Source organism: Watersipora subatra, chromosome 7 (genome assembly GCF_963576615.1).
Source record: "Watersipora subatra chromosome 7, tzWatSuba1.1, whole genome shotgun sequence".
In the NCBI taxonomy this organism is placed as follows: domain Eukaryota; kingdom Metazoa; phylum Bryozoa; class Gymnolaemata; order Cheilostomatida; family Watersiporidae; genus Watersipora; species Watersipora subatra.
In genome coordinates this window covers 66,193,504-66,254,451 of record NC_088714.1, presented here as the reverse complement: position 1 = coordinate 66,254,451, position 60,948 = coordinate 66,193,504, and the positions used below count along the sequence as shown (strand labels likewise).

The 60,948-nt window shown below is 38.3% G+C and overlaps 4 protein-coding genes across 7 annotated transcripts; 2 read left to right on the top strand and 2 right to left on the bottom strand.

Annotated features, from left to right (window-relative positions):
- The first annotated feature begins 2,255 nt into the window (after window positions 1–2,255).
- Window positions 2,256–16,318, top strand: LOC137401197 (atypical kinase COQ8B, mitochondrial-like). Of its 2 annotated transcripts, none has more exons than XM_068087590.1 (16): window positions 2,256–2,494; window positions 4,173–4,317; window positions 4,452–4,573; window positions 4,662–4,797; window positions 4,898–5,008; window positions 10,230–10,315; window positions 10,480–10,569; window positions 10,727–10,859; window positions 12,759–12,852; window positions 12,989–13,134; window positions 13,395–13,498; window positions 13,894–14,046; window positions 14,129–14,257; window positions 14,348–14,475; window positions 15,379–15,442; window positions 15,704–16,318. In XM_068087590.1, exons 1-15 carry the CDS (start codon window positions 2,258–2,260, stop codon window positions 15,428–15,430), a joined length of 1,866 nt encoding a protein of 621 aa, XP_067943691.1. In that variant the 5' UTR covers window positions 2,256–2,257; the 3' UTR covers window positions 15,431–15,442; window positions 15,704–16,318. The 2 variants fall into 2 exon arrangements, with proteins under 2 accessions (XP_067943691.1, XP_067943690.1); XM_068087589.1 differs by having other exon boundaries at window positions 4,892–5,008.
- On the bottom strand, window positions 16,005–32,501 carry LOC137401196 (uncharacterized). 2 transcript variants are annotated; one of them, XM_068087587.1, is made up of 15 exons: window positions 32,387–32,501; window positions 31,665–31,864; window positions 31,306–31,356; window positions 27,855–27,959; window positions 27,552–27,662; window positions 27,174–27,435; window positions 26,420–26,492; window positions 25,817–25,964; window positions 21,989–22,134; window positions 19,006–19,136; window positions 17,991–18,133; window positions 17,186–17,392; window positions 16,873–17,055; window positions 16,549–16,660; window positions 16,005–16,203 (listed from the first exon to the last, which is right to left on the bottom strand). In XM_068087587.1, the coding sequence occupies exons 2-15, from the start codon at window positions 31,848–31,850 to the stop codon at window positions 16,118–16,120; spliced, it is 1,944 nt and encodes a 647-aa protein (XP_067943688.1). In that variant the 5' UTR covers window positions 31,851–31,864; window positions 32,387–32,501; the 3' UTR covers window positions 16,005–16,117. The 2 variants fall into 2 exon arrangements, with proteins under 2 accessions (XP_067943688.1, XP_067943689.1); XM_068087588.1 differs by having other exon boundaries at window positions 31,665–31,853; window positions 32,387–32,478.
- A 4,703-nt stretch (window positions 32,502–37,204) lies between these two features.
- On the top strand, window positions 37,205–42,201 carry LOC137399356 (RNA-binding protein lark-like). 2 transcript variants are annotated; one of them, XM_068085436.1, is made up of 7 exons: window positions 37,205–37,327; window positions 37,701–37,843; window positions 38,309–38,392; window positions 38,512–38,771; window positions 38,860–39,003; window positions 40,938–40,970; window positions 41,763–42,201. In XM_068085436.1, the coding sequence occupies exons 2-7, from the start codon at window positions 37,724–37,726 to the stop codon at window positions 41,791–41,793; spliced, it is 672 nt and encodes a 223-aa protein (XP_067941537.1). In that variant the 5' UTR covers window positions 37,205–37,327; window positions 37,701–37,723; the 3' UTR covers window positions 41,794–42,201. The 2 variants fall into 2 exon arrangements, with proteins under 2 accessions (XP_067941537.1, XP_067941536.1); XM_068085435.1 differs by having other exon boundaries at window positions 38,512–38,825.
- A 15,277-nt stretch (window positions 42,202–57,478) lies between these two features.
- Window positions 57,479–58,828, bottom strand: LOC137401011 (uncharacterized). Its single transcript, XM_068087352.1, has one exon. It carries the CDS (start codon window positions 58,826–58,828, stop codon window positions 57,479–57,481), a length of 1,350 nt encoding a protein of 449 aa, XP_067943453.1.
- Between the last annotated feature and the right edge of the window lie 2,120 nt (window positions 58,829–60,948).

The following is a 60,948-nucleotide window of genomic DNA, read 5'->3' as shown; positions in this document are numbered from 1 at the left end:
GAAAAATTAAAATTCAGCAGGTTAATGCCAACCTTCAGATGCAGATGTGAACACTAAAGAACGCCATCTTTTGAATATAATATCTTCTCTGGGTCACTCCTAATGGAGTTTGCTTTCCTGAAACAGATTAATAAAGGACAATTGGAATGGGGCCTGAGTTAACCCTTGAGAAACAGTATGCCTTGAGGAGCTCTTTATGATGAGGAACAAATTGTTCACCGAGTGCTTGTTCTACATCAAACAATACTTGGATAGTGTAGACAACTCTGGCACTATAGAAATCTTTCCTACGATTGATTTTGCAGGAAGCCTTCATGTTTTTGACATAACTTTAATAGAACATTAATCTATTTTGTTCACATGCAATTGTGACAGCAAGCAAGTATGAGGTTCAAATTTTCATCTGACGGCTATTCCAACATTGCCCGTAGTCGCAGCTATGTGTTGATGTCTGATGTTACAGAGATAAGTTGATAAAACTATTCACAGCTATGTGTTGGTGTCTGATGTTAGAGAGATAAGTTGATAGAATTAGTCACAGCTATGTGTTGATGTCTGATGTTAGAGAGATAAGTTGATAGAACTAGTCGCAGCTATGTGTTGATGTCTGATTTTACAGAGATGAGTTGATAGAACCAGTCGCAGCTATGTGTTGATGTCTGATGTTAGAGAGATAAGTTGATAGAACTTTCAGACTAACTAAGTGTACATACTCAGTCAACTACAGTGCACCCCCGAGTTATGATTACCATTTTATGCAGTTTTTTTCGCCTATGATGTGGAACGCGATGTTTTTTTCCTCACCATACGACATGTTTATTGCAATACAACATCAGCAAAGGTTTTTGTCAAAGTTCAAATTTGGCAGTTGGTGTGCTGAATACATCGGAATAACAAAGATGCCGATATAATATTTGCCAAAATACCTTCGACAATACCTGAAAGAAATACGATGCTCATTCTCTCTCAGCTCAACGTTATTCATTATAAGTTGTAGTGAAACCAAAAACAGATAGGTGATAAAATTTATACGATGATAGAATTAAAGCCTAGTTTAGCAAAATACATACTAAAACTTAGCTTTAAGTATGTGTTTAGTAATTTAAGTTCATTTTTAAGTTAAATTTAAAATTTATGTCATACGTCTGTTTAGAAGGTAAGAACCCCTCATGATATGTACTGCACATAGTACATTGTGATGTTACATTTTATTGCAGTTCATAACCACTAAATACACAAAATTTATTGTAGGTAACTATAGTTACTATGGTTAACATATTATTTTGTAACAAGTATTTAATATCTACAGTATGTATATAAAATTTTTGTTTTTTGCTGCGGGGTGTTAAAATAATTATGATGGGTTTCTATACCCCATTTATACGACATTTTCGCCTTACGATACCAACACCAGAATGAATTAATGTCGTATGGCGGGAGTCCACTGTATTTTTCTGATGATTAACAATGGTTGCGTTAACAATTTTTCAACTTTATTTTCTTAACTCAGTCACAACACGATTAGCAGCGCATGAACCAATTGACTCACAATACGTTTACATGAACCAATTGACTGACAATGCGTTTACCATTAGTTGTGTAGAATTATCTATTGACTAATTGATAGCAGCCGAAAATCAACTAGTTGGTAGTTATGAACTAAAAACACAGGCTTTCTCTGAGTTGCAACATTTTTACAGTGTATGGTTCTTACTGAAATACAGTAATTTCAGTAAGAACTGAATATATATAGACGTATGGTGACGGACATGTGTTTCACAAATACCACGCCTGCGATTAGTATTAGAAGCTTTCTTTTCAAACTTGTCTGAGATGTTAATAATCAATGCATATAGACCTTATACTTTGTAAAATAAACACATTCTTAAAGCTCTTAGTATAATGCAACTTTTTATAGACTCATTTTGACGCGTTTTTTCTCAGTTTCATCATAACTGACCACACTTTTATCATATTTGAGGTCGGCATCAAGATTGTATCACTCCGCAATATGACCATTGGAATAGAAGGTTTTGTGAGTTAGATCAAAAAAATTATTTTTCCGATGAAAGTTATTACCATATGTAAAAAAACAAGCTGAAGGAAAGCTGCATAAATCTCGATATGAGGTCAATTACAGGTCAGTTGGTGAGGTGACCAATTGACCTGTAATATATCTGATGTTCTAGCCTTGTTTAAATTGATGTTACGAGTAAAAAGTGAAGATACCACATACCGACATGTTTTAGGTTGGTTCATGAAAATGTCGAGGCGCGTGAGTGATGCGGTTGGTGTTTTTCGAGGTCTTCAAAAAGTAGCCTTCAGTCTACAGAAAACACAATGTCAAGCAGTAGATACATATTGGAAGAACTCCAGTCTCAATCAAATATCGGTAAAGCTAAGTGGGAAAGTAGAAGAATCATTGAGTTCTGCTATGGGCTCAGCAGTCGGCTCTGCAGTCTCCTCAACTGTATCAAGACCTTCTACATCTTCTGTGAGAGTTGACAGTTCTTATAGCTTATACGTACTTCTAGATTTTATGAAATTTCATGTGTATTATTATTTTATATATTGCTACAATATTTTGGATATAATTCTTATATTATATGCACCTGATAACGGCAGGTCTTTATCTAATATTATATGCACCTGAAAATAACAGGTCTATATCTACTTTTATATGCACCTGATAACAGTAGGTCTATATCTACTATTATATGCACCTGATAACAGCGGGTCTATATCTACTAGTATATGCACCTGATAACAGCAGGTCTATATATACTATTATATGCACCTGATAACAGCAGGTCTATATCTACTATTATATGCACCTGATAACAATAGATCTATATCTACTATTATATGCACCTGATAACAGTAGGTCTATATCTACTATTATATGCACCTGATAACAACAGATCTATATCTACTATTATATGCACCTGATAACAGCAGGTCTATATATACTATTATATGCACCTGATAACAGCAGGTCTATATCTACTATTATATGCACCTGATAACAATAGATCTATATCTACTATTATATGCACCTGATAACAGTAGGTCTATATCTACTATTATATGCACCTGATAACAACAGATCTATATCTACTATTATATGCACCTGATAACAGCGGGTCTATATCTACTATTATATGCACCTGATAACAACAGATCTATATCTACTATTATATGCACCTGATAACAGCAGGTCTATATATACTATTATATGCACCTGATAACAGCAGGTCTATATCTACTATTATATGCACCTGATAACAATAGATCTATATCTACTATTATATGCACCTGATAACAGTAGGTCTATATCTACTATTATATGCACCTGATAACAGCGGGTCTATATCTACTTTTATATGCACCTGATAACAGCGGGTCTATATCTACTAGTATATGCACCTGATAACAACAGATCTATATCTACTATTATATGCACCTGATAACAACAGATCTATATCTACTATTATATGCACCTGATAACAGCAGGTCTATATATACTATTTTATGCACATGATAGCGGCAGGTCAATACCTACTATTATACGCACCTGATAACGGCAGGTCAATATGTACTTGAAGCTAATTTGTAGTGCTCTACTAACATCTAAGTGCTCTTTATATTTATTTATATTATGGTGTAATTCACTCGTCACTTATTGTACTGAGTGCTCTTTCTGTATTATTCTTTTCGAAACTAGTGCTTCTAATGATAATGCGTACATTTCTTTATACCCCTTTTCTGTCACATCAGTAGCGCCTAGTGCTGGGACGATATCAAAAATTCGTTTCGGTACGATATGATGGCGTAGCCAACCGAAATATCGGGTATGTTATTCGGAGTTGTTTTACCTGCTGGGAAAGGCTGCCATGAGAGAACAACTCCCTAATGAATACATGTACTCGTATAATTCTTTGAAGAATCGGTATCAAATCGAGTAGAATATATATTATCGTCAAAAATCGACGATATCCGGTATTTTGATATGGGCAGAAAGCACTCGGTACGGTCGGTATCAGAAAGTGGTATCGACAGTATACCGAAATATCGTAATATCGTCCCAGCACTAGTAGCACCTCAAGTGCCATGGGATACTGTTAATTGCTTTATATGTCAGTTTATTGCCTGAGCAATCCAATTTGTTGAAGGAAAAAGTTGACAGACTTGACAAGTTAATACCAAAGGAGCTGAAGCTTCCACCAGTTACTGACGCTGACTTGGAGGAGCTGTCTAAAGATATTGAATCTTTCGGATTTGTTGCGCAAGAAGTTGGAATACAGCGTGATCTGACAGGTACTCAGTTCTTTTTATGAGGCTTTCTCCACATCTATCACACGCTACCATAGCACCATCCATCTGTGTTGTCATGCTGTCATGTTGTCCAGCTGATGCTGACATACTGTTTGTCTGTTTATTTTGTTTTCAAGAAACCTCTGCTCTAGCCAGTGCGTCTGTAAAAAATGAAACTGTGGCAGCTGATAAAACTTTTCAGGACACTAAATCTGGTAATGCCTCCAATGCAATGACACAGCAGACCATCCACCATCAGGTAATTGTAAAGCATCTTGTTGTATTTTCCTGAAAAATTTTGACCTTGAAATGAACATATGAGAGTTGTGTCGTGACTTCACCTGCAGCTAAGTTCTAAGTCGAGAGAGATGAAAGTGCCTGCCAACAGATTTTCAAGAATAATGAGCTTTGGAAGTTTGGCTGCCGGTCTTGGAGTAGGCGCTGTTGCTGAGGCCACAAGACGTGGGCTTGGAGTACAGAGCAGTAAGTGACATGTTCTTCATACAGTAAATTATTGCTTTGCAATGAGATTTTTTAAAATCTTGAGATTTATGAATTTATCTACATGTGTATCAAGTTGCAGGTCAAAATAGCAGCCCCTTGTTCAGTGATGCAAACATGGAAAGGATAGTTTCAACTTTGTGTCGTGTGCGAGGTGCAGCACTAAAGCTTGGGCAGATGCTGAGCATACAAGGTGAGCATATTGTTTTGGTTATGACTGCTATCTGATTATAACAGTAGGTGATGAGGTACTAGTAAGTTGATTTCTACACATATAAGTATTAGTAACTGATTATAACAGTAGTTGATGAGGTATTAGTAAGTTGATTTCTACACATATAAGTATTAGTAACTGATTATAACAGTAGTTGATGATGCACTAGTAAGTTGATTTCTACACATATAAGTATTAGTAACTGATTATAACAGTAGGTGATGGGGTACTAGTAAGTTGATTTTTACACATATAAGTATTAGTAACTGATTATAACAGTAGGTGATGAGGCAATAGTAAGTTGATTTTTACACATATAAGTATTAGTAACTGATTGTAACAGTAGGTGATGAGGTAATAGTAAGTTAATTTCTACACATATAAGTATTAGTAACTGATTATAACAGTAGTTGATGAGGTACTAGTAAGTTGATTTCTACACATATAAGTATTAGTAACTGATTATAACAGTAGGCGATGAGGTACTAGTAAGTTGATTTTTACCATAGATATATAAACCTAGATTGGCCAATATGGAAAAAGCCTGTCAGACTTAAATAGCATGACGTAATGTCATTGTATTGTACCTCATGCTTGACTGCACTATTGTTTACAATGGAGCTAATGAGAAGAAGGTGACAAAATTACATTTATTTTCACATAAAAACCTTCTTGTATACATAATCCAGTAAACTAAGGCAATTCTGTGATATTATCTGATAATCACCATAGATTAAAAGTATAAAAGCTGTGAAATGTTGCACACAAATCATGAGCCATCAGGGCTTTATTTGCCACCCTCTCCTATCCCCATTCTCTCTTTTTCCCTTCTCCAAAGAAGAAGTGAGAAGGGAAAAAGAGAGGGGGGCAAATAGCCAACCCACCCGAAGAGCCAAATCCTGGCTAGGTAAAAGACTAATATCATGTTGAACTAAACATGACTAAGTGTGACGAGCCTGTGAAGTTTTGATCTGATCAGGGAAATGGAATCAATGGCTTTCTTAGCTAGAGCCGGAACGAGACCAAGGAATGCAGGGTGGGACCAGACTCAGGGTCAGCAATGAGGGCCAAGATCGGGTCGGACCGGGTCAGCACGCGCGATTTTTTATTCATTTAAATGTTGACTTGCAACAAAATTCACATTACAGTTATTTGGTATCAAAAAATTCAGCATGTCCTACTATGTTGTGTTGTAGGTGCCAAATACGTGGAAATGTGATTACAAGCTCTTAAAAGCTCAAAAACGAAAAGCCGCCGTAGTTTGGAATCTCTTTATTTCTCTGACGTAGTCATTACAGTTTGGCTATCGTCTTGTCACGTGTTGTTCTCACGTGAATTGAAAAGCCATTAAAAAGCTCAATATAAAACTTTTCGTAGCACTAGTTTATGACAAACACTTCGGGTTTTACCGAATACCCCGTATCAAATATAGATGCTCGCTACTTTACAGTTTTGTTTCGGCATTATTCAATCGTCAAGTCGTAATCTGATCACGTGACCCAATACTTCGAAAATAGTTTTTGCAGCACTTTTCGATTATCACAAATGACCAACAGGCTCGTCATGATTATCAGACAAGGATATGTATTCCTTCTAGCTAAGGTTAAAAAGTTTAACGATTTTTTACGGTAAGTTATAAGATATCAGTGCTAAAAGTGACAGCATTACAATGATGATAAAACAGACGCATAAGAACGATAGACATGGTTTTATTGAATGCGCGAAGTTTATTTGTGAAAATATTTCAACGAATGAGGTTGCATGAAAGTGTAAACAGAAACCATCCTGTAACAACTACGTCCCATTTGAGCCGTTTTGGAAAGCGAATCCAAACTACGGCGGTCTCGTGTGGCTGCGATTAACTGTTCGTTTTTTAGCTTTCAAGAGCTTGTAATCACATTCCCATATATTTCACATCTACAACACAACAGAGTAAGACATGGTGAATCTTATGATACCAAATAACTGTATTGTGAATTTTGTTGCAAGTCAACCTTTAACTTGCTTTTGCATATTGTACAAATAACTTGGTATTTTTCTTTCTGGTATTTTCATGAACTCCCAGACCATCGACATGTTGATTATTTCTTGCCGAAAAACGTTGTGAAACCTATAGTCCAAAGACTATTGTCGCAGACGTAAAAATATAGTCTTGACTCACCTTGTTTTATTTCGCCTGGTCCTTCCGTGCTAGGACTATATGCGACTCCATTTCAATTGCACTTAAAAAGCGATATACAACCGCTGTTGTTTAGCCATAAACCTACCCGTGTCTTTGTATAGGAAGACCCGAGGGTCGGGTGGTCCGACCCGGGCACCTCTGACCCGGTGGGTCAAGACCAGACGAGCTACCCGTGCCAGCTCTATTCTTAGCTTCATAATGCGCCCTAATCGAAATATATGTCTTTGATATTTCACGAGCTAGGCTACTAGCTTGATGATTACACTTAAACAATAGCATGATGTTGAACCTCAGCAACTTCTTCATGGTGGCAATTAGTGCTAGCCTGGGAAAGTTTTTCACCAATCCAGCACTACTACGCAACACTCTCGTCGCTTTCTCACTATGGTTGCAAACCTCAATCACCACAGGCGAAAAGAAAGTCAAGCCACTACGATTGTTAACTGTGATTAGGGAATTCGTTGCTTGGTTTACATTAAAGTTGGTAACATCCACGATGCTAGTGATACAATCATTACACTTCAGCTTTGGTGACCTAGCCAGCTACATAGCCAGCTATAAAATAATCATTCTGTCTCATTTTTGACTTAAGACATACTTGCATACTCATCATATTTAGTCATGTTTAGTTCAGCATGATATTAGTCTATTTACCTAGCCAGGGTCTGGCTCTTTGAGTGGGTGGGCTATTTGCCCCTTCTCCTTTCCCCCTTCTCTCTTTTCCCCTTCTAACTTCTTTGGAGAAGGGGAAAAGAGAGAATGGGGATAGGAGAGGGTGGCAAATAAAGCCCTGATGGCTCATGATTTGTGTCCAACATTTCATAGCTTTTATAGTATTAATCTATGGTGGTTATTAGATATTATCACAGAATTGCTTTAGTTTACTGGATTATGTATCCAGGAAGGTTTTTATGTGAAAATAAATGTAATTTTGTCACCTTCTTCTCATTAGCTCCATTGTAAACAATAGTGCAGTCAAGCATGAGGTACAATACAATGACGTTACGTCGTGCTATTTAAGTCTGACAAGGCAACCGATGGGAATAGCTACTATTGGCCAATCTAGGTTTATATATCTATGATTTTTACACATATAAGTATTAGTAACTGATTATAACAGTAGTTGATGAGGTACTAGTAAGTTGATTTCTACACATATAAGTATTAGTAACTGATTATAACAGTAGGTGATGAGGCACTAGTAAGTTGATTTCTACACATCTAAGTATTAGTAACTGATTATAACAGTAGGTGATGAGGTACTAGTAAGTTGATTTCTACACATATAACTATTAGTAACTGATTATAACAGTAGTTGATGAGGTACTAGTAAGTTGATTTTTACACATATAAGTATTAGTAACTGATTATAACAGTAGGTGATGAGGCACTAGTAAGTTGATTTCTACACATATAAGTATTAGTAACTGATTATAACAGTAGTTGATGAGGTACTAGTAAGTTGATTTCTACACATATAAGTATTAGTAACTGATTATAACAGTAGTTGATGATGCACTAGTAAGTTGATTTCTACACATATAAGTATTAGTAACTGATTATAACAGTAGGTGATGAGGCAATAGTAAGTTGATTTTTACACATATAAGTATTAGTAACTGATTGTAACAGTAGGTGATGAGGTAATAGTAAGTTAATTTCTACACATATAACTATTAGTAACTGATTATAACAGTAGGTGATGAGGCACTAGTAAGTTGATTTCTACACATATAAGTATTAGTAACTGATTATAACAGTAGGTGATGAGGTACTAGTATGTTGATTTCTACACATATAAGTATTAGTAACTGATTATAACAGTAGGTGATGAGGTACTAGTAAGTTGATTTTTACACATATAAGTATTAGTAACTGATTATAACAGTATTTGATGAGGTACTAGTATGTTGATTTCTACACATATAAGTATTAGTAACTGATTATAACAGTAGGTGATGAGGTACTAGTAAGTTGATTTTTACACATATAAGTATTAGTAACTGATTATAACAGTAGGTGATGAGGTACTAGTAAGTTGATTTCTACACATATAAGTATTAGTAACTGATTATAACAGTAGGTGATGAGGTACTAGTAAGTTGATTTTTACACATATAAGTATTAGTAACTGATTATAACAGTAGGTGATGAGGTACTAGTAAGTTGATTTCTACACATATAAGTATTAGTAACTGATTATAACAGTAGGTGATGAGGTACTAGTAAGTTGATTTCTACACATACAAGTATTAGTAACTGATTATAACAGTAGGTGATGAGGCACTAGTAAGTTGATTTCTACACATATAACTATTAGTAACTGATTATAACAGTAGGTGATGAGGCACTAGTAAGTTGATTTCTACACATATAACTATTAGTAACTGATTATAACAGTAGGTGATGAGGCACTAGTAAGTTGATTTCTACACATATAAGTATTAGTAACTGATTATAACAGTAGTTGATGATGCACTAGTAAGTTGATTTCTACACATATAAGTATTAGTAACTGATTATAACAGTAGGTGATGAGGTACTAGTAAGTTGATTTCTACACATATAACTATTAGTAACTGATTATAACAGTAGGTGATGAGGTACTAGTAAGTTGATTTCTACACATATAACTATTAGTAACTGATTATAACAGTAGGTGATGAGGTACTAGTAAGTTGATTTCTACACATATAACTATTAGTAACTGATTATAACAGTGGGTGATGAGGTACTAGTAAGTTGATTTCTACACATATAACTATTAGTAACTGATTATAACAGTAGGTGATGATGCACTAGTAAGTTGATTTCTACACATATAAGTATTATTAACTGATTATAACAGTAGTTGATAAGGTACTAGTAAGTTGATTTCTACACATCTATGCACTAGTAAATTCGATACTCACTTATAGCAATATTCTTTCAAGACCTTCTTGCTATATTTTTGTTATCTTTTATTACTTTAGTCATAATAAGTTTGTTCCAAACTCAAACATGGATACACTTCTGTAGATAACTCGCTTCTTAACCCACAACTACAAGCAGCATTTGAACGAGTGAGACAGAGTGCTGACTTCATGCCCTTATACCAACTTGAGGTAAATTATTCTGTGATTACACCCATCAGAGTTTTCTAATTGGTATGATATACGAGACCTACATAACTTACTTCAAGCCAGTTTAACTTCGTCGAGACTTCCATTTTGATCGCAGCTGACGAGTGACATAGAGCCTTACTTTTGTTACTCTCAATTGTTTTTAGAAAACGATGAAGGAGCAGCTAGGTGATGAATGGAGGTCACAATTCTCTGAGTTTGATGATAAGCCATTTGCTGCTGCATCTATTGGTCAGGTATCACATTACATACTCTATTGTTTCAGGCTTTCTCATTCCTGACTGGCTGAACTGGCATAACTGTTGCTGCTAAAATAAAGCGCAAATGAAATTCAGGTCATGTTCTAACTTCAAGTCCTGCCTAATTCAAGATTTTATTCAACATTATTTACAGGTACATAGGGGTGTTTTGCCAGATGGCCAGGCAGTAGCAGTCAAGGTACAGTATCCTGGAGTTGCCAAGAGTATAAACAGCGACATTAACAACCTTCTTTCTGTACTCAAGGTCTGGCAGGTGCTACCTAAGGGTAAGAGTTAACAACAGTCAGTACTCATGGTCTGGTAGGTACTGCCTAAGGGTAAGAGTTAACAACAGTCAGCACTCAAGGTCTGGTAGGCGCTCCCTAAAGGTAAGAGTTAACAACAATCAGCACTCAAGGTCTGGTAGGTGCTCAATAAATGTAAGAGTTAACAACAGCCAGTGCTCAAGGTATGGTAGGTACTGCGTAAGGGTAAAAGTTAACAACAATCAATAGTAGTGCTGGGACTATATCAAAAATTCGTTTCGGTACGATATGATGGCGTAGTCAACCAATATATCGAAAGATCGGTTATGTTATTCGGAGTTGTCTTACCTGTCAGAAAAACTGCCATGGGAGAACAATTCCTTAATGCATCCATGTACCAGTATAATTCATTAAAAAATCGGGTGTCAAATCGAGTAGAATATCCTTCGTTTTTTCGTGATGTCATTCTATCATTGTCTGCCATCTTTATGGACAACTTTTATCGTTAAAAACACGAAGCTTCTGCAATTAATTATTGCAAACAATGCTTTTGTTTGCAATTTTTTTATTTTAGTATCAAAACAACACCGAAAAATACTATTAATCATGTAAACATTAACGATACTTACACAGACAGATGGTACAGACCATATTATAGACATCCAATTATTAATAACAATCAATCTTGCCACAATCAATACTCATAGAAGATCTATTCTTCAGACCTGAACTCTTGTATATAGTATCAATCCATTTATTTTTGTATAAGTTGTCCTGCATTACTTATTTGAAGTCATCATCTCATGTAAATTTTCTTTTAATTTTTACACAAATAATCTCAAACTAAACATGAATTGTTCACTACTATCTTGCATTCAGGATACTTTTCCAGTTTCCATTTTATTTGATAATATGCCTGCAAATAGAGGCTTTTTGTTATTTTGTTATCAGCAAAATTAAATATTACTAACTAACATACTATTAATCAGGAGAATGACGATCATTTTCTACAAAGATGGCGGCTTTTTCGTAGACGAGCGCATGTGCAATTAGGGCGATGACGTCAAAAAACCGAGGGATCTATATTATCGTTGATATCGTCAAATATCGACGATATCCGATATTTCGATCTGGGCAGAAAGCACTCGGTACGGTCGGTATCAGAAAGTGATATCGACGGTATACCGAAATATCGTAATATCGTCCCAGCACTAGTCAATAGTCAAGGTCTGGTGGGTGCTCCTTAAAGGTAGGAGTTAACAACAGTCAGTACTCATGGTCTGGTGAGTACTGCCTAAGGGTAAGAGTTAACAACAGTCAGTACTCAAGGTCTGCTAGGTGCTCCCTAAAGGTAAGAGTTAACAACAACCAGTACTCAAGGTCTGGTGGGTACTCCCTAAAGGTAAGAGTTAACAACAGCCAGTGCTCAAGGTATGGTAGGTACTGCCTAAGGGTAAGTGTTAACAACAGTCAGTACTCAATGTCTGGTAAGTACTACCTAAGGGTAAGAGTTAACAACAGTCAGTACTCATAGTCTGGTAGGTCCTGCCTATGCACAGCAACTAATACTAATCAACCCAGTTGTTTCTCAGAAACAACCAATAATTGTTCTCATGAAAACTTGGTCAAAAGCAGTCCCAGTTTTCTCCTGTAACCCAAAAGCCTGACCATGACAAGCCGATTGTTACTAATAACATCAATTCAAAATTCACGTCACCACTTCATGTCACTGTCAGTGGCACTGCTTATGGCGCTGTGAGGGTCCCCATTTGCGGCGCTGTTGGGAGACCATTTGCGGCCCTGTTAGGAGCACCAACATGTCGATGTCATTCTAAAAATGGGAGACGCATTGAACTTGATGAAGATCATTTAGTGCTTCGTAGCGGTTTCCCTTTTACATACTTGTTGGCATATTTGTAGGCTTGTATGCTGAGAACTTGATGGATGTCTCTCGTCATGAGTTAACGTGGGAGTGTGACTACAAGCGAGAAGCCAGGTCTATGCTTCTTTTCAAGTGAGCCTCTTAGCATCCATCTTTGCTGTTTAGTTCTGACCTTCTATGTGTTATAATTTTTTGGATGAATCGCTAAGCTAGATGCATTGCCCACTGATGGTGGTGCTGTCTAATGCCATGCACTTTTCTTGTTCAGAGAGTTACTGAGAGGAGACGCCGTATTTGTTGTTCCAACAGTTTATCCAGACCTAAGCACAGGCCAAGTTCTTGTAACAGAGCTTATTCCAGGAGTTCCTCTGGATCAGTGTCAGGAGCTATCACAGTCAACAAGAAACAAACTAGGTATGGTTGTTTCTTTGTTTTGCGGCAGTTCTATGAGAAAGCAGCCTTAAGCCAAAGCTTTGTCATATAATGAGATATCACCAGTCAGTTATTCTATGTGGCACAGACACGTACAAGTGTCAGAAAAGTTATTTCTGATTGAACATTGTTGAACAGTCGATTTTAGTGAGCGACCGGCATGTACATGTAACACAAGCACGCGTTCTTACTAGTCCTTTATGTAGTATCACTAGTTAGCATTTGTAATACATTCATTACAGGAAGGGAACTTCTACGTCTTTGTCTCACAGAGCTGTATGACTGGAGCATTATGCAAACAGATCCCAACTGGTCTAATTTTTTTTATGACTCCGCATCTGAAAAGGTAAATAATGGTGCATAGTTTGAGTGTCATATCTTTGTTGACACTCTTGTAACATCTACTGAACTCTGGTATCTGCTTAAAGGTTGACTTGCAACAAAATTCACATTACAGTTGTTTGATATCAAAAGATTCACCATGTCTTACTCTGCTGTGTTGTAGGTGCAAAATATGTGGGAATGTGATTAAAAGCTCTTAAAAACTCAAAAACAAACAGTTAATCGCCGTCATCACAAAACCGCCGTAGATTACCATTGTGTGTGTGTGTATGTGTGTGTGCATGCGTGCGTGCGTGTGTGTGTGTGTCTGGCAATGCCAAGTTATCGTTAATAATAATTATTATTATTATTATAATAATTATTGTAAATACCTAGTGAATCCTTTGTTGCTGTTCGCAGGTCTACTTGCTAGACTTTGGAGCTACAAGACAGTTCAACAGAAGTTTTGTTGATTTGTACATTGATTTAATTAAAGCTGCTGCAGTGCAGGACAGACAAACCATTCTCAGCAAATCAAAAGAGCTTGGATTTCTCACTGGCTATGAATCTAAGGTACATCGGTTCACAGAGTTCAATCAGAGTTTAACTAGAGTTCATGTTGCATTCAATCCCAATAAATCATGTTTGTTTTTAGGCTATGGTAGAGGCACATATTGATGCTGTCTCTGTTCTTGGTCTGCCGTGTGGCCTTGACGAAGAGTACGACTTTGGGAGGCAGGATATCACCGGAACTATAGAGAACATCATTCCTGTTATGATGAAGGTATTTGCATATCTTTTAGCGTATATAATGTATGTTTTGTTATTATTTTGTGTTTTGTTTGACTGTTTCATCATTGCTGTCTATTTTTAGCACAGACTCGGGCCTCCTCCAGAGGAAACTTATTCCCTTCACAGGAAATTATCAGGAGCCTTCCTTCTTTGTGCCAAGCTAAAATCAAAGTTTAACGTGAAGCGATTGTATGATCCGGTGTTTGCAAGGTAAATTGTTCCTGTGATAGTTTCAGGCTTTTCCTGCTATATTGCTTATTTTATTGATTTTTGTTTCCGGTTTTTTCATTAATTTTTTTCTAATATTTCCTCTTTAACAGTCATAATTTCTCAACCACTTTCTTATGCCTCACTTTGTTATCTCTTTGCAGACTGTCAGTATCATCTGCTAGTTCTCATCATATGTTCTCTCATACAGTCAGTATCATCTGCTAATTCTCATCATATGTTCTCTCTTGCATACAGTCAGTATCAGATACTGAATTCTTATCATATCTTTCCTTTTGTACACTATCTGTATCAGATACTGAGTTCTTATTATATCTTCCCTTTTGTAGACTGTCTGTATCAGATACTGAATTCTTATCATATCTTTCCTTTTGTACACTATCTGTATCAGATACTGAATTCTTATATTTTCCCTTTTGTAGACTGTCTGTATCAGATACTAAATTCTTATCATATCTTCCTTTTTGTAGACTGTCTGTATCAGATACTGAATTCTAATCATGTCTCCCCTTTTGTACACTGTCTGTATCAGTTACTGAATTCTTATCATATCTCCCCTTTTGTACACTGTCTGTATCAGATACTGAATTCTTATCATATCTTCCCTTTTGTAGACTGTCTGTATCAGATACTGAATTCTTACCATATCTCCCCTTTTGTACACTGTCTGTATCAGATACTGAATTCTTATCATATCTTTCCTTTTGTAGACTGTCAGTATCAGATACTGAATTCTTATCATCTCTTCCCTTTTGTAGACTGTCTGTATCAGATACTGAATTCTTATCATATGCGAAGTTACATTTCTCAGTTAATAGCTCTTTCACAAATTAATGTTGACAAACCAACTCCTTAATGGTATTTATTGGGAGATTTTTATTTTAGGTATAAATATGGTCAACCTGACAAGGCTTACCAGCTAGAAGAGGAAAGCTGACACCTATAGCAGGTAGTTGTGTATGTAGGAGAGATAGGGCCACACTGAAATAGGTCCTCTGTGTGTCTTCTTTGCAAACCGACAAAAAAACTATTTCAACTTTCAGTTCATTGAATATGTTAAGGCTGTCTCCCTAGTGAATGTCAATAACTGCCTTCTCATATAATCGTTGCGTATGTGTTTGGAGTTGTGAGCATTTTGTATGGCTAGTGTCAATGTCTTTTCACATCTTCGCCTTCCAAATTGTCTGCAAGCGTCACCCCTCTTTTTTAGAATCAACTATGCTCTTTGCTCAATCACTCAGTATGGCCTACGCATGCATACAGGAGCACAGGACAAGCACAGCTGGGTTTTCCTAGGAAACTGCGTAGATTTGCCTATCGGTAGAGCTATTTAATTACAAAACAAGTTTATCTCAGATTGCAACAATATATTTGTGTTCTCACTTTTTGCACAGCTATAATTGGAGATTTACAGTCAAACTTCCTTTGCTGTGATGCAGCTTTGTATGTCAACTAACTACCATAGTGCTTGCTGTTCGACCTACATGTACATGCAAGCTGACCAACAAAGGTTTTAAGTTTTACTAGAACTTTAATTTAGATATCTATAGCAGTTATAAAAAACAGATCGATCTATGTGTGCCAATGTATTTTTCTTAAATTCCATGGGTGTTTGGTAAAGACATCATTGCAGAGAGGAAAGATGTACTTTTCCACTCATCTCTTCTGGCTTTATGAAGCTCGCCATAGCTGTGGTTTCGTAGTTGTTCCCTGTAACACAACACCAGAAACACGTCTTTTTCCTGCAAAACTCAGGAGAATATAATACATTTTCTTGCAAATTTGCGTTTTAAATTTCTTTAGTATTTCAAACAATAAAAGAAATATTGCCCTTACTTTGTTATACTAATCAACTATGGTATGATAACTCTAATTAACAAGTTGCTGCCGGGGTGAGAAAACTCTCTACACATAAACAATGCTAATCAAGCTGACAAATGTCTCCATGACATCTCTAAACAATCAGGGCATGGGTAAGCTGCAAACTGCATACAAGCTATGATGGTCATGTGACATGATGGGTATTTATTAAGTACTGAAGACTGGCAAACCCACTTGAACTTGTGTCTGTGTGAAAGAGATGTGTCTTTGCAGTGGCTTTACTTTCTCGAATACTGACGGCCTTCATCTGTTTTATTTGGGGGACGGTGTACCTCCTCTCCTCTATCTGACAACACACTATCTCATTAAAGCAACTTCCACTCGATGTTTTTGCTTGTAGAAGATTCTCTTAAATGCTTTTATTAAATTATTTAATATTCATTTTATTAAAAACTCATTTCCAAATTCGTTTTTGTATTCAAGTATTTATTGTTTGGCGACTATTCTACTGGTGACATATGTAAACTATGAACTGAGATTATAGTATTATATATTTACTGGCAGGAAGTCTCTCCTCGTAACCGTAAGATCAGTTGAGAGATCTCCCACTCGCTGTCTCTCACTGTAGTTGTCTATTGCTGTCCGAGACTCTTGTATAGTTGGCGCATCAGGATCAGCCACCATATCCTCTGTATTCTCACTCATCGAAAAGTGTGAAAAGTCTTTACTCGGTTTCTCCACCTGCCATGATTAATAGAACAAGCTTGTACTTAAAGGACTCTAGTACGTACACATATTAGCTGTTTGCTCCTCTAAAAACACAGATTTGCAAAGCGCTCATCAATGGTAGCTTTTCTCTAGTTATACAAACCTTGCCAGCAGCCATCACATTGGCATCCTCTCTTGCTCGTCCCATGAACGTTTCATTGCTAACCGTCTTATAGCTCGGAGCGCTGCTGCCGAGGATGAAGTGTGCCCTCTTGCCAGACTTCAGGCGTCGTTTAGCAGCTGATTTTATTCTCGCTTTGTCAGAGTTGAGCACAAGAACACTGGCACCAACACTTCCTTTGAAGTTGTCCTGGGAATAGTATACTTGGGATACATTTATGAATAGTATTCGTTGTCGACATTTATGGATATTACACCTGGGCTACATTTATAACTAGTACTCATGGTCTACATCTGTGAATTGTATAAACCTAATACTACAGAATGTTGTGCTCACACACTCTATACATATGTGGAGATCTACCCTGATAGATATATACTATGCTTTATACAGATGGCGCTAATGATCTCTCACTCTTCACACACCCATTTTCTATTCACATAAACTGATTATATTGGTTATCACATTTTGTTTAATTCAGTACCAAAACAGATTCAATGTCTGACTATGTGTATCAAAATGATTTGTAACTTGGCTAAAAGACTATGTATAGCTAAACAGATGTATACTCAAGTACTGTGTTAATATATGCACTCTATTGCATGAAGTGCCTGAGATAAACTGTGTGTATATGTGAGTATTACCAGATGTACACTATTGTACACACAGATGTATACTTGGTTGATAATATATGCCTACTATTGTATCTACGGATGCAGACAACTGTGAAGAGATGTTAGACCTAGAAACTAGAACGACCAAATTGTAAATTCTATAACATCGTTACATTGTTTTCTGTCTTGTCTGTCAGCTTCTTATAATCAGGTATCATCCCATTTGAAACAAGGAAATCAAACTCGCATTTCTTCTCTGTGGCTGGTTTCATTGTTGCATATGCTTTAGGTGGTCCAGGGTAATCTCGGGTGAATACTACAAGACGCAATGTTTTGATTACAAAACTGCCTTTTCTCATGAATTGTAGTGCCTTGTGTTCACATATGGATTGTAGTGCCTTGTGTTCACATATGGAGAGCAAGAATTATTGCAATGTATGACAAAAAGTGATCACTTGCCTCAAAGCATGAGCTAAAATTGTTGGATACGGCTGGTTTTATTAATAGAAGTCTCTTGTCTCTGCAAGGTGGCTGTAAATCTCAGATGGGATATGGACAATTGTTTCTTCGTCTGATTAAGTGCCAACTATGTCTGTTGGTGAGTGGGTTATAGGAGTTGACTCTCGAGGTAGTTAGTGTGTGGTATAAAAATGTACCAAATTGACTACATACTTACCTAGGTACTTTCTTATGAGGAGTTGTACTAACCTGACTACATAATTACCTAGGCACTCTCTCAGGAGGAGTTGTACCAACCTGACTACATACTTACCTAGGTACTTTCTTATGAGGAGTTGTACTAACCTGACTACATAATTACCTAGGCACTCTCTTATGAGGAGTTGTACCAACCTGACTACATACTTACCTAGTCAGTCTTTTATGAGGAGCTGTACTAACCTGACTACATACTTACCTAGGCACTATTTTATGAGGAGTTGTACCAACCTGACTACATACTTACCTAGTCACTCTCTTATTATGAGTTGTACCAACCTGACTACATACTTACCTAGACACTCTCTTATGAGGAGTTGTACTAACCTGACTACATACTTACCTAGGTACTTTCTTATGAGGAGTTGTACTAACCTGACTACATACTTACCTAAGCACTCTTTTATGAGGAGTTGTGCCAACCTGACTACATACTTACCTAGACACTCTCTTATGAAGAGTTGTACCAACCTGATTGCATGTTTGTATCATCTGTATTTACAAAGTTGATATTTTTACTACTCTGCTTCTCCATGTTTGATTGACGGATAGCCTTGTTGTCAGAGCAAATAGCAGAACCCTCTGTTCCATAGTAGTCAATCCTAAAATTCCGCTCTCAATAATGACATGCTGATGGTTCTCTCAACATTGTTAGCAAGACGCTCACATTTATTCAAATCGGACTATTTACACCGAGCTTATTTTCCCCACACAGGCCCTAGAGAGGTACACATGATCAACTATTAGACAGAGATCTGCTGTTGAATAGGTTACCATCGATTCATAGCTTGGAATTGCCTCTACATGCCGATTTCAGTGATACACGACCAGTGCGGCAATTACTCTGTCAATGAGTGGTGAATGAATCCAATTTAAACATTTTTAGCATACACTCAACGTGTTTGTTATAGAAAGTGATTGATTATCATAGCCTACAAACATCAATATATTAGAATAGTTTTTCAAATGAATGTCATTAGTAAACTGTTTACCAACTTGATTAGAGGTTTACCCAAACACTTCCTTCTTTCCGGCTTTCAATGATGTATTGATACCCATGTGCTTACTATTTGTTGACAGACAATACCTGACTTAGTTGTTGTGCTCTCTCGTCTAACCCAACCAAAACAAAAAACTTGTAATTCTTCTACAATAATGAAGGCATGCAGTTGGAATCCGAGCACTACTCATATTTTTTGCCATACACCCCTTACGAGTATCTCTGTCATACACCCTTACGAGTATCTCTGTCACACACCCCTTACGTGTCTCTCTGCCATACATCCCTTATGTGTATCTCTGCCATACATCCCTTATGTGTATCTCTGCCATACACCCTTACGAGTATCTCTGTCATACACCCTTACGAGTATCTCTGTCATACACCCTTATGTGTATCTCTGCCATACACCCTTACGAGTATCTCTGTCATACACCCCTTACGAGTATCTCTGTCATACACCCCTTACGTGTCTCTCTGCCATACACCCTTATGTGTATCTCTGCCATACACCCTTACGAGTATCTCTGCCATACACCCCTTACGTGTCTCTCTGCCATACACCCTTATGTGTATCTCTGCCATACACCCTTACGAGTATCTCTGCCATACACCCCTTATGTGTATCTCTGCCATACACCCCTTACGTGTATCTCTGTCATACACCCTTACGAGTATCTCTGTCATACACCCTTACGAGTATCTCTGTCATACACCCCTTACGTGTCTCTCTGCCATACACCCTTATGTGTATCTCTGCCATACACCCTTACGAGTATCTCTGCCATACACCCCTTACGTGTCTCTCTGCCATACACCCTTATGTGTATCTCTGCCATACACCCTTACGAGTATCTCTGCCATACACCCCTTATGTGTATCTCTGCCATACACCCTTACGTGTATCTCTGCCATACACCCTTACGAGTATCTCTGTCACACACCCCTTACGAGTATCTCTGCCATACATCTCTTATGTGTATCTCTGCCATACACCCTTACGAGTATCTCTGTCACACACCCCTTACGAGTATCTCTGTCACACACCCCTTACGAGTATCTCTGCCATACATCCCTTATGTGTATCTCTGCCATACACCCTTACGTGTATCTCTGCCATACACCCTTACGAGTATCTCTGTCACACACCCCTTACGTGTATCTCTGCCATACACCCTTACGAGTATCTCTGTCACACACCCCTTACGTGTCTCTCTGCCATACACCCTTACGAGTATCTCTGTCACACACCCCTTACGTGTATCTCTGCCATACACCCTTACGAGTATCTCTGCCATACACCCTTACGAGTATCTCTGCCATACATCCCTTATGTGTATCTCTGCCATACACCCTTACGTGTATCTCTGCCATACACCCTTACGAGTATCTCTGTCACACACCCCTTACGTGTATCTCTGCCATACACCCTTACGAGTATCTCTGCCATACACCCTTACGAGTATCTCTGCCATACATCCCTTATGTGTATCTCTGCCATACACCCTTACGTGTATCTCTGCCATACACCCTTACGAGTATCTCTGTCACACACCCCTTACGTGTCTCTCTGCCATACACCCTTACGAGTATCTCTGTCACACACCCCTTACGTGTATCTCTGCCATACACCCTTACGAGTATCTCTGCCATACACCCTTACGAGTATCTCTGTCACACACCCCTTACGAGTATCTCTGTCACACACCCCTTACGTGTCTCTCTGCCATACACCCTTACGAGTATCTCTGCCATACACCCTTACGAGTATCTCTGTCACACACCCCTTACGTGTATCTCTGCCATACACCCTTACGAGTATCTCTGTCACACACCCCTTACGTGTCTCTCTGCCATACACCCTTACGAGTATCTCTGTCACACACCCCTTACGTGTATCTCTGCCATACACCCTTACGAGTATCTCTGTCACACACCCCTTACGTGTATCTCTGCCATACACCCTTACGAGTATCTCTGCCATACACCCTTACGAGTATCTCTGTCACACACCCCTTACGAGTATCTCTGTCACACACCCCTTACGTGTCTCTCTGCCATACACCCTTACGAGTATCTCTGTCACACACCCCTTACGTGTATCTCTGCCATACACCCTTACGAGTATCTCTGTCACACACCCCTTACGTGTCTCTCTGCCATACACCCTTACGAGTATCTCTGTCACACACCCCTTACGTGTCTCTCTGCCATACATCCCTTATGTGTATCTCTGTCCCAAACTCATGTGTATCTCTGTCACATGCCCCTGATGGGTGTATGGCATTCTTACATCCCTTATGAGTATCTCTGCCACACACCCTTTATGTGTCTCTCTGCCCACATCCTTTCCATGTAGGGCATGTAAAAGCTCCCGGTGTAACCACAGCGAATATCTACACTACCCATCGGCAATGCATCCTGTTGGTGTGTTCAGGCAATCCTTAATCATACCTGTTAGTTGTGTTGAAGTACTTAGCTTCAGTACTGTTCAACATTTTAGTGTCTGCCGGCTTTGTTCGCTCGGGTTTCGTGACAGACTTGAAGGGAGGAAAATCCTTATCATAGACTGTCATGGACTTGTCAGCGTGACTGCCCAGCTGTGCAAGATAGTGGAACAGATGTAATTGTTCTACAGTACTGCATCACTCTGACATGACTATTATGTGGTTGAACACACCAAAGTATACATATAAATATATAATGTGCTGTAGTATAAATATACATTATAAGTATTTAATACAGTATAATTAGACAATATAGCATACATCTATTATATATACTGTATATATTTCTCAAAGTCTGTTTTCGGTATGTCCAGCTATAGCTTTTAAAATCTTGATATTAAAATTCCGCGGCTTGATGGATTTTAACTCACGACAAATGCATCGACTAGTTCCTTATCCAGGCATTTTACCACTGAGCCAGAGCAGCATATTGATCAAAGATGTTTTCATATACCCCATGCACATGCTACCGGTAATTATTTTAGCCCTGCGCCCACGTGTTGCGATGCCTTTGTTAAGAAATATTTTGGGACCCAAGCTTATGCGACGCGATGCTTCTCCATATTTTTTTTTAATTAGAGTTAATTTATTTCACCCTATGATATCGACTATAATTTATCTCGAACTTAAAATTTGGCGATTTGTGTACTGATTATATACGTTATTAAAAGATATACAGTCAAACATGGATAACTCGAACTTCGCGGGACCGAGCAAAAGTGTTCGAATTATCAGAGCGTTCAAGTTATCAGAGCACTGCCACAAGTCCATGTATTTACTTATTTATTAGTAGATACATGTACATATACAAACTATAATATAAATCAAAAGCACAAATGGCTTGTTTCAAATTAAATGCTTCTAATGTAAAGTTTAAAACGTTTTTATCAAAAAGTATAGAGAGTTTTCTATCACTTGAGATTGTTTGTTTTGATTGATTGTTGTTTGAGGTGATGTTATTGCCCGGACGTTTTTTAGATTGACATTGGCAAAACTTGATCGTTGTTGAAATGCTCAAAAGAAAAGACATTTTTTTCTTTTGGGGGTTTTACCCTGATCAATTTTGCCAATTTTTCTTGAAGTTTATGCAAAGATTACCTTACTTTACCTGGGATTCGTTAAGAGCAACACTCCGAGGCAGTTCAATTAGAAGTTTTACGAGGTTTTACGGTACATTCTATATCACTCACGCTTTTTTAATAGATACTTATCGAATGTACACACGTATTCTGTGCTTAGGTCAAACGATGAATAGTTGTTTGTAGCTAAGACAACGTATACGTTTACTTACAACAATTTTTAAGACGTTTTAAATATTCAACATTCCAACGTTGATTTAACACGGAATCAACGTCGGAAAACTATTCATCACGGGCTAGCCGGGTCACGCACTCAAGGATTTTCGCCACGCACATACAAAACAAAAACAACATGCGATTTTTGTTTTGTATGTGCGTGGCGAAAATCCTTGCGCGGGCGTGACCCGGCTAGCCTGTGCTATTCATCGTATAGCAGTATAAATCAAATTTCACCAAACCTTTAGAAAAGTCGTTGACAAAAATATTTTGCCGATGGTGGTAATAACGACGCTTATGAATTACGAAAAGATGAAGTTTACCTCTATGGCTTTGAATAAAGTGATTTTCTAAAGCGATAACAACCGTTTCGGTAGCCGTTGGGCAAAAAAACAGTTCGAATTAACAGTGTTGAGTTCGAGTTATCTATAGCAATTTATCATAACGTGGGAACGGACCAAAGAAACCGTTCGAATTAACCATGTGTTCGAGCTATCCGTGGGCGAGTTATCCATGTTTGACTGTATGTCGCTGAACTTGCCATAGCAAGATCTCCGTTATATGGTATATCCGGTACCCGTTAAAATAAACACGTTTCGCAATGATAAAAGTAATGTCAAAAGTTTAAGGTTTACTAAAACACATACTAAAACTTCTTTCAAGTATGTGTTTAGTAAATTAAATTGATTTAAGTTAGATTCAGCGTTTATGCTACATGTCTACCTTGAAGGTAAAAACTCTCCACGTAAAGTTAGATTCAACGTTTATGTTACACATCTGTCTTGCAGGTAAAAACTCTCCACGTAAAGTTAGATTCAACGCTTATGTTACATGCCTGTCTTGAAGGTGAGAACTCTCCATGTAGTACATTGTAATGTTATATTATCTAGGACCCACAGATCATAACCACAAAATGCACTAAAGTCATTGTACATGTAGCTGCCTATAGTTATTAAGGTTAACATAGTATTTTGGTACTATTTTTAATGATGATGATTTTTACCAGAAGGTGATTACATTAGACTGATGACTATTAATGGCTATGGGTTTTAATATCACTCTATGTACGTCTATAGCCTATGATATTAGCCTACATGCCAATTTTTGCATGCCAACACTGAAACGAACTGAGATCATAAAATTGTATACCAAATAATTTTTGATTGTAATCGTGGCGAAATAGACTATATTTAGCCATTACTTGCTAATGATTTCACATTTAAACACCTCTACATTTTCATTTTTCCTACTAATTTATTTCAACGAAACACTTGTTTCAAATTATGAAATTTTAAATTTACAGTTGTTTGAAAACCTTTACAGTTGTCTTATTTATTTTTAGTTTAGTTGTCATGCAAAAAACCTTTTCCTTATGATATGAAGTTTGAAAGTTACAGTTGTTTGAAAACCTTTAAAGTTGTTTTTATTTTCTGTCTTAATTTATTTCAACTACACAAAACACTTATTTCATGATACATGTATGTAGTTTGAAAGTTACAATGGTAAACATTGTTATATGTTAAATACAAATCCATTTTCTGTCCAAAGACTTTTTATTACAGCTAGTCTATATATATATATAAATCTCAGTGTTTGTCTGTCTGGTTATGGCAAGAAAGTTCTTGGAATGAAAAAACACCGACGCAGCAGATTTGAACTCAGGACATTCAGAGCACAAGTCTACAAACAAGCATGCATAACCACAAGGCCAAGGCTGGTCCTATCTTATTCAATGTTCTTACCATATACTGTATATCCTTTGCGTGATTACAAACGCCAGATGCACACTTTTCATTATTAATTAATGTTACCTTTTTGTAGCTGTTATTTTTTTGAACTTATTTTAAAAGCTAATTTTTCACCACCCCCTATTTTTAGGTTGTGATTTTCAAATGTGTCGTTTTAATTTCAAATGTACTGTTACACTCCTATTTCTATTTTCTGTAGTTTGTAAAAGCTGAATGCTTTTCACGTGGACAATTGTATTATCCGGAGTAAAAATTGCTTCCGCATTCTCTCTCCGTTCAGTCAGACAAAGAATGTCCGATATCTCATTTTTACGTTTGTACCAGTATCGAGAGGTACCAGTATCGTCCATCAAAACTTTGTACACAGCAAGCTTCTGCTGCAACAGTGACCTTTTTTATGCAAACTCCTTCAAGTATTCATTGCTTATTTTTTCTCTTAATTAATTTGAACTGCACAAAAACGGTTTTCTCATAATGTGAAGTTTAAAAGTTAGAATGGTGAAAGTTGTATATGCTTAATAAAAATAAGTTTTCTGTGCAAAGACTTTTTTATTACCCATGCAACGCCGGGCATACATCTAGTATACAATAAAGATCCCTATTCTGCGCTACTATTTTTTTTTAATGTTTTACTGTGTCAATGAAAGGATTTTTTGCTTAGCGAATGGCATTGCTCCAAATCAAATGTTTTATTGATAACAGGCCATAATGAGCTCATGTTCAGTTGCGTACCTTAAAGTGAGCTCTAGTGTGGTACTTCTTGCCCTCGTCACCATCTTGTCTAGCCGTGTCTCTCAGCATGCTGCTCTCTATCAGCTTCGGCATGAAGTGCAGTTTTTCTTGGATGGTAGCGTTCAACTGTGCCTCAGCGTCTCCTGAGCTGTAAGTTACACAATATATCAGCCTCTATCACTTTTACAATGTCATTCTGTACATATGTGCCTACATGAGTTGGCTATCACTCAAGTCTTTGAATAGGGTTACTGTTAAGGGATACTACTGGAGGAATAATAGGGATACTACTGGAGGAATAATAGTGTGTCTAGGAAACTGATAAAACTAGTTCAACTGCTGAGCATGCATGATGGACTGTTATATGCATGTGGGACGTTTAGCACATATTTTATACATCTTCCTAAAAGGTACAGCTAACGTACGAATAGAGGACACGATCAGACTGTTCTTGTAGTTTCATTGTAAAGGCACTGATCAGCCAATAAAAAGAATGTAAGGTTATTAGCTAGCTAGTGGTCTTTACAGCAGTGATGGGTAGACGCATTGCTATTATGAACAAGACATGCGGTTATTGCCATGCAGCGCTTCCCTCAAGCATACCTGACAGCTGGAGCAGTGTTCCCCTTTGGCTTTTTTCCAAAGTCGATATCGAACATAGTCTGTTTTATACCATCTAAAATGATCAGAAATCTAGGTTAGATGCCTGTCGGTACCTGATCATCAACACCAGATAAACAATCTAGAATGTTCTGTATCTGTTCCTCCACCTGTTATCACTTCGCACTATTACACCCATCTTCTGTTTAGTGTACTATGAAGGGATTATGTACTAGCACAATTTGCCTGCGATGCCCTGTTTTCTATTTTCAGTCAGATAGCTTGCATGTGGGTGTTTGAGAGGCCAGTTCTTAAGAACCAGATGAAATTTAGAAATCAAATACTTTAACAACCTGCCAAGTGGTACGGAGCATACGTGTATGAAGTTTGGATGAAATCCTCCAAAAATGTGGAAACGCACAGATTTTGAGCAGACTAACTCACACTCGCGCGCACAGGCAATGACAAACTGGATTTATTAGTATAAATATCACATTGTGTTCATCCTTAAGCCTGCACTGGTCAATACACCGCTGCTGAGAACATTAGGTCTACCTTTTTCCATGTCTTATGTATCACATACTATGGGAACACAAGCTATAGTGCATGATCATGATGTCCTATGTAGCACATACTATGGGAGCACAAGCTATAGTGCATGATCATCATGTCTTATGTAGCACATACTATGGGAGCACAAGCTATAGTGCATGATCATGATGTCCTATAGCTTGTGTTCCAAGTATTCATCTCTTACCCTTTTCATTGTAGTCACCTTCTTTAAAAACTTTAGAGTTCCATTCCATCTCCTCCTTCATCTTTCGAATTCCAGTCCCGTCATATCTCTTAGGTTTGGTCTGCAGGAATCTGCTCCTCACTTCACTTTCAACGCCACCGGTAGGCGCAAGCTCACACCCAAGGTTCACACTTATTTTATGCTTCGTCTCATTCAAAGGTATGGGAAGCTTCACTTCAGCTGTCCTCACCTTTGCATATTTAGGTTTGCTCAAGTCTACTTCCTGTTTAATAGCATCACAAAGGTTGAACATACAACTACTCCAACTACCGACGTACATATTTCTAAAAACCTCTTCATGTTTGAGCGACAGCTTTAACAGTCAGTTTCGATGCTTACCTTAGGTGTGAAAATATCGCTATATTCGGAGTGACCAAGCCTGTGTCCTTTTACTAATTTTGGGGTCATATCTGGCCAGTTTGTCGCCGGATTGTTCCCAATATACTCTCTCTAGAAAACAGGCATGAACTTTGTGAAGACTCGTGTGCACAATGGTATGTTAGGCACTTTAGCTGTGCTAGTCCACCTTACGGATCTCCTATAGTTGTTCAGTTGAAAAACCTAAAGCTTGTTGAGAGAAGATTAAAACTGTTGACATGAATCAGCATTTACTAAAAAACCTTCTTGACAGGAAGTTCTAACCTTTTGTGATGTCCCTTTGTCAACGTATGCTCCTTTCATCGAAGTTTGTGTGTAAGTATCGAGAGGAATTCCTTCATGAAAAATAGGTATGTCACTTCCTGTTGCCTGTAGACACAAAAGTGTAAGGTTGTTGTAAGTTGAGTTACGTAATTATATTAGGACGGAGTATATGTAATGGCTTAGTAACTATCATGATGTTGTGATTCCCTTATGACTCAAATGACAAGCCGCTATGAGAGGATATCAACTTTCCAACCAATAAAAAGCTTGCTTGCTTTACTAATATTCGCTAAAGTAATTTAAAATCATGAACACTGCAAAGTTTGTGATGATCTGCTAACATCAGTGCAGTATCTTCCACTGCTTTTCCTTCTCTATCAGGTTGTCTATTTGATGCAAAATATGCGCCTGTGCATTAGGATATGCACACCCTGCCCATAGTCCCTAGCATCAGCGTGTCCTACTCGTGACCTTTAGGATCAAAACTCCTTACCCACGCACAGTCCCTAAAACCAGCGCACCCTCAACATAACCCAAATGATCAGTACACCCTACCCACAACCTCTAGAATCAGTACACCCTACTCATAACCTCTAGGATTAGTACACCCTACCCATAACCTCTAGGATCAGTACACCCTACCCATAACCCTTAGGATCAGTACACCCTACTCATAACCTCTAGGAGTAGTACACCCTACCCATAACCTCTAGGATCAGTACACCCTACCCATAACCCTTAGGATTAGTACACCCTACCCATAACCTCTAGGATTAGTATACCCTACCCATAACCCTTAGGATCAGTATACCCTACTCATAACCTCTAGGATCAGTACACCCTACTCATAACCTCTAGGATTAGTACACCCTACCCATAACCTCTAGGATTGTATACCCTACCCATAACCCTTAGGATCAGTATACCCTACTCATAACCTCTAGGATTAGTATACCCTACCCATAACCCTTAGGATCAGTATACCCTACTCATAACCTCTAGGATTAGTATACCCTACCCATAACCCTTAGGATCAGTATACCCTACTCATAACCTTTAGGATTAGTATACCCTACCCATAACCCTTAAGATCAGTACACCCTACCCATAACCCTTAGGATCAGTACACCCTACTCATAGCCTCTAGGATTAGTACACCCTACCCATCACCTCTAGAATCAGTACACCCTACCCATAACCTCTAGGATCAGTACACCCTACCCATAACCCCTATGATCAGTACACCCTACCCATAACCCCTAGGATCAGTACACCTTACCCATAACCTCTAGGATCAGTACACCCACCCATAACCTCTAGGATCAGTACACCTTATCCATAACCCCTAGGATCAGTACACCTTACCAATAACCCCTAAGATCAGCACACCTTATCCATAACCCCTAGGATCAGTACACCTTACCAATAACCCCTAAGATCAGTACACCTTATCCATAACCCCTAAGATCAGTACACCTTATCCATAACCCCTAAGATCAGTACACCTTATCCATAACCCCTAAGATCAGTACACCTTACCAATAACCCCTAAGATCGGTACACCTTATCCATAACCCTTAAGATCAGTACATCCTACCCACCATTTGTATGACCCTAATAGATTGCTGAAACTAAATTATTAGCTGGGATTAAAATGTTTCCTAGATACAAAGTTTTCACAGATAGAGAGTTTTACAGATACAGAGTTTTACAAATACAGGGTTTCACAGATACAGAGTTTTACAGATACAAAGCTTTACAAATACAGAGTTTTACAGATACAGAGTTCTACATATACAGAGTTTTACAAATACAGAGTTTTACAGATACAGAGTTTCACGGATACAGAGTTCTACAGATACAGAGTTTTACAGATTCAAAGTTTTACAAATACAGAGTTTTACAAATACAGAGTTTCACGGATACAGAGTTTTACAGATACAAAGCTTTACAAATACAGAGTTTTACAGATACAGAGTTCTACATATACAGAGTTTTACAAATACAGAGTTTTACAGATACAGAGTTCTACAGATACAGAGTTTTACAGATACAGAGTTTCACGGATACAGAGTTCTACATATACAGAGTTTTACAAATACAGAGTTTTACAGATACAGAGTTTCACGGATACAGAGTTCTACAGATACAGAGTTTTACAGATTCAAAGTTTTACAAATACAGAGTTTTACAAATACAGAGTTTCACGGATACAGAGTTTTACAGATACAAAGCTTTACAAATACAGAGTTTTACAGATACAGAGTTCTACATATACAGAGTTTTACAAATACAGAGTTTTACAGATACAGAGTTCTACAGATACAGAGTTTTACAGATACAGAGTTTCACGGATACAGAGTTCTACATATACAGAGTTTTACAAATACAGAGTTTTACAGATACAGAGTTCTACATATACAGAGTTTTACAAATACAGAGTTTTACAGATACAGAGTTCTACATATACAGAGTTTTACAAATACATAGTTTTACAGATACAGAGTTTCACGGATACAGAGTTTTACAGATACAGAGTTTTACAGATTCAAAGTTTTACAAATACAGAGTTTTACAAATACAGAGTTTCACGGATACAGAGTTTTACAGATACAAAGCTTTACAAATACAGAGTTTTACAGATACAGAGTTCTACATATACAGAGTTTTACAAATACAGAGTTTTACAGATACAGAGTTCTACAGATACAGAGTTTTACAGATACAGAGTTTCACGGATACAGAGTTTTACAGATACAGAGTTCTACAGATAAAGAGTTTTACATATACAGAGTTTCACGGATACAGAGTTTTACAGATACAAAGTTTTACAAATACAGGGTTTTACAGATGCAGAGTTCTACAGATACAGAGTTTCACACATAAAGAGTTTGACAGATAAAGAGTTTCACGTTGAATAGACTTGGAGACAGATAACAAGCTGACATATAAAATGCTGATGGATAAAATGTTGACAGATAAAATGCTGACAGATAAAATGCTGACAGATAAAATGCTGACAGATAAAATGCTGATGGATAAAATGCTGACAGATAAAATGCTGACAGGTAAAATGCTGAGCAGATTTTTATTAGATGCTCAGATTCTTCCCAACTAAAATTGATGTCTCTTTGATGTTGTTTATCGCATAATGACTTTTGTCTTGTTCCGTGAGTACATGTACATGAATATATGTTGGAGTTTACTCTGCCTTGTGGGTGCACACAGATACCTCGAGATGTCAGACAATGGGTGATTGTAGGTACCTTGTCAGTCGTGTCACATTACTAGTACTCTGACTTGATATTATGTCAACTTTTCCCCTGGGAACTCAAAGTTAAAAACTTGTTTTAGATACTTTTTTTAATATTCTGCCAACATAGTATTTCTTGCATAGAGCCGTGAGGCCTGACTCTTTTCAAACATAAGATTGTAAAGTGAATATGTTTACCTGTTTGTAGCTCTCATCATATTGTTTTCCTTGTTCTTTTGCTGGCAATGCCTGTAACAAGAAAAAAGATATATACACTGTAAAGGTATATACACTGTAAAGGTATGTACATTGTAAATGTAAGTACATTGTGAAGATATGTACATCGTAAAGGTATATACACTGTAAAGGTATATACACTGTAAAGGTATGTACATTTTAAAGGTAAGTACATTGTAAAGGTGTGTACTTTGTGAAGGTTTGTAAAACTTGAAGTATGTACATCGTAAAGGTTTTTACATCGTAAAGGCATGTACATTGTACAGGCATGTACATTGTACTGGCACTGTTATACATAGTGGTCAGTGTCAATAGCTCACCCTCCTGTAATCATCTAAAGTAACAGTGCTCCACTGAAATCCTGGTCGATCAGACCTCTTGTTGATATTAAACTCTCCATCTCGCAGGACATGACTGGCTGTAAGTTTCTGCTTCATCTTCTCTCCTTCCCTTTTCCTCTGCTCACCGTACAACTCCTCTCTCTGTCTCTGGGCGTACACCTCCATTGCCTTTTTTAAACCTATTTATTATTTAGTATCAAAACCGTAAGAAAATGAAGGGGGCAAACAAAGCAGAGAGAGTTTTGTTCTCATTTTAGTAAGTTTGGTACCATCTGTGCCATCATAACCTTCAGTACAGTGTTGTGCTACTCATTTACCAAACATAATCAAGACCTCCGTTCTACAAATAGCCTCTTTATAAAATATTTAGTTATATTACGTTCCTAAACAGACTAGTTTAGTGCTTATATGCTTCGACTTGGTTAAGTTAATCTCTCTCATCAGCCAGCCACACTCTGGTGTTAAATCTAAATATTACAGTACTTGAGTATTGCCATTGTTCTGACAAAACTATACTCATACACTCATCTGCAAATATTTACCGAGAAACCACCAAAAACAATATCCAAGTGTAAATTAGATGCTGAAACTCTATGTCCACACCATCATGTTCGGGTACTTGACTTATTTTGTTACTTGTTCTATATAGACAAAGGGTAAACAAATCCTTACTTGTTTTCAGTATGAAAAATCTTACTTACCAAGTGTAGTAAGTAGGAGAAGTGAGTAAGAAAAGGAGTAGAAAGACACGAGCTGCTCAGCAAATGGCAAACATAGAAGGTTACTTGAGAGGTTGATCCAACTCCTATCAGCAAGAAATGTAGACCATCGGCTTGGCAGTACACCTCGCCTCGCTACATTTCATGAATAGTATTATTGGCAAGTAGAATAGTTGCTAGGAGATGCCGAGTGAATTGAGCACGATATGCAATTGACTCTCTGTGATTTATACAAACCCTATTGAGTAGCATGTTTTGTTTCTAGAGGGCAATAACACAATTAAAATTGTATATATTGTTAACGCAGGCAGCTCCCTAATGCTGCACATACTACCCTTAAGCTCTGTCCAGTGGCTAGTCCCGTGTTCATTGTATGTTGGAGAAGAGACACATAAGCAAGAAGCCCATACACTCTAGAGAACATATACATGCAGGCTTGGTAGGCAAGCCTATAGGCCTAACTAGGATTTTGTCTGGCATAGCCTATGCATTGGTTTCAGTGTATTGTATAAAGCTGTAAAAATGCAATACAGACCTGGGAACATAAGACAACAATCAAGTTTCTCATGAAACCCGCGTTCATCATGATGTACATGCTTGTAGCTGTCAAAATTGGAACATGCCCGTAGCTGTCAGAATTGGAACATGTTCGTGGATGTCAGAATTGAAACACACTTGTAGTTGTCAAAATTAGAACATGCTCGTAGCTGTCAGAATTGGAACATGTTCGTGGATGTCAGAATTGGAACATACTTGTAGTTGTCGGAATTGGAACACGCTCGTAGCTGTCGGAATTGGAACATGCTCGTAGTTGTCAGAATTGAAACCTGTTGTACCTGTTAGAATTGGAAGCTAAGCTAATTTACTCTCACAAAAACTTGTTCTTCACAATATATACTCTAACATTAGGGAGTGTGAACGCATGAATCAATGACAAATACAGCATAATTTCTGATATATTTCTAAAGTCTCCGCCAAACATGCTGAATAAATCCCTTGGTCACTGGTCCTGTAGCATATTTTTCCTAAGTGATTGAAAAGTACTTTACACAAGTTATTTCTTCTCCATAAATTAATAGAAGCAGCAATATGGCGATCTTATCATCAACTAGTAAAGGTGGGAAGGTAGGATTAAAAAAGTGATATCAAATTGCACAAGTAACATAGGGATACATACCGTTCTGTAAGTTTAAAATAATTTTATTGGTATGTATTACTTAGTAATTTTATGTTTTAGAAAACCCTAGCATTTTTACTCAGTAACAAAGTTGAATGGCAAATTTTACTATTTAGAGAGCTCTACAATTATTATGTTTGTAGAATATCCTCAAATATCTGTAAAATTGAGTTTATTCATGAATTTTGCGGTGCGAGACAACTCCCATATTTTACTGATGTCTCAGATGTTCACATCTTTATAGTAGCAATGGCAGCACATCTTTTGCATTTGCTTTGTAAAATGGCATAGAAACTTTCTCGATTATTCAATTACACGCATTCACCTGCTGATGTGGTCAGCATGTAGTGTTTGCCACAGTCATTTGCTTTTGTGATACTGGCATTGGTTGCATCAGACCAGAAAACTTTGAAGACTGACACACTGGAAAAAATAAAAAGATTTGTGGTAATACACAAACCATATCCAAAAATACACCTGATACACCTGCAACCAAAGTGCATATCTAAGACAATAATTGTACCAATAGAAAGAACAATACATGAATTGTCTAACCATTGCTGCTAACAACATCTGAAACATCAACACGGCATGAGAGTTGTCCAACCATTGCTGCTAACAACATCTGAAACATCAGCACTGCATGAGAGTTGTCCAACCATTGCTGTTAACAATATGTAAAATGTTAGTACAGTACGAGAGTTGGCTGGCCATCATAAAACCATTTTAAAAAGATAATAGAATAAAAACTAAGCAGTTGTGAACTGATAGATATTAACAACATCATATAGGAATGGAACATCATACTCCAGCAGTTATCAATGAATATTGTGTGGAACAAACACCTATACAAAGTGACAAGAACAAAGTGTGAACATTTATGATGAGTATAACCAACCTTGAATGAGCCAGCAAGGTTTACAGCTTACAGAATCCTGATGCTACAGCCAATCTACATAGAAGCATCAACCAGCTATGAGCAGGAACAATATTTATTGTATGATATTTTTACCAAATATACTTTAGTTAGTTTGGTTGCTTTGTTTGTCATATAGAACGTTGCTTTACTAGGGATAGTCGTAGATTCTACTTGTAGGGTACAATTATTCATAAACATAGATAGTGTTTAACAAAAAAATACTGTAGGCTACTTATCAAATGGAATTTTTTAATAAACACGAGTTATGTAGTGCCATAGGCTGAGGAGAAAAAGAAAATTATTTTCATAATTTCAGTGCTATTAGTTTTTGAATTATGGCCATTTTAGTAGTAGCAGGAGTGAGGGAGAGAGGGAGGTATGGGGAGAGAGGGAGAGAGGGGGAGAGAGGGGGGAGAGAGGGGAGAGAGATAGAGGGAGAGAGAGGGAGAGAGATAGGGGGAGAGAGAGGGGGGAGAGATAGAGAAGGAGAGAGAAGGAGAGAGAGGGAGAGATAGAGAGAGAGGGGGGAGAGATAGAGAACGAGAGAGAGAGAGGGAGAGAGAGGGAGAAAAAGGGAGAGAGTGGAAGAGAGAAAAGAGAGAGGGAGAGAGAGAGAGAGTGTGTGCGTGTGTGTGTGTGCGTGCGTGTGTGTACAGAGCTAAAGAGGGAGACAGAAAAGAGAGGGAGAGAGAGTGTACAGAGTGAGAGAGAGAAAGAGAGAGTGTGCAGAGTGAAAAAGACGGAGACCCATCAGTGCAAGAAAAGCTAAGCTGAGGAGGGCAACGATCAAGAGCTGAGGACAATCAGAGAAGCCTCCAGAGAAGCCTCCAACGATGAACAACTGAAGCGCGAGCAGATTTTGACAAGATACGCAGAGCCAGTGAGTTCACTCAAAAGAGATCGCAAGCATGAAGCCATAACGACCTCTGTGAAGAGAGAGTGAATACATCCCTCGACCCATAGCAAGCTGTTCACTGTATTCTCACCAAACAAATCATCGCCTTGAGATGCTGCAAACACATAATACTTGTAGCACATAACACTGTAGCAGGCAAAGCAAGCTGTTATCTTTGCCTAAGTTATCATTAATCAAGTATTGTCATTGTTTTGACATCTTCATGGTAAATAGAGCTATAGAGAATTTGACAGGCGCTGATGGTTGTTGTTGCTATCTGAGGAACATCTCCCTGTGTTAATATTCACACCTGGGTTTGCTATTGAAGCAGTTTGACACTGTCACAGATAGATTTCAGAATCACGAGATATTACATAATTTGGGTCTATTCACAAAACTGAGGAAACATTGATTGACTCACATGCTCAACCTTGAATTGTAGCAACTGTTTAATTTTTAGTGCCGCTTGGTCTGAGATCAAAATTTGTTTTGGGATAAATTGATGTTATGGTCCAAAAGCTAGCAAATACACATAGAACATAGAGCCATAAACACATACCCATTTCCACGATACCAAATTGAGGAAAAAATATTTTTACCGTAATTAGGAATATTTTTATTTTATATATCATTATAAATTTAGATATCTAATTAAGGTTTCTACCTAAATAGAAGTTTCGACATAATCTCATAAATTTGCTTATTTTTTGAAGTTTTTCTGCGATTAAGTGTTTCAACTTTGACAACTTATGATATAAAAATGAATTAAATAGTGACAATTCAAAACAGCTCTGAGGTTTTTTTTGGAAAGCACCATATGAGAAAAGACTTGTTGTCAATGATATACTGTGATGTGTGATTTTAGAAGAAGCATGCTATGCTCAATTGTTCCACATTCACAAATACATCAGTGTTTTATTTGCTTTGTCATCTTATCTATTTTTAGCTATGTTTGATTTGTGTACTATTTTTAAGTTGTATGAACCAATTGATTAGTATCGGCCTAATCAATACTTATAATCAGTATTGATTAGACCGGAAGCACTAACTTATAACCAATACCAATATTTACCTGTAAAAGATGCCTCTTTATTGCTACAAGTTCACCACCTTATATATACAAAATAACCAAATTTTAACACAATAATAATAACGACAAAAGGTTAAAAATAGCCAATAAAAGTTGGTCTTACACGAACGGCTGCCCTTGCTCTTTGACCAGTCCTTTGCAGATCTACCCGTGTCAGAAGAGTAAAAGAAGCTGTTGGAAACAGTCGCTTTCTGTATTTGGGTTATCCTTTGGCTTATTAAATTATCTAGATTTTGATATACTCAATATTGCTGAGTGGGCTCTTGAGATAGGGCTCAGACTGTGACTATCAGTGGTTAGAAATAAGATGTGTAATGTTTAAGTTTTTTGTCCATGTATCTCGCATGTATCTCTGGCATGATAAAAGCACAAATGTTGGAGGTATGGCCAATTCTAATATCTTTCTTTGGGTCTTAGACGAATATTGCAAATGGGTCAGTCTTTGCTTCTTGATTGGATCTAGCACTGCTGTTTGATTGTGTATGTGATTAATAATGTTCATAAATTAGAAAATACTATTCTGTCTTTGGTTATCGAACAATGAGTCTGTTACAATTTAACAGTACTATTATACACCATGTATTAAATTTACTTGTACATGTAGTCGTTTTATTGACAGCAGGAGACAACCCAATTAAAAGTCAACGGGTTACTGCGCGCCTGTCTATAACATAAATGCCCGGATATTTTATGCATAGACTGGCCTCCTAGTGTGTAAACTATTACTGACGCTACAAATTAAATTTTACATGCCGTTAATATAAGTTTTTGGATCTCGAACTAGTCATTGTCGCACTCGAAGTTTGATTTTGGTTTGACCGGTGCGGTAGTGGTGTCTTTTGGTAGGTAGCATGCTTTTACAATTTTATTCGCAGTGAACATGAGTCGATAGTAAAAACTTGGAGCAGCGGTAGTATTTTATAGCGATTTTGCGTCAGGCTGTCAAAGTAATGTATTTACGAAATTTGATAATTGTCTTGAAAGAGTAATATCAGATACATTTTAAATTAAAAAGGCGTACAGTAACTTGGTGTTTAGAATCATTGTATTTTGTGCGAGTCTTATTTTCCATAACTAAATAGTTATTAGATACTGCCTGATTATAACTGCATATTATTCCAGATCTGATCGAACAAGCCACAGTCGGAACCAAGAAGCCCGTTAGAGGTTCTAAACAAAAAATCTCCGCATTAATATTATTTTCTGTCGTTGCAGCTGTTGGGATTACCATAATAAAAATGGTGAAGATTTTTATTGGGAATATTGTGGATGGAGCTCGGAGCACCGAGTTGAAGGCGATGTTTGAAAAATATGGACCTGTTTCAGAATGCTCTATACTGACAAACTTCGGGTTTGTGGTATGTAGGCAATACTATATTCCCCAATATATTCCATTTTTAATCCCAAGTTATTTTCTCTGATTAGAAAAAAATTTGAGTCATGTGTTCAGGATATTGCCATATAGATGAATATGACTTTCATTGATGTTTTCAACCAATAGAAATTGAGTGATTAACAGTTGTTTTAATGCTCAACCTGCTGGATATTTAATGTTATTCATGTTTTTGCTAGCAAGTTTTTTATAAATAGCGTGTCAGAACCAGCTGATTTTATAAAATGTTCTTGTTCAAAGTTACATGTCTGTATTATGTTGCCAAGTCAATAAAATTTTATTCATCATTACCATTCTTCGGTTGTGGACCATTAAAAATTATTATCCAGTAGCCCTTTTCTGGAATTGTGGAAGAATGTGCCCGTTCCTGATCCTATAGTTTATATATTGATAAATATATAAACACTTTAATACTGAATGTTGTTACTAGCATATGGACACAGATGAGGACGCACATGAAGCGGTGAAAGGCTTGGATGGTGCATTCTTTGCTGGTTCAACAATCAAAGTAGAGGTGAGTCCTTGGTAATATTAGGTAAGCGGAGCATCTGATTGACTGACAATGCTTGATTGACAATTCCTGCTGATGCTGTTCAGGTTTTAGTTTTTGACTTGAGTTTTGTGTGTTATTAGTTGTCTCATGGAAAGAACTCTAGAGGAGGTCGAGGTGGAAGAGGTATGAGGGGAGGCTTTCGCGGAAGAGGAAATTATGGAGGATTCCGTGATGCTCGCGGCCGAGACAGATACGATGACTATGGGCGAGATAGGGACTACTATGGGAGAGCAGACCCCTATGCAAGAGACCCATATGCTAGAGACCCATATGCTAGAGACCCCTACAGTCGTGATCCCTACAGCAGCAGAGATCCGTATGAAAGACGGCCACCTCCGAGGTGTTTATTCATTCCTCAGATTCACATTTCACCAAGTACCAGTAAATGTTCATCGTAGTCATCATGGTTGTTGTAATGTGCTTTTTAGGGAAGACCCATATGAAAGACGAGCAATTCGAGATCCCTATGGCTCATACTCGCGAGACCCATATGGAGGGAGAGATCCATATTCATCTGGAGGATATGGCAGGGATCGTAGTCCTTTGAGGAGAGAAGAATATCCGGTTAGAAGGTGTGTTCCTAGTTCGGTGCCTTGTTAAGAGTAGCTTAGAAATCATTTGAATGGCTGGTTAAGGTTGACAAATATTGCACACTGTCGTTTTTCCTCAATAAGTAGTTCATTATGCGCAGTGGTCATTAATGTTAGTTAATAAACTAGCATTCGTATTGCATTGAAATGGAAGTTTTCAAACATTGCTCAGTTGGCCCTTTTGTCGCTACATATCTATTCAAGCACGATCTCTACTTAGAGTTAATATTAATTTTCATAGGGTACGTTCACTACTTCAGCAATACTTCATAAAGAACTCTTATTTGCGCGAGTATGTATTCCAATTCAAAACTTTGTCTTAACAATTGAGTTGTATCCACATCTAAAAGGGTTATGTAATTGTTTAAACTATTTTCAATGACATATGACTGACACAGCAATTTCTTTTTTGATGACGTAAGAGCAATTTCATTAAAAAAACATCTTTAAGCAAATTAATAGCCTATCTTGGAAAATGTACTTACTGCTGCATCCGTAACAACTTGTACTTGAGCCTCATTTACTCAGAATTTTTTGTACTTTATAACACACATAACAGATGAAAAAAAGTTGTTAATATATTTGTGTTTTATTTAAATGATTATTCCTCCAAGATCATGAAAACACACATTTTGTTTTATTCTTACCAATTTTAACATGTAATGTAAAGTAGCAAAGGCTTGCCCAAGCCAGGTTATGGTCTAAAAAAAAACTCTAATGGAAGAGTAAACTAATGTATCCTAGTAAATATTTTGTAAAATCGAAAAGCGCTGCAGGAACATCTATTTTGTTCTGTTTCAATCAATTGTAATAAAAAATAATTCCGTTTGGTTGTAAACAGAATTTTTGGCTAGTTCGAAGCATAAAAATCATGCATTTTGTTGAAATCTGATTCGGTCAACATCAGAAATGTTTTGAAACGTGAGGTATGACTGTGTGTACAAAGACGTCAAACCACTATTGTAAAGAATGCATCAGCACAGAAGCGCTTGATACTGTCAGCGATGTTATCTGACAAGCTTATTATGCCAAAAACTTCTATAAACCTTTCAAGTTCGCTAGAGATACCACCTTAGAATTTGCAAGATATCGCATTAGAATTTGCAAGTATGGCACAGGTAATCAAAGAATACCCCATACATCCACGTTTATAATCTTTCAATCTGATCACAAAAAGCTTCTCCAAACTTGAAATTTTATACATTTTCTGATGGCAAAGTGGTGTCTGTTCCGACCAATTTTGCCGAAAAGTACTTCGCTTTGAGGCCTTTTTTGTACATGAGTAGCAATTTATGGATGCATCCCAAAAGATAAGTTGTGTGAGTAGATCTTTGTTTAAATATGCTGTTTTTTGTTGTCACTTTTGTAATGCTCTTCAACTATGGTGTCGCCTGTCCGTACAAAAGGTACATGTGGCAAGGTCTTACTACAACGTGTTAAGGTTAAGTTTGTATTTTCAATAATACCGATAAAAACAGCTTTAGATGCCAGAATTTTAGTTAATAATCATAAACTACCAATGTGGTAACTTGAGCTACCATTTTGAGATTTGGTTAAAGTATCAATATATAATTGGGCAGTATTCTTCAATTGCTTTATCAAGATAAATTTTAGCAAGTTGCCTATCAGCTATCCTGGTTTTACTAAATCTTGAACAAAAGTGCTTTTTTAAGCTTCATGTATCCGTGATGTATCGGGCAACTGTATCATACAACTGTAATTCTTGAAGATTTTGGCAATCATTACCAAATGTTTTGCATCACCGTGATTGTCTTTACTGATTAAGTTAAGTTAATAATGAGTTATATATAGAAGTGTGATAATTACACAATCAAAGTTTTGGAAACTAGAGGCGTGCAAACTTTAGTTGGAGAAATTGTCCGGTGGCATGCCCTCTTTATTTCAAACATTTGCAGGTCTTATGACACAGGAGGATATGAACGTGCTGGGTGAGTGGGTGTGTGCATGGTTTTTCCTGTCTCCCTATATGTTATGACACCTCTTTTGTACATGAATCATCAATTTTCTCTCCATTTCCTCTTTTGCACATTAATCAAGTTTTTCAGGAATACTTGGCAATTGGATTCGCTCGCTTTAACTGTAGCTTTTCTTGGCCCCTGCTATCGCAGTGCTCACCTTCTCGTATAACTTCTTTTAATAATGTGTGCATATAGTGCTCTAGACTCCGCATAGAGCAACTAGGTCTCTGTATAATTTTATGTGCAATATAGCTATTTCATTGACACTAAAATTTAATACAGTATAATGAAGTGAGTTTATGTGCAGGTGGTTTGAGGACATCGTTGTAATGTGAGCTTTTACTTGTCACCGAACATACATATTCCTCACTTGCTTTGGTAATCATAACATCACAATGTGATATGAATATTTAGCTACAATGCTTCACAGGTTTCTGTGTCTAATCTCAAAATTAGTTAGTGATCCATTTTATCAAGGACTGAAGTAAACATTTGAAAAATGTGTACATCTTGATAATTACAAAAATCTCACAATTCTGTTTCCTGTATCTGCTTTTCAAATATGGGTACATATTTTGATATGTATATTTTGCTATATATCTTACACAGTAAGAAATATATTTACAAATTCACAATGATTAAGCATTTGCATACATGATATATGAATCAATTGGCAGTGTAAACGTCGGCGTTTATTTGAAGCCGACTGATGTGGCTCATGCGAAAGGTAACGTTATCTGCATGTTCTTTGTACGTATGCAGGTCGCCGATTGGAGCTGGAAGACGCTACTAAACAACATGAAGGTCGGCGTCTGTGTCGCCAGTTTCCTATCACAATGAATAACATTTGACGTACAGCCCGAGTGATGCTGCGTCGACAACTTGACCACTTTGACAAGAGCTATCAAAACTCCATCATTTGTAGACAGTTAAAACCCTTGCTGTAGCTTCGAAGCAGCCGATACGATAATATATTGTAATCGCTGCCGACACGATACCATGTTGTAGCAGTTGCCGATTCGCTGATGTATGGTAATATCTGACAACTCGATATTTTATTATGATGCCTATTCCTGTACATAGAAGTTGAACATTTATTCGACTCCTCTTGTCATTTCTAGTTGCAACTTGTAACCAGTTATAAATCGCTTAGCTCACATCTTCCGTATTCTTGTAAATAATAAATTGTAAATATCACTGATCACAATGATTACTGGTATCTTTCGTTCATTTCTTGTCTGGTACTCATTTCTTTGCCCACTTGGCACCCTTCTAAATCTTACCAGACTGCTAGAGTTGGTGAGCTAGCGCGATCTGTCAAATAGCATTTCTTTGCAAGGATTGAGCTGACATGTCTAACGATGCTCAAATTTGTTGAAGCAACGACCATGGCCAGGTCTATTTAGTGAGTATGCGTCTTATTCCTAATCGATGATATTGATTTTTTACGCTCTCTTTGACGTACCAACTTGTCCGAATGTGTCTGTCGAAATCACGTATTTGTGTCTTATTCCATATAACCTTTTGTTTGTAAGTAGGGAAATGGCTGAATCGGATTGAGTTTAGCTATTACGAATTTGTGTATTCAAATGGGATAGTTTACCCGACAATTCGTTGCGATATCTTCACATTTCTTGTAACACTCGCTGAAGAAGCTACTGAGATATTGAGTTGTGCTGCATAGCTATACACTAGACTGTGTGCTTGATAGCCAGTTTGTTGTATATGAAACTGGGAGCAGACTAATGAATAGTTAGCTTTGCTTGCAGGTGATCACTTGATGTTAAGATAGATGTTTGGTGTTTAGCAGCATCGGTGGTAAAGATGTAAATTGTTTGAAGCACGTCTCTCAAGAGGTAATTGCGGCTTCCTTATGTCTGATTCTCGTCCACTCAGTTGGTAGAGCTTGCTACCCTAGGACACTTATGTATTCGCGGCATCTAACTTTCGCGTTTTCGCGGCAACAGCATTTCGCGAAAATTTCATGAGCGAAACTAAACTATCACAACGAACGAGCGAAAACGCGAAAATAAATGGCTTTCTTCATTGATATTCACAATAAAATCGTCATATTAGAAATGCAGGCAATTTTCGTATGTGATTGGCTCATTGGGCAAGTTTTGCTAAACTCATTATAGCTAAAACACCGACTGAGCAGCTTGGCAAAACAAATTAAGATAATAAGTTTTTTTGGAAAAGCCTAGACAAATGAAGAAGATGATGATATTAGTTTTGCCATTGAATTTGTAACTGATGCGGATGACAGTCTGGTAGGGAAAGTCATAAAATTGAATAATAGTTATTGTGGTGATGAATTTTATTACCAACCAAAAGCAATAACAACCCGGTTCCATGGCCCCAGCGGCACCGCGTGCTATAAATACTTGAATTGTAATATTGGTACAACATCAGTCACTGCGGCAGGGACCTAGACGTCATTGATAGTCCAGGAGACAAACTGCAGCAAGCGATCAAATTGCATTATTGATCTCGCCTACACATTTCTACTTGCGGTTCACAAATACAAACTACGGTACTTTTCGGACGATTAGCCGCTACTTTTTTCTGATGATTTGAGTTATGCGGCTTATAGGTAGGCCTACAAGGGTGCGGCTAATCACTGTGGCTTATTCTGTGGCTTTTTCTTTCACCGCTAGGGCGCACTAACGGGAATCTCCAATTAGTACACTACTAGCTGTGAAAGAAAATACGAAACAATGCCTCACGGTACTGTCCCGTTAGGCACTAAGTTAAAAAGCGTCGGATAATACGAAACTGTGCCGTTCTGCACTGTTCCGTTTTAAATGGCTTAGTTGCTGCCACGTTAAAAAGCAGTCCTTAGTTCTGCGGCCTATAGTAAGGTGCAGCTTATGTATTGTTTTATTATCGTTTTTGGAAAATAAAGCACATGCAGCTTATATAGAGGTGCGGTTCCAAACAGTACGGTAGTCCCAAATTGAAAAATATTTCGTACCAGTGAACTGGACCTGAGGAATCTAATGTTTGTTCCACTGCATTTATTTTCACATCACTATATTTTCGCACTCATCAGAGCTGCGAAATTAAGTTCCAGCGAAGTTTTACTCTGTATGCTACTCACGAAACTAAATACTAGCGAAATATAAGTGTCCTAGGGTATTACGGTAGATGCTCCTATAACATAAACCTCCTATACAGTCATACTTCAACTTACGAGCTTAATGCGTTCCGAGACTGAGCTCGTATGTCAATTTACTCGCATGTTGGTGCAATTTATTTATATATAGAACAATTAAATATATATTGATTGGTTTCCATACTCTAAAAAAAAGCAAATAAAACACTCAAAACAAGATATTGTAACAGAAAGAACATGTTGATTATTCTCCTTACGTATTACATGCTTTTAAAAAGCAACAAATAAAAAATAATGCAAGGAAATGTGATAAATTAGAATGTAAAATTAAATACATACAATAGCAGTTAACACTCGCGTTTGCCAGAGAGGGAGATAAAAGTTATCCTTCGTTACAACAGTTGACTTTGATAAATTTGGATTTTATCAAAGTGTTAAAAGACAAACTTAGAAGCAGACCTAAAAGCAAACTTTCATTTTCAACTAAACGTAATTAAAATTTCTTCGGCGTTCATAGTTTGAAGTTTCTTGCTGGTTAGCGAGAAATTTTTCTATCCAAGGACGTTTGCCTTTGTGGTCCTTGCAACACGTTGCGATTAGGACGAACACCGGTGTCGTCACAAATGGTTAATGCACGACCACTAGCCAGCTTGTCCGAATGTCTATTAAACAGTTTGGATAAATAGCGCCGACCTTTTCATATAGCATCGTTTCAGTTACGCTGTCACCGGCCAATTGTTTGTCCAATGCCATCAGCGGTCGTGAAGATCGCTGCACCGTTTAGAAACTATGGTTAGTCCTTTTGCGAACTAAATGCCCTGAATATAATCCTTATGTTTGATAATTATGAATGTATTTCTGTCATATTGCCGAGCTAGCTCAATCACGCATACACATTTCGTATATTTTTCAATATTTTCCGTTTAATATCAATTGTTATCATTTGCTTTTTCTTTGTATCATCTTTCATTTTACTGGCAAACGTTCGGTCTACGCACAGTACGTTTAATTCACGTAATTCTGCACAGAAAATCGTGCACAAAAAACCCGGTACAACAGTATAACCTGAGCAGTTGAAAAATACAGAGTGATGCTGTTCTCATAAAACACCTCCGGCATACTTGGCAACTGACTCAAGTGCTCGTATCTCAAACATGGCTCGTATGTTAGTGCTAAAACTTGCTTGAAAGCTGGCTCGTATCTCAAGTTTCTCGTACGTTGGAGCACTCGTAAGTTGAAGTATTACTGTAATGTAAATTCCACTCAATGTAAAAAAAATTTGTAGGGCGTACGCAATTTTATTGCCGTAAAGCATCAAATCGGTCCACGTTCTCAATTTACAATTTGATTAGCGCGAGTCTCATAGTTGGCCTTGAAAATACCGTTTTCTCTTTTGTCCACTTGCGAGATAATACGATGTATATGGGTACCTCTAATAGACTAGTACTCTGCAGTCTAGCGTGATGTGAGCGATTGCAAGTTGTACCCATAAATCAAAGAGAATAAGTATCTGCACAATTATTCAGAGTTACTTTAAACACATTTGATTGGTTCAGGGGTTAGATTAGAGTGTCCATCTACCACTCTCAATGTCATGACTTAAAGTCTCAATAAATCCATTTTTTTACTTCTAAAACCGGCTTCAATGGAAAACGGACAGTCATACACCGCTCTTATGATAGTAATTCTTTACCTTTGGTTTACTTAATTTTAGGTGTATACGATGTTTTATAATTTATTCCTTCCACCATAGGCGGAAAGAAAAGCTTTTTAGACAGTCTTGTCTAGAAAAAAATGGGAAAAAATTCGCTTCAAATTGACATTGCAGGTTCATGGTTCCCTTTATGCAAAATCGCAGTAATCACAGGCACTAAACCAAGTAATGGTAATAACAGTAAAGTTGCCAATACCAACCAATAACATGACAATTACTGTAAAATCGTTAAATTGGAAACTAATGTTTTGTTTTTTGATTTGACAGGTGAGTTTGGGATGATCTTGGAACGACCTAATCATTTTACATGTATTTTACTGTTCGCATAATGGAAAATCTCATAACGTAAACGGGTTTCAGAGCAGAATATTGTTGTAGGAGCGTCCACTGCACGTCATTGCTTAGGGCATTAGATGGTCATGCAAGCGGATTGCAAATTTGTTACTCTTGAAACAAAATTTGTGCATGTTGGAGTGCAACTTTTAGCTTGATTCTGTGTATCGTATATTGTAAAGCAATTTGTGTTGACAACTTGTAGAATCGTAATCTATAATTGTCTTGTTGTAAAGCCTTGTGGGTATATCATGGTTCATAAATATTCTTGGTATGCATTGGCCCTTAATCAGAAATAACTTTTCGTAATAAAATTTTCATGGCAAAAACTAAATTTCATTAAGTTGTTGTGGCTAAACAAAAATGATCCACAAGGCAATAAACCACCAAAAACATTTCATACATTAACTTATTCTAGTCATTTATTGTTATTGATTTTTTATGTCAGCCTCTCGTGTTGAGGTGTTCGTTTGTATTTAGAAGTTTAGTAGTTGTCTATGGTTTCTAGTTTTGGTGTCATACATGCGTTTACTCATTCATGTTGGACTTGTGGGCTTACAAACCGGTGAAGGTGTACTAAAAGATTCCATTACATTGGTTTTTCAGTTTACCTTTTTGTCACTATGCATTGCAACGCAGTACCAACTTGTGGCAAATGTTTATAAAAAGCTATACTCAATCACTTTCAAGTATATATCATTGTTTTTAGCCTCTGGAATGTATTAAACGAAGACAATGTACTTTTATAAGGATATTCATGTGAATATATGAAGTGAATAATGGAACAAGCTAGATTTGACAGTTGTGCCATGGGCATTCTGGAGTGTTGGTCAAAGGTAAGTCACACTTGTGTTAAAACCATTCTTGATAATTTAGCAAAATGAAGATGGGTTTTTCAACCAGACAATTGGTGTTTGTTTTATATGACCTAAATGACAGGCAAGTGGGTTCTTATGGAGTTGTCATTTGCAGCAGACGCCCCTATAACCTTGAACTTCGTATTAAATTCTACTGAACATGAAGAATTTATGTGAAGTTTATGCATCATCGTATTACATAAGAAATTCCATGAATTGCAAAGCGGCAAGTGGATGCACATTATAAAATTCGATTTGAATAACACGTCCTGTGATTAGCCTTTAAAATATGGTTTTCTCTCATGCCACAATTTTGAGACAAAACGACATATAGGGCTATCTGTATCATATATACTAGTACCCTGACAGTCTAGTGTGCTTTGAAAGATAGTCAGTTGTCCCGATGAACTGTAGGGAATAAGTAGCTGCATAATTATTCAGGAATACATACCTAAAAGTAGTTGTTCGGTGCAGGTATTAGAACGACGTTCTCCCAAACTGAGTGTCACAAGTCTCGTTGAAAGCAATATTTTATCTTAATTTTAACTTTGTCAACCGACGGACTGACAGCTCTCATTATTCTGAAGATATATTTTGTTTACTTTATTTCTAGACATTTACAATATTTGTCTTTGCAGTATAGATCTTGTGGAGAGAAAACAATTTAAATTGACATTGAAAGTGTGTGCTCCCCTAACCTCAAATTACTGTAAGATTACTGTCTTAGTTTACGGTTCACATGATGATTGTCGAAAGGAAAATGCTATCATATGGCGGTACAGTGTGAACCAGCCTTACCTCGTAAATGCTTGATTCTTTTGCGTTGTGGTAAGGTTCAATTGGTCCCTGAACTTGCAACTACACCAGTTTAAATCTATAATAAGGAATGAATTGACTTTGTATTACTTTTTACAGATTCGCCAATGCAAAGGTTAATTGATCCTCAGCAATGGTAGGGCGGCGGTTAAAGATGACTACTGGGCATACGTTGGGCAGCAACAGAACGAACGCCTGCAAATTGACAGGATTTATTTCCGAAAAGAATTTCTACACAAAATTATTGCCCATTCTCATTAATTATATAAGTTGCAGAAGTTCAACCAAGTTTACGATGTTTAGTTTTATTTTCAACAATCTTCTGCTTATAATCTTGCAATGCAAAGCTTGTTCTGAAATAAAAGACCTCTCGACTTGCTGACTGGAATCTTTGTCGATTTGCTACAATGATTGTAGCCAGGGTCAATATCATCTAGCTACCTGGAATGATATCGGCAGATGAAATTCTCTCTATATGATTTGTCGACCGTTTTCTTGCTAACGCTCATGTGCTAGTTTGTTTTTACATTATTGTATAAGTTTTTCTGTCGCGTCATTTGGCAAATTCAAGTGAGTTTTAATAATTGAATTAAATTTGGCAGACATTCCATCAGCCTGAATCTTTGCAGCTTTAAACTATGTTGATATAAAGCAATGCTGAACTTCAGCATGCCATTCATACCTTGTTCATTGGTGTGGAATGCCATCATATTCCATGTCAGCTTCAGGCCAAAATAAACATTGCACCACAAAAATGAAATTGTGCACAAAGAATTTTTTTTTGAACATGTGCTATCTGTTCTGTAGATATTGAGATGTTCTTGATATGTATATATAAAGGAAAGCTGCAAATAAACAAAACTACATATATAAATACTATATATACAAAACTGCAAATACATGTAATTGTTTTGCGAATAGCTTATCCTGGGCAAAGGTGTCTTAGGAATATGCTCCTTCCTTGCCTCGTCTTCCTGGAATATAGGAAGACGAGGCTACAAATCTTGATGAAAACTGGCTGCATACCTAAAAATTATTGGAGAGGCAATGCAAAGGCGGTGCCAGAATTTTACAAGCCTTCACTCATTAATAAAATTTCTAAAATAGACAACGCCTGTGTAATTATTTGCATAATTGAACATGTTGGAGACTAACAAATTCAAATTTTAGCAATACCATACCTGTTGCCCTTTGAGCTTTTGTAATTATGATATAACTAGCTGGATGGCTGGTGTTGCAAGGGTGGTAAAAAAGTTTTAGTACAGATAATTTACTTTAATCAACGTATTCAACTTTTACCATTCTACCTTAAATCCAGGTATTTGTTTATTTTGGTGAACTGTGCTATTTATATTAACTGTTTCTAGAAATTCCCCTGTCATACAGCCCACGACCAAAGTGATAATGGAAAAAAAGGTACTGCTGGTTGAGAAATGCAATATTAGCAGTCAAATGGCTGTGCAATAGGAGAACTGCAATGGTAGCTGTAATGTACTGGATGCTATTATGTACAACAAACAGCAATAGTGGAAGGAAAATGTGACATGATTATATCTCTTCCTGCAATAGGAGAAATACAATATTAGAAGTAAAATGACAAGCTGCTGTGTAATATACATAAATACATGTATATATACTAGCTGTGCCACCCGGCGTTGCCCGTGTAATAGAAGCGTCTTTGGACAGAAAATTGATTTGAATTTAACATATAACAACATTTGCCATTCTAACTTTTAAACTACATATCATATCATACTACGATATTTATGATATGAAACTACGACCAAACACGAGCGGAGCGATTGTTTGAGAGATTTATGATAAATGCATGTGCACACAATTCATGAAAATTATTCTTCAACACCGTCGCAAACCCTTGTACCGAAATCTCACTAACAAATTTACCATTTTTCAATAGAGTCGTTTAAGTATAATAACGATACAAAACACATATAAACCTATTTAAATATGTTACCAAGTCTTTGAAAATTGTCGACAATATTCTAAAACCTACCCATCTAATCGGATTATACACAAATAGACAGATTAATTTGGCTAAAATTTGCAAAAAAAAACTTGACAAGCGTTTTAAATCAAAATTAAGACCGTCCAACGATACACCAATAAAGCTGTGCGACAGATAGTAGAACTACTAAGAAGGCCGCATTTCATGATAGAAACGTGCTCATTTCACCAGTCTATAGCATTGTCTTCTAATTGCTGAAGGTTTCTAATACTTTCCCGTTTTTAATATCTTGCAAAAATATTTAATTATAAGAATAATTATTTGATTTTATAAAACTATCATGAGAATAATTATTCGAATTTATTTGTCCCAAGTGTAATATGTTAGTTCTAAGTTGCTCAAGTAAGGAATATTGCTTGGAGAATTGAAACGCAGTTTATTGTTCGCAGGTCTAGACCAGAAGAGAAAGTTTCAGTACAAGACACGTAGTTATAAACAAAGCTGATAAAGCAAAGCTAATAAAGCTAACACACAGTATAATACAAAGCTGATAAAGCTAACTCATAATATTATACAAAGCTGATAAAGCTAACACATAATATTATAATTAGAGCCACATGATTAGTAGAGTTAAAAGGCGCGGATGCATAGAATATACATAGAATGTTACATCCTTCCCCTAGTCGCGATATCGAACTGGTTTAACAACTGCACGCCCTGATCTAGTCACTGTCACAGAAGTGTCAGTTGCGTCGGCGGGTGTCGAGCGAGCTGGCGGGTCACCTGGCTTGTCATCTGAGGTGGTAGACATAGTAGGTGGTGGCGGAACCACAGTATCAGCGAGATCAGGAGTCGGTACTTGCAGCAGGTGGCGACGGTTACGTCTGTATGTTTTGCCGTTCTGCTGCACAACATACGATCGGGGGTTGGCTGTTCCGACAATAGTGGCGGTGGTGTCACAGAAGCCTTTGTCGGTCTGCATACGCACGGTATCACCTGGTGTGAGTGTCGGGAGTGTAACAGCAGAGTGATCAGCGTATGATTTCTGACGAGCACGCTCTTGTGACAGCTTATGTTGTACTGCCTCAGAGTCCATGATTGTGGGTCGTAGGAGCGTCTCGGCTGTCGGTATCGGTGTGCGAGTTCGGCGAGATATGTTTCTCTGAGCTGGCGAGCCCATATCCTTTCTCGGCGTGTTGCGTTGGTTAAGTAGAGCCATGTAGATGTCTCCACCCTCCTTGAACGTCTTCTCAAGCAGGCATTTGGCTGTCTGAACAGACTTCTCTGCCAGACCATTGCTGGATGCGTGGTAGGGGCTAGATCTTACGTGTTCGATATTCCACGCTCCCATGAACTTTCTGAACTCCTCTGAGCTGTACGGCTGACCACAATCTGATATTAGAGTCACTGGTCTACCAAATCTTGCGAAATGGGCTTTCAGTTTCTTAATCACAGTCGCTGCAGAGGTGTCACGAAGTGTGTCGATTTCATACCAGCCTGAGTATGAGTCTACAGTCACCAAATACGTAATCGATCTCCAGTAGAACATGTCAGTGGCTACGATGCTCCACGGTTGCGACGGTACAGGATACGATAGTAATGGTTCTCTCGGCTGGTGATTTCTGGATGTCTGGCATATACTGCAGAGAGCTAGTGCTTTGTCGATGTCACTACTCATGCCTGGCCAGAATACAATGTCGTTGGCACGTCGCTTGGTTGCTTCGATGCCAATATGTCCTCGATGGAGTTGCTGGATATAGTCGTCTTTAAGCGATTGACGTACGATAGCACGCTCACCTCTGTAGACTACACCATTCTCAACAGCGAGTTCATCACGAAATGCGAAATACGGCTTGATATCTTCGGCTACACTGGCCTCCTTTCTGGGCCATCCAGCCAGTATGAGTTCACTTATCTTACTGAGTACAGGATCACTGGTTGTGGCTTGCTGTAGCTCGAGATACTTCTGGTCGGTTATCGGTGTTACGGCGAGTACGTCAAAGTCTATGTGTTCGTTATTGTCATTGTCCGGTAGATAGGCGCGAGACATTGTATCAGCGAGGTATAGTGTCTTGCCCTTCTTGTATATGATGTTTAGACGATATGGCTTCAGCTGTAGTAACATACTCTGAAGTCTCTTAGGCGCTGCGGATAACGGCTTATTCATAATCGATACGAGCAGCTGATGGTCGGTTTCTACGGTAAAGTCTCTGAATACATAGTCTCTGAATCGGTTGCAGGCGAATCTTACGGCCAGCAGTTCTTTTTCTATCTGAGAGTAGCGTTTCTCGGTATCCGTCATAGCTCGAGAAGCAGAACTGACGACTCTGTTGTCCTGAAGACAGGCTGCCCCTAGCCCAGATTGCGAGGCATCACAGGTAAGTGTCACTGGCTTATTGACGTCGTAGTAGGTAAGAGTCGCTGCATTAGCGATCTCATCTTTTATGGCTTTCAGCGCTTGTGCCTGCTGTGACTCCCAGGTCCACGCTGTGTCTTTACGGAGTAGGTCATTTAGTACGGCGGTCTTCTCACTCAGGTGCGGTATAAACTTGGCGAGATACTTGACCATGCCCATGAATCTCTGTAGTTCTTCTACATTAGTTGGGCTTGGCATGTCGGTGATTGCCTTGACCTTAGCATGGTCAGGTTTCAGTCCCTGATCAGTTAGTATGTGCCCTACATATCGGACTTCTGTCGTCTTGTACTTGCATTTACGCGGCAACAGTTTGAGGTTTATCTCCTGCAGTCGTGTCATTACTCTCCTGACGTTGGAGTCATGTTCATCCTCAGTCTTACCAGCTATAAGAATGTCATCCATTATTATTTGGCACGGATAGTCGGTCAGCAGTTGTTTTATAGCGCGCTGATATATGTCTGAGGACGAGCAGAGTCCCATCGGCATACGCAGATATCGGTATCTGCCCAATGGTGTACCAAACGTGGTAAGGTATGACGAGCTCTCTTCTAGTGGTATATGGTAGAAAGTGTTGTAATGATATTAGTACAAGTGCGAGTTATCCTCTCATGTTTATGTTTTCATTAAGAGTAGACAACTCTTGCATTTTCGGTTAAATACAAAATTAAAGAAAAACGATCTTATATCGCTCTCGTTATAATCCAAGCCATCCTCTCCATCTGTGTAATACAACATGGCGGCAGCGGTCTAAACTTGTTCCTGGGTGTCATGTGACACCCAGAATTCCTGATTCATGAGATAGAAGAAGGAACGGAGGGGAGGAAGTTAAATGACGTGTTAAAGAAATTTCAAGATTATTGCAACCCAAGGTCCGGAACTATAGTGAATAGATTTCAATTCCACGGCTGCACTCAGTCAGGTGAGTCATGTGATATATATCTTGAGGCTGAAGAGGCTAGCTGAAGGGTGTCAGTTTGAAACACAGAGGGATTTACTCATCAGAGATAAACTACTCTTTGGAATGGATGATGTGAAGCTTCGTGATAAGCTAATGAGAGAGCCTGATGAGAAGCTCACTTTAGAGTACGTTGTCAAGGCAATTCGAGTGCAAGAAATGGCAGTCAAGTTCAAAAATGTGACTGCCACCCCACAGCAAGAAAAGCAGGAAATCAAGGATGGAGATATTGAGGTAGTAAGGAGTGAAAGGAAAAGCTGGAAAACCAAATCAGCAATAAAAACAGTTGGTGGAGGCTTTTGTGGCAGATGTGGAAGGAATCATAGCAAGCAAGTAAAGTGCCCCGCTATGGGTCAAAAATGCAGAAACTGTGATAAATTTAACCACTTTGCCAGACAGTGCAGAGGAAGAGCAGAAATAAATGCTCTAAAAGAAGATGAAACTGAGGTTCAGGAGGAGGTTTATTTAGGGGAAATAAACCTAGTGGAATCCATCAACACAGGAGCATGGCATTCTACAGTCAAAGTAGACACAAGCTTGAAGAAGGGGCAAACAGCCAGCTTTAAATTGGACACTGGGGCTGCACTAAGTGTTTGTGGACCAAATCACTTCAAAGGAAGATTGGAGCCTCCAACTAAAAGATTATACGGGGCAGGTAAAACACAGTTAAATTGCTTAGGGGTTATAAGATGCCGCATCCAAGCTGGTAAATTTGCCACAAAAGAAGATATATATGTAGTTGAGAATCAACAGACACCATTGCTGAGCAGAAAAGCCTGTGAAACACTACTGTTAATATCAGTGGATGATGACAGATGTGAAGTGAGTGATGTGAATGTGGACCAGCAGCTGTTCAAGGGTCTAGGAAAAGTGAAGAGTGAACATTCCATCACACTAAAGGAGGATGCCATACCTTTTGCCATACCTTTTGCCATACACGTCCCTAGACCAATAGCATTCCCGCTAAAGAAACAAGCAGAGCAAGCATTAGATGAGATGGTGAAGGATGGAGTCATCACGCCAATTACTGAAGCAACACCCTGGGTTGCACCAATGGTCGTTGTACCAAAAAATGGCCAAGACAAAGTTAGAATTTGTACAGACTTCACCCAACTCAACAAATATGTGATGAGGGAAATTCATCCAATGGCCACTGTAGAGAGCAGTCTTGCTAGTCTGGGAAACGGTGTAAAGTTTTCAAAAATTGATGCTAACAGTGGATTTTTTCAGATACCACTCAGTCAAGAGTAAAAAAAGTTGACTACTTTTTTTACTCATAAGGGAAGATACATGTATGAAAGACTTCCCCAAGGCCTTTGTAGTGCCCCGGAAATATTTTCAGCAGAAATGAATAGAATGCTGAATGGGATTGAAGGAGTGATAGTTCATATGGACGATGTGTGTGTATTTGGAGAAACGGAAGAGAAACATGACAAAAGTTTGGAGCTGGTCCTGGCCGCAATCAAGACGGCGGGTATGACACTGAACAAGTCAAAATGTAAGTTTGGTAAAAAATGTGTGGAGTTTCTTGGGTATATCATCTCCAAGGAGGGTATAAGCGCTGGACCGCGAATACAAGGAATACAAGACTTTCCCACACCCACTTCCGTGACAGCTGTAAGAAGTTTCCTTGGTCTTGCAAATCAATATGCACGCTTCTCAGAGAAGCTGGCTGAGAAGAGTGCCCCTCTGAGGGCTTTGCTGAAGACAGGTATTGAATGGCACTGGGGTTATGCGCAGGAGAGTGCATTTCAAGAAGTCAAAGAGCTGTTCAGCAAACCAAGCATCCTTGCTCCATACAGTACAGAAAAGCTCACATTTGTGACCACAGACGCCAGCAATCAAGGACTAGGAGCTACTCTGAGTCAACTTCAAGGTGACGGCACTCGTAAGCTAGTGGCGGCTGCTAGTAGATCCCTTAGTGAAACTGAGCAACGTTATGCAGCAATAGAAAAAGAGGTGCTAGGAGTGTGCTGGGCAATGGAGAAATTTTCTCATTATGTCTTAGGAATGAAAGATATAACGATTGAAACAGATCACAAAGCCCTCATTCCCTTGTTCGGTAATCAGTTTCTAAATAAGCTGCCTCCCAGAATTCAAGGCTTCAAATTGCGACTACAGAGATTCTACTATGACATCAAATATGTGAGTGGAACTGACAACAAGGCAGCGGATGCACTGTCACGATATAACACTAGGGAACCAGAACAGAGTGATATAGTACGGGTAGAAGTGATTGAGAGCTACGTACAAGAGAGTGTGCATTGGAATGAAAGCTGCGACAGATTGGAGAAATTCAAAATGGAACAAAGGGAAGATGAAACTTTGAGACAGGTTATTCATTATGTTGAACAGGGTTGGCCAGTTTACCTTTCATCCATGGACACAATCCTGAGGCCGTACTTTGAAAGGCGAGGACTACTTACTATGAACAAGGGACTGCTGATGCTAGGCATGAGATTGGTGGTTCCCCTATCCCAGAGAAGTCAGGTTCTTGAAGATATACACAAGGGACATTTAGGCATTACTAAATGCCAAGCAAGGGCTAGAAACAGTTTGTGGTGGCCGTCTATGGCTAAGGCAATAGAGGTACAGATAGCTAATTGTGAAGTGTGTAAGAGAGAATTGAATATAACATACGAACCCCTGAGACCTTCCGCTACCCCTGATCGTCCTTGGCAAATGTTAGGCACTGACTTGTTTCAACTAGAGAGAAACAACTACCTGATAGTGACAGATTATTATTCAAGATACCCTGAGATAGCTTTACTAGGTAGAGATACTACATCAAAGAATGTCATATCCCACATGAAAAGTATGTTTTCCCGGCACGGTATTCCAGATTGTTTAGTGTCTGACAACGGACCGCAGTATTCATCTGAGGACTTTCAGATATTTGCAAAAGCATATGGATTCACCCATGTCACAAGTAGCCCGAAGTATGCTCTCGGCAATGGTGCAGCTGAGAGAGCGGTTGCAACAATAAAATCCTTGCTCAGCAAGGAGAAAGATCCATACATAGCTCTCCTTGCCTACAGAGCATCACCACAGTTAGGAGTATACTCTCCCGCTGAATTGCTTATGGGACGGATGCTGAAGACAACTTTGGCAGTACATCCTGATAGTCTAATGCCAAAGCCACCTGATCATGAGAAGTTTAAAGCCAAGAATGAGCTTTACAAAGAGAGAATGAAGATGAACCACGATATCAATCCTAAGGTAAAAGATCTTCCAGCAGTGTGTGGTGGAGATCGTGTTATGGTGAGAGATAGTAGCCAGGAGGGCACAGTACTCAGAGCTAACCAAGATGGCGATCGAAAGGTTATCATAGAGGGAGATAATGGTCAGCACTTGGTACGGAACAGGTCAGCAGTAATCTCAGTTAATGACTCTAATGTAAATGCGGAAAGACGCGGAGTTAATGTCAGATCAGCTATGACGGCAACCTCGAGGATGAGTATGTGGCTCAGGCAACAGCCAGATAAATATGAGGCATAAGCTTAAGAGTATGGTAACTACCATACTGCGACATGCTGCTACATCATATCGCTGAGCAACAAACTATGAACTATGGTAACTACCATACTGCGACATGCTGCTACATCATATCGCTGAGCAACAAACTATGAACTCTAGACAATCACTATTGCATATTATTACGTACCTTATCTTGACAAATATTCTTGTTATTTACTTGCGTTGCATTTACCCATACAAATTTACGATAGCTTATGTGGTTGTCACAGGTTTTATGTGCCGATTTATCTTAGTAGATCATTATATAGATATGCCAGCTTTTGAGCTTGTGAAGGGGTGTTGTAATGATATTAGTACAAGTGCGAGTTATCCTCTCATGTTTATGTTTTCATTAAGAGTAGACAACTCTTGCATTTAACGAGCACATTATATTCATGTCTGGAGATGACCAGGCGTTTTCGGTTAAATACAAAATTAAAGAAAAACGATCTTATATCGCTCTCGTTACAATCCAAGCCATCCTCTCCATCTGTGTAATACAACAGAAAGCTTCTTTCGCGTCAACTACCGTAAAATGCTTAGCTCTAGGTATGTTTGCTGCTACCTGTTCGATTGTCTTAAGTGGGTGATGAGGTCGTTTGATAGCCTTGTTCAGGTCACCCGGGTCGATACAGATACGTACGTCGTTACTGTCCTTCTTGGCGGTTACTACGAGTGCGGATACCCAGTCGGTAGGTTCAGTTACCTTGGTGATAATCCCGCGATCCTCTAGTCGGTTTAGAGCTGCTTCTACTTTGTCACGTAGAGGCGCTGGTACAGAGCGGACAGGTCAAATGACTGGTGCTACTTCCGGATCTATCGTTATCTTGTAGTTACATGGCAGTGTACCTAGTTTGCCATCAAATAACTCTGGATAGTCTTCTAGTAGCTTGGCTGGAGCCTGCGGCTTTTGCTCTACTTCGAATACCTCCTGGCTAAGTGTTACAAATCCTAATCGTATACTATCACTAAGTCCCAGTAGGCATCTGGCGTCACTATCGACTACTTCGAATCGCAATTTCGCCTGAGGGTGCGGTATAACTACAGATCCTACTGTTACTGACTGAGCACCTCCAAAGCCTAGTAGCGTGCTAGTACGTGATCGGTCGATTTTACTGTGTAGTCCTATACGGCGTACTTGATTGAGCGAGATTACATTTACTTTTGCACCTGTGTCAATCTTAACCTCTAGCGTGGTGTCATTGACAGTAAAATGAGTTCGTATATCTCCACGATTGTTACACGGCAGTGATACTGTTTCGATGCGGAACTCTTCGTGACACGATTCTGTGAGTTCATCTACAGTTCCTGGCTGCTTTGCACCTGACCTGCACAGCTTTGCATAGTGATTGAGTTTACCACAATTGTTACATTTACGACCATACGCTGGACACTGTTTCGGTGGGTGCCGTTTCCCACAGTTATGGCATGACGAAGAGTTATGACTACTTGCTGTTCTGGGTCGCGTTGATGATTTAGCGTGATTACTACTACAGTTAGTGTTACTGTTACTCAGGTGTTGCGTATACGATTTGCGTTTTACTACGTCTATAATCGGTTTACTGAACTCGGCTGCGTTCTGCTCTGAAGACTCGTATATCTGACAAGTTTGAATAGCTTTGGCTAGTGTTAGGTCACTGTTTCTGAGTAGTTGCTTACGTACATTATCATTACGAATACCGGATACAATTCTGTCACGTAACAACTCATCTTGCAAGTCTCCAAAATCACATTGCGCAGCTTTAGTTCTAATGTCTGCTAAGAAAGTTTGGAACGGCTCACCTTCCTTTTGGCTGCGTGCATTAAATCGATGGCGTTCTAGAATGACATTGGTGATCGGCCTGCAGATTTCTCTGAACTTCCGCTTTAAAGTTGTTACCTGCTCCCTTGTTTCTTGAGGTACAGCTACAATCCCATGCTCCGCATCTTCTGTTATAGCTTCATTGTACGTGAACGACCGTTCTCTCTCTATTGCTTCTGGCCCTGCCAAGTTGAGCAGCATATACGCCCTGGCAGCCTCTGGTTTGTCATTATATATGGCATTGACATAAATGTCATATTCTTGCTCAAATATCCTCCAGTTTTTGGACACATTTCCCTCGAATGATAGCTGCTGTGGCCTCCTCAGTCCACTGTCCATGATTGACTAGTAGGCAGACTCTTGACACCATGTAATATGTTGGTTCTAAGTTGCTCATTAAGGAATATTGCTTGGAGAATTGAAACGCAATTTATTGTTCGCAGGTCTAGACCAGAAGAGAAAGTTTCAGTACAAGACATGTAGTTATAAACAAAGCTGATAAAGCAAAGCTAATTAAGCTAACACACAGTATAATACAAAGCTGATAAAGCTAACTCATAATATTATACAAAGCTGATAAAGCTAACACATAATATTATAATTAGAGCCACGTGATTAGTAGAGTTAAAAGGCGCGGATGCATAGAATATACATAGAATGTTACACTAAGGTTTCTGTAATAGACGTAAACCGTTTGAGGCGTAGACCGATTTACAGGAATTAAATTGTGGTACACAGTCTATCAGCCTATGTTTTTCCCAATTACCGTAGGTTTCATTAAATTATTTAAAACATTAGCCAAAATTCTTTACATCTTATGGACAAGCTAGGGACGAACTACAACGCCCCTTTATGACGAAAACATTTTTTTATTTTGCTCCAGTTTGCAGAAAACTTCCAGACGTGTTAACGCTCATACTTGCTTTCTGCTAGATCGCTATCAAAACCATTCAACACAACCAACTTTCAAACTGTGTATATTACACAGCAGCTTGCCATTTTACTTCTAATATTGCATTTCAGAGATATAATAAACATATTTCTTTATTGCTGTTGTTAAATTACATACATTACAGTAGGTTAGGCCTATAGCTTTAATTAATATTCATTTTATTGTTGTAAAACATAGGTTTGAGATAGTAGTAGATTAGGTGTAAATTTTTTACAACCTTTTCTTTTGCATAATTGACTTTTTGAATTTAATTTCAAAACAACTTGACAACTACCATGGACATACAACTTCCCAGAACACCAGGTCGTGGCCGACGCAGTGGCCATCCACATGTCTCTCAATTATTACAGCTCAATAGGAGGATAAATAGAAGGTCCTCACAACAACCATCAACATCAAATGCTAATGTTCAACAACACGCTACTCAAATTAATAACAACAACTCATCTGATTCAGAGAATTCTTTAGTAGATGTTGTAGGCGATGTAAATGACATGGACTTGGCAGCCCCTTTGTTTCCAGATGATGATCATGATTTTATGGACATCATGGACCGTCAGGGCTGTATTGTCCTAAGAAAAAGTGGTCAGGAGATTGTCAATTAGTAGTTGCCAGAGGCCCGACTCGGTCGTGCGGGGAGTGTCTGGGAGCGGAGCTGAAGCGCCCTCCCAGAGAAGGGGGGTTCGGGTGTCTCCCACTACGTGAAGTCCCCTTCTCGTAGTGTTACCACTATGAGGAGGAGACTTCTTGTAGTGGTAACAGGCGTTTCATCCGGCTCAGCCGCAGATGCAGCGTCCAGCGCAGTTGCTGGGGCCTCTTCACCACTGTCGTTAGGCAGAAAGCCAGGTACTATTGGACACTTCGTGTCTTCTAGACATCTACCCAGATCATTTCCAAAAAATCTATCAAACTCGTTTTCGTGTAGCAAAAACAAATGTTTCCTGTTTCTCCGGAGCTCTCTGTCTCCTATCCTCACCCAGTAACTGTCTGGTAAAGGATCCTTGCGGACCACAATACCCCCAGCCCTGGCATCAGATGGTGACTTGACCCAAACTTCATCATTGACGTTCAATTCAGGCATTTCTGAAACTCTATACTTTTTATCAAAGTTACGCTTAATCTCTGTTTTCCTGTTTTCGTCTTTTTGTTCAAATTTCTCGTAATCCACCTGATGAGACCTGGGCAGTCCAAACGTAGACCTTACTGCCCTGCCAAACATGAGTTCGCCCGGTGAATACCCAGTTGACAGCGGAGTAGTTCTATAGACTGACAAGGCTTCGATCTTATCCTCATTCTTCAACTACAACTATTTTGACAGCACCTTCGGCTAATCCATTAGGCTGAAGATAGCAAGGGCTACTCATAACCAACTGAAAAACATATCTAGCGGCAAAGTTTCTAACTTCATCGCTATCATAGCACCTGCCATTGTCCGACCGTACAATTTTAGGTACACCAAAACGAGAAAATACACTTTTCATAACATATATTACTGCACCAGATGTCT

What these genes read in the sequence shown, in the direction of transcription:
- LOC137401197 (XM_068087589.1), top strand. Translation starts at nt 2,258, where the DNA reads ATGAAAATGTCGAGGCGCGTGAGTGATGCGGTTGGTGTTTTTCGAGGT. An exon ending in AGCAGACCATCCACCATCAG is followed by an intron (nt 4,574 to 4,661) that starts GTAATTGTAAAG and finishes CTTCACCTGCAG; the next exon opens with CTAAGTTCTAAGTCGAGAGA. An exon ending in TCACTGGCTATGAATCTAAG is followed by an intron (nt 14,047 to 14,128) that starts GTACATCGGTTC and finishes GTTTGTTTTTAG; the next exon opens with GCTATGGTAGAGGCACATAT.
- LOC137401196 (XM_068087587.1), bottom strand. Translation starts at nt 31,850, where the DNA reads ATGGAGGTGTACGCCCAGAGACAGAGAGAGGAGTTGTACGGTGAGCAG. An exon ending in AACACTGCTCCAGCTGTCAG is followed by an intron (nt 25,965 to 26,419) that starts GTATGCTTGAGG and finishes TGTAACTTACAG; the next exon opens with CTCAGGAGACGCTGAGGCAC. An exon ending in ATGTGATGGCTGCTGGCAAG is followed by an intron (nt 17,056 to 17,185) that starts GTTTGTATAACT and finishes TAATCATGGCAG; the next exon opens with GTGGAGAAACCGAGTAAAGA.
- LOC137399356 (XM_068085435.1), top strand. Translation starts at nt 37,724, where the DNA reads ATGGTGAAGATTTTTATTGGGAATATTGTGGATGGAGCTCGGAGCACC. An exon ending in AGTACCAGTAAATGTTCATC is followed by an intron (nt 38,826 to 38,859) that starts GTAGTCATCATG and finishes TGTGCTTTTTAG; the next exon opens with GGAAGACCCATATGAAAGAC. An exon ending in GAAGAATATCCGGTTAGAAG is followed by an intron (nt 39,004 to 40,937) that starts GTGTGTTCCTAG and finishes AAACATTTGCAG; the next exon opens with GTCTTATGACACAGGAGGAT.
- LOC137401011 (XM_068087352.1), bottom strand. Translation starts at nt 58,828, where the DNA reads ATGGACAGTGGACTGAGGAGGCCACAGCAGCTATCATTCGAGGGAAAT.